Genomic DNA, 72089 nt, shown 5'->3' with positions numbered 1-72089 from the left:
CCAAAATAAGAATTGTTCTTTCAATTTTATCCCGAATCATCTGAAAACCAAACTCGACCACATACGCAAATCATAATACACATTACGAAGCTGCTCGAGACCTTGTGCAGCTGATCGGGATATAAATTCTCAAAACGACCGATCGGATAATTATAGTGTATTTGGATTTCTTTCATATTTTGCTAGAATTTTCTATCCTATTCATATGATATTACAACTAGGGATATTTCCAAACCGATGGGAGAAGGTGGGTTAGTCTCCCCATATAAATGATGTATTAGTACATAGGTCAGTATCTAAATGGAACTTCATCAACATAAGATTATGTTTAAGATTTAAGGGCAAAAATAAATTCCTAAAGACGTTGCTCGAGCACTCATACCTCTTTCTCTAGCTCATTCCAGTGGTGAGACCTACTCGCATTCTGTGCGACATTCATGTTACTTACTCTTAAGTTATTTTCGCAGCATCCAAAAATTTTGATGTACTTTGATATGCTCATCATATATATATATATATCTAGACGCCATTTTGTTCGAATTTTTTGCTATTTTAGTTTTGGACTACTCATTGTTCTGACAATGGTATTATGTAATTAATTTTATGAAAGCATATGGAGATTATAGTGACTATATTATTATGATGAGCATATCAATTATGATGGATATACAAGTTAGTGTTCAACATGAATAGCTCTTTCGAATGTCAGTCGCGGCCCTCCAGTTTGAATCATGACACATCTAATAATTTGTAGGCAGATTCAGAGCTAAATTCACCATTATTTGTAAGCACCCAATAAAATTTATCATCTATAAGGTTCAGAAATATAGAAAAATATATTTTTAGAAAGAAAAAAACAATGATTGTCTAGGATCCTACCAGACCAAAACGGAACATTCCTTTTAATGGCCATAGAAACGAGAGGATCTTCTTCTTTTACTTTTTGGTATTTTACACAAAGGAGTAGAAGGGCGAATTAAAGTGAGATTAAAAGATGAAAAATCAAACCCTGCCAACAAGGTAGAAATTAGGGTAGCAAACCAATGCTGCCATTATTCCTGAGAAAATTCGTCATTTCACAAGGCACCTTATGTACTTATTTCAAGTCAACTGGGTAGACCCAATTCTCGAACCACTTGAAATATTTCACCAACTTGACCATCCATAACATCAGAGTGACCAAAGACTTAAATTCTTTCCAGGGCCTACTTCCAAAAAAAAGGTCGTCATACCTTACATCCATATTAGCATTGCTTTCCACCACCATGAACCACTCGGGCTTGAATTCAAGTCTTTTATACATCAGAAACATATTTAATATATCACATATTAACAATTGTTACTGCATGAGAAGGAACAACCATGTTGTTGCTAAGTTGAATGTCAAATGTAGAAAGCCTCACGCACGAGAGAGGTGAACCTAGAGGATGAATTTTTAGAATCTCCTTTACCACTGCTTGTAAATATGGCATCCGAGCAGTGTCAGCATCAATCATAAGTTTTCCTAGTGTAACATTGTGAACTTCTTTTCACAACTTTTTTCGCACCTCTTTTACACCTCTTTTGCACGTATTTTCTTCGTGCAATAATAAAATCATAATTTGCTAAGACAACTCAAATGACTATAAAAAATTATTACACATGAATTTATACGCCTTTATATATTCTATGTGTAAAAAGTATTCTCATGGTCGGTATCCAACATGCATTTCAGTCAATATTACATATTATATCTATCACTTATGTTGTATATAAAGTCTAAAATAGATAATAAAAGGATGGACTTAATAAAGAATAGCCACCATTCATCTTCTTCTAACTTTTCTTTTCCATCGAGAGACAAAAGAACGTCAACAAAATTAGTGTTGTCATACACCATTTTGGGTTTAGAGTGGCGCTTGCAATCGTCAATAATGCCTTTACTTTAGAAAAAAATAATGATAGCAGTAGCACACATTAAATCCTAAAATTGAACATTTTTCTCAATGGCCATAGCAACGAGAGGATCTTCTTTTTTTACTTTTTGGTATTTTACATGAAGCAATGAAAGAAAAAATGAAAGTAGGGACTAAAAGGTGGGAAATCAAACTCTCACCAATAAAGTAGAAATTTAGGTAGCAAACCAATTAGCTGTCATAATTCCTGAGAAGATTCCTCGTTTCACAAGACAACATAAGCAGTTCTTCCAAGTCAAGTAAGCAGACCCCATCTTCAACCTACTTGAAATTCTGCACCAACTTGACCACCATAACATCATAATAACCAAACTTAAATTCTCTCCGGGGCATATCCTCCTTTATGTACTAAATTCCAAACAAAGGTCACCACCCCTTACATTCATATAAGCACCACTTTCCACCGTCATGAACGCTCGGACTTGAAATCAAGTCTTTCACACATCAGAATCATATTTACTAGATCGCATATTAACAATTGTTATTGCATGGGAAGGAATAACCATTTGGTTGCTAAGTTGAACTTCAGATATAGAAAGCCTCACGCACGAGAGAGGTGAACCTGGAGGATGAACTCTTAGAATCTCCTTCACCACTGCTTGTAAATATGGCATCCGAGTAGTGTTAACTTCAATTACAACTTTTCCCAGTGTAAAATTGTGAACTTCATCTTACAACTTTTTTTGCATCTCTTTTACACGTCTTTTACACGTATTTTGCACTTCATTTCCTTCGTGCAATAATAAAATCATCATTCGCTATGACAAATCAAATAATAATAAAACAATTGTTACACATGAATTTATATGCCTTTGTATATTCTATGTGTAAAAAGTATTCTGATGGTCAGTTCCCAATATACATTTCAGTCAATATTATAAATTATATCTACCACTTGTGTTGTATGTAAAATCTAAAATAAATAACAAAAATATGGACTTACTTAATAGCCATCATTCATCTTCTTCTAGCTTTTTTTTCCATCGAGAGACAAAAAACTTTAACAAAATAAGTATTATCATACAACATTTTGGGTTTAGAGTGGCGCTTGAAATCGCCAATGATGCCTTTATTATAGAAAATTAACAATGATAATAGAGCACATATTAAATCCAAAAATGGAACATTTCTCTGAATGGCCATAGCAATGAGAGGATCTTTTTTTTTTTTTTTACTTTTTGGTATTTTACATGGAGTGAAAGGAAAATGGAAGTAGGGATTAAAAGGTGAGAAATCAAACTCTCACCAACAAAGCAGAAATTAAGGTAGCAAACAAATTAGCTCCCATAATTCCTGAGAAGATTCTTCGTTTCACCAGACAACATAAGGAGTTCATCCGAGTCAAGTGGGCAGCGCACTTGAAATTCTGCACCAACTTGACCACCATAACATCATAATGAACCAAACTTAGATTCTTTCCGGGTCATCCTCTTTCCAGTCCTAAATTCCAAACAAAGGTCACAACCTCTTACATCCATATAACGATCACTTTCCACCATCATGAACCACTCGGGATTGAACTCAGGTCTTCCACATATTAGAATCATGTTTAATAGATCACATAGTAACAAATGTTATTGCATGAGAAGGAATAATTATATTGTTACTAAGTTGAATGTTAGATCTAGAAAGTATCACGACCCGGATTTTTCACCCTCGGGAGTTGTGATGGCGCCTACTAATGTGAGCTAGGCAAGCCAACTATTTGAACAAATTACCTTTTTACCAATTTATATTCTTTAACAATTATAAAGCAATAACGTGTAGACAGCGGAAGTTACAATAAGCGGAAGAAATGCAGTAAACTATCTGAAATATGTATTTAATACAACTGTTTGAGCCTCGACCATCCAGAACTGGTGTTATAGTTTCACAAACGATCTAAGAATACTACATACAAAGTCTGAAAAATAAAAGATACGCTGTTTCTGAACTAAGTAAATGAAACAGGAGTAAAGGGATAGAGGGAGACTCCAGAGCATGCAGACGCTTGCAGGAATACAATGGATCTTTGCGTGGACTGAAGGCAGCCACCCAATCTACGGTCCAAAAGCTTCTACTCCAAGGATCTACACACAGTGTAGAGTGTAGTATCAGCAAAACCGACTGTTGATAACCAATTTTTTCCTGCATATTTTTTAATATACAAAATACTCTCAAAATAGCATGTATGTACATATATAAGTATGTCCCAAGGTTTTATTATTTTTCTCTTAATTTTTAAAGATTTTTAAATCAATTTATTGCCCTATTTTATCAAAACAACCCAGTAATTATCCACAAAATTATTATTTTGGGTGATTAATTTATTATATTATCATATTTATATTAAAATATAGCTAGCATAATTTTTGCATATTTTTACAAATTTATTTAGTATTTTTAAAGCTAAATTGTATATAATTGCAATATTGGCCTCTTTCAAGATTTAATTGTAATTATATTTATAAAATCAACTCCAGTATTTTTAATTTGATAATATGTATTATTAATCATTTTCGTACCTTTAATTTATTTTCAGAAATTATTTTACTATTTTTATAAAATAAATGAGGAAAAAATGGCTATTTAAATGACAGCCCATTTGCATTTCAATTGTAGCCAAATTTGAACCTCTAATTAGATCCAACCTGAGGCCCAACTACCTTGACCCAGATCCTAATCTACCCGACCCACGACCCTTTTAAAATAACCCGCCCGGATTCCCCTTCAATCCAGGCCGTTGATCAAAATGATCAACGACCACCGTTAACTCTTTCCTTTTTAATTCCAAATTACCCCCTAACCCTAGTCATTTTGTCACCTGCAGCTGCCCTTGAATCCCCCTTTTTTTCAATTCTCTCTCAAGCTCCTCTCAAACCCTAGCCGCCTCTCTCCGTTTCCACCCTAAAATCGCCTGAATCTATGGCTTCCAAAGCTATTAAAGGTATGTACCGACCTCCTATGACTCCTACACGCCTGATTATTATGGTTTCAAGGTCAGACCTTGAAGAAGCTTGGCCCAGACTTTGTTTCATTCGAGTTATATGGCTGTCTCCGACCTTGCTCCGGCCAGCCATGACTATTCAAGCCTGATCTTCACTTCTCCTACTTAGATCAATGACTTTCCAAGCCTTTCTCACCATCTGGGTTCTTCCAAAACCCTAACCTTCGAGATTCCTCTGATTCTTTTAGATATGTTGTAGATCTGTGTTTTCTCTAAGCTTTCAAATGTTTTCTCAAAGTTTCTTTCAAAACTTTACCTTCAAAACCGTTACCTTTTCCGATTTAGGGTTTTGTTAAGTCATTTCAAAGCTTTTCTGATTTTTAACGTGTTCTACTGTGTTTCTTATGTTGTTCTTCTACTGTGTTTCTTATGTTGATTCTTCTACTGTGTTTCTTATGTTGTTCTTATACTGTGTTTCTTTATGTTAAAAGTCTTGGTTCTTTCTTAAGGTTTCTGATTTTATTTATTGATATTTTGGCCTGATTCTCTTATCTTTCATCTTTATACTCGATTGATGGTGAAACCCCAAAATTTGGGGGTTTCTTCGATTTTTGAGACTATTTGCTATGTGATTTGCTTGTTCCTCATCTCTAAACTTGTTTGGTTTCAAAACCCTAATCTCCTTGGACCTATTCGAGTTTCTAAAGTTGTTTCATCTACTGCTCAACTGAGTTTCGAAATCTTTGTTTCAACTTTTGTTGCTTCATGTGATTTTGATCTCTTGCTATCATTGAAACTCGACTGTATTTTTAGAAAGGTCCCTCTACTGGACCCTTTTGCATGTTTCTGATACTCTTCCTTTTATCTATTAACCTATGTGACTGTCAAGTGATTATTCTCTTTGTCATGAGTTTAGCCTCGCATGCCTAATGATATGCACTCTTTTATATGTCAAATTTTCCTCTCAAAATAACCCTTAATTGTGACCTCTTTGTGTAATTCTGATTGCACTCTTGAAATTGATTCTTTCCTTGTTGTACTGATTTCCCTGTTTCTTGGACTTATTTGAATACTTTCCTTTGAACTTTCGACCCCTACCTTTCCTACTCAATTTGATTAATCCCCTTACCTTGATTACATTGGTATTGGATTCTTACAGACCTTTCCTTGATTAGAGTCTGATGAACCTAGCCTCTATTACCTACTGTGTACTTATACTATGCTGGAAATACTTCCTTATTGGTCATATTCAGCCGTATGTGATTTCTTTCCTTATTTAGCATTTGCATGTTTGATTTTAACTCCTTAATTAAAGGAAGTCTTATACTTATTGATTTTAATTGTACACGGTTCCATAATTATTTTCTTGCCTTGTTTTCCACCTACTTTCAAACTATAAATACCTGGCTTCCTCAGACACACAGACACTCTTAGTTTTCTGAACTCAAACTCACCTTCAAAAAAGCATTCTCTCTTGTTACTTGTATTGTGGCCTGCTTTCACGTCCTGCTACTTGTTTTTATTGTACTTTGCCTCTTTAAAACTGGTATGTTCTGATTAAGATTTTCAGCAATCACAACAATGTGTTTACTTAATACTTTTACCTTCTTGTCTGTCTACTGCTTATGTATGGTTCAATACTTACTTTAGCATGTTGTAATTTCCTTCTACCTGTCCTGTTATGAACCCCAAACCCCTGCCCTAATGTGTTTGATACTATTGTTTGCTTGAGGCATGACAGTACTGAATATTACTATCCATGACTCAAGCTTGATCCCCCTGGGATCCTAACCCCTATGATTCTTTGCTGTTATATGTTCTGGTAGGCTTATAGGCATGTCAGCATCTCCATTATTGTGCATGCCCAAAGCTTACCCTTGCCAAGCATGGGCTCTCTACAATCAGTTCCCAATCTCCAACCCCCTTTTGTGCAAAGTTATCAATTCTGTAGCTATTTCCCAGTACCCTTTTCCCTTTTCTTTACTTCCCTAGTTCTTAAAGTTCTGTTTCTGCACTTGCACTCTCTCTTAGACTTTAAGTTCTGCCCCCCCCCCCCCTTCTTGTGAGCCTTGGCTTGGGACCCCTTGTGCTCCCTCTAACTTGGACACTTGAGGGCTGGCCCTTCCACACTGCACTTATCCCCATTATGATAATACAATTTGGGTGTGAGCACTGTCCGGAGTCCCATTGAGGCTCTTAGGGAACTCTGACACACTCAAGTTGAGAAAGGCTTTGGATCAATGGTCTTTGAGTTGGCTTATCTCATAACTCAGTGAGGAGGTCAGAATCAGGCTACCTCTAGTTGTACTCTTATTTGTATTTTCTTATGTAATTTATTATTTCGGTTTGTAATAAGTTGTAATAAACACTTGGGGGATGGCTAGTGAAAAGGGGTGGGTAACTATGCATGCAAAGGGTAGAAATTATGCCTATAGGGTTATTCTGAATTCTTCATATTCAATTACATATAGAAACCATGTCTGTAGGTTGTTCTAATTCTGCATATTCAATCACATATAGAAACCATGCCTATGGCATCGTTCTGAATTCTGCATATTCTACTGCATTAGATACCATGTCTATAGGTTTTAAACAGCTTCTGCATTTAGATACCATGTCTATAGGTTTTAAACTGCTTCTACATTTAGATACCATGTCTATAGGTATTAAACAGTTCTGCACTTAGGTACCCCATCTATAAAGGTTTAAAATCAGCAACGCCCAGAAAGCATGCCTATAGAAGTTTCTAATAAAAAAGTCTGATTCACCTCACTCAGTGTTAGATATAAAACTAGTAATAATGGATATCATCATTTGCAGAACTTGTAATCAATTCGTTTAAATTCTGTCTCTCTTTAATAATCTGAGTCCTTCACTTAACTAGTTTAACAAGTATGCATATAGGACTTTAAATAATTCATTCCAAGTTTTACTAGCTCATCGCCTTTAGAGTCCAGTAGATACCACGCTTATAGGATCCTTGTTCAACACTTAGGCAAGCCCTAGGGTAATAATATAAACTAAATCTGCTTCTGTTAATAATTACAACCAGTAGGCAGGCCTGATTCGGACTTCTTATCTGAGTTATGTGATAAGCTAAAACTGTCTCAACAATTTCCTCTCACTCATCTTTAATACCTTTTAAATCAGACCTAAACAGTATATGTAAGTCATGCTAATTACGTGCTTCTTTGTTTAAGGAGGTATATCTGAGCTTCTGCTTGTTATATGCTTTCCTTAATTTGCAATACGTGTTTTGTATGTTGCCTTAGAGTTTTTTTCCTTTGAAGCTACAAATAAGTCTAATATCACTCCCTTTTAGGATTAGTAGTCCTAAATGCCTCCGGGACTGATAGGATTGGGACGGGTAATAGCATACAATAAGTAAACGAGACCAATCTGCACTTTAAATACCTTAACGGGGTGGGAAGGGTAGATATGGATATGATGACCACGCGATAATGTCATGTGTAGCCCCTCATTGAGGAGTGATTACCGGGCATTGTGTGGGGTGATCCATATTGTTAATAAACCTAGGACCCCTTTCCCTTATTTATTTATTCCTTTTATCATTTCAACTCCTTCGTTAAAAATCAGCTTTCTTTGCTCTTCCAAACTTTGTTTATTTGCAAACTATTATATGAAACCCCCTCTTATTTGAGCCCTATTTGTCTATATATTAATTGCACCCAAATTCATAATAATTGTCTGGCCGGGAATCACACTAATGGATTCTGCGGGGTGCCTAATACCTTCCCTTGGAATAATTTGAAGCCCTTACCCTAATCTTTGGTTATTCAAAATCAAACTCTTCTGGTGTCCTAATACACCCTAATCATTAGGTGGCAACTCTTCAAACGCAAACCCAATTCCCAAAAGGAATGAGTTGTCCCTCCAAATGCCATAAACCCGATTTCGCTCTAGAAAAAGGGGGCACGACAGCATGGTGACTCTACTGGGAATTTTTAGGCTTTTACCATTTCAGACTATTATTGTGAATTTATGCTTCTTTATGCGCAATTATCTGTTTATTTCTTTCAAGCATTCAATTTTCTTTTCGATTGCAAAACTGACTGGTCTTTTTATTTCTTTATTACTTTCCTTTACTGCTTTCCTTTACTACCGCTTTAAATTATGAAAAAAAATTATTGTATTTACTGCTTTCCTAACGTGCAAATACGTGACAACCTGCTTTAATTGTTGCATAATCATGCTCAACATCATATTCCACTCGTGCTAAACAAAATGCCATAGCAACGCTTATAATGAGTGGTTGCGCTCTTCCGATATTATCACCCCCTAAATCCGGAAAAGGCGTATTTGCGGGAAAACCAGTTGATCAATGGTGTAATCGATGATTTCGTGCCTTTCCCCCTTGAGTTGTCCGCTCAAGGGTACCAGTCTAAAACCCCATAGAAACCTTACTCTGTTTAACTGTGCATGCATCATGGTCAAACCTAGTCGAGTCAGTTATGTTGTCCGCATAATGACTTTTTAAGATAGCCTTGTCCAAAGTCCAATGGGTTTCCCTAAAACCCAAGCGAACATCATCACGTTTTGTGCATTTATTTGGAGAACTAGATGTGTTTATGCTAATTGTTGATATTAAATAGTCAAGTCTGGAGGGGGTAAGGGCCTAACCCTTTTGTCTTGCAGAAATATGAGGCACAAAGTCCCCAGATTCGGCATGGTCACCAACATCCACCCAAAATTGCTAAGCTGGTGGGAGGATCTTCACTCTAGTGATCAAACCCTTGTCCGTAAATATCTTGGAAACCTAACTTCTCTCTTGGAAATCCAACCCGAGAACAAGATCATAGAAGCTGCCACTTTATACTGGGATTATGAGAGGTCCGTGTTTCTCTTCGGAGACATTGAAATGACACCCTTGCAAGAAGAAATAGGAGGATTGGTCGGTATACCATGGAAACATCGGGATTGTTAATGCTTGAGAATCGTAAGGGTAGGGGTTTTCTCAAAATGATTGGTCTAAAGAAGAATCCAAAATTGGCATGTCTGAAGGAATTTTATATCCCATTCGACTATTTGTATGAGAGGTACGGTCACAGCAAGTCCTACTGTACCTATCCTGACGAATTTGCCATCACATCATTAGGGCATATTCACCGAAGGGTCTTTGTATTTATGTTTTATTTCCCGGGGTTGATAGTGTTTCCAATGAAGAAAGCAAGGATCCATACCAGGCTGGCTATGGTAACTAAAACTCTGATAGAGGTCATTGGTGGGCAACCTTTCAGTCCATGATTATTGCGGAGATATACCGAGCCTTGGAGAAGTGTCAATGAGGAGCCAAACACTTCGAGGGATGCAATTTGCTACTTCAGCTCTGGCTCATGGAGCATCTCCAAAGGGGTGAATACCGACAGGAAATTCAGTGAAAAGACTGGGACGATCATATCGCTTTCCATCATCCGAAGCGAATGAACTATATGCCTAACATGTTCGCCCAGCCAGAAGATGCTAGAGGATGGGTAGAGTTATTTGATAACCTTACCGAGGACCAGGTACAATGGCTGTTCGAATGGTTCCCTATTGAGGAGTTCATCGCCCGATCTAGGGATGCGCTGTTTCTAATATTAATCGGTCTAAGAGGAACCTACCCTTATGTCCCTCTCCGAGTTATGAGACAGGCTGGTAGGAAGCAGGTTATACCAAGGGTCAACAAGATGAGTCACTTCCGGGCTGACTTTCAAGCTGATGACAGTCCTTATAAGTGCCAAACTCAGCATATGTGGCATTGCAAGATCATCATGGGAAGAGATACTATCGAGCCAGATAGATACCACGCTGGTTGCGCTCCCTACTATTCAGGCTGGTTAGAATCTAATCACGATGGTCTGGGCCAGCCAGGACTTGCTAGGGGCCACATAATCATAGATGAAAGGGCCGAAGCGCAGGTCAAATACAATAAACTACGCAAGAGGATCCGGGAATGTGAAAGCAAGCACTGTGAGATACAAGAAGCCAACCAAAAACTGATCGAGGAGTGGAAAGACATGGCTGTCAGTGCCAACAAGCGACTGGGGTACTTGGAGCGGGGCATAGTAGAGCTGGAAAGGAAATTTCTCAAAAGAATCGAGGATTGCCAGAATGCTGAGGGAAATGAGGGCGGACATCTAGCCAGAGCCTACCTATTGCTGGGACTTCGCGAGTTGGGAAAGCTATTCGACGGAGCCAAAGATGCCGAGTCTGGGGAAGGTCCTTCTGGGATCAAGTAGATAGGAATTTACTTTTTCGTTTTATGAATGTAATAAGGCCAACGGCCACTAGTGATATTTTATTTCCTGTTATTTAGTGTTGATTTGGGATTCGTCTACTTTTTTTCAATAAAATGAGGCATTTAGCATTCTAAGTTCTCCAAATCAACTTGTCGCTAGGCCTACCTCGGGCACAAAGAGGTTCCCAAATAGGACACGATTTACATTCATGCACTATGTGTTTAAGTATCGCAACATTTTCTTATAATCCTCACTAACTTATTACCTTTTTGTTTATTTATTCCCCTTCCCCAAAGGTTAGTTCGTGCACTATGGCAACATCATCTTATTCCATGAGATCCAGGGGCCCTCCACCCACTCCTCCTCTTAGTCCTGTCAAAAACAAGAACAAAGGAAATATGGAAGATGTGAACAACTCCAGAAAGGAAAATTCAACTGAACGGGTAGAGGTCATTCATGGTCATGCATCCCAACTCAAACAAAAGCTGTTGAAATTCCAAGAAGAACTTGATCAGGTTCGGAATCTGGCAAATCTGTCATTTTCCCTCACCACTCCATATGTCAATTTCCCAAGTGCTCAGAACCCCCCACCTACACAAAATATCCCAAAGCAACAAAATCATCTCATTCCTCACCATCACACTTTTCCACTAAAGAACCAATGTAACACCTGCCATACCCCCAAACAACACTCCACTACTCATCCTAGAACCTCAGAACTCCATAAATGACCATTTCCAAACACCAGGACACCAGGACACTCCTATCTACGTGGGATATGAGTACACCTGAGAAGAATTCAACAACTGGTCACCACCATAGCGCGGTCCTTACTATCTACTGGAGCAGCCAATACCACATCTGGAGCAGACTTTCCAACCGGCCGATATTATTTATGGTCAGATGTAGACGAAGCATTGGCAGTAGTGAAGAACTTATTCTTAGAGGATAATGATATGGATTGTTGTGTTGTTCTCGAGGAGGAGAGGGAGGAAGGCCCTTCCATACAGGCCGTAAGCAGAGGAGCACACCTCAATAACTGGACCATCAGGACAACTAGGGCCCGATGATCCTCGGGCATTACTATTACTTATCTTGATGAACCAATGACTATGACATGCAATGAGACTACGCAACAAACGGACATAGATTCAGAGGAAGATGACATACTAGAAGACATTGTTAAGGAAGTTGAGAATTTTGAGAACAGACCTAAGTCCAACCTGGACGAGACCGAGATTGTTAACCTGGGAGATGCAGAGAACGTCAAAGAAACGAGAATCAGTGTCCACTTATCGCCACCATAAAAGAAGGAATACACAGAATTTGTAAGGGAATATGAAGACATATTCGCTTGGTCGTATGATGACATGACTGGTCTAAGTACATCTATTGTGGCTCACAAACTGCCAACCGATCCAACATGTCCGCCGGTAAAGCAAAAGCTCAGAAAGTTTAAGCCTGACATGAGTCTGAAAATCAAGGAAGAAGTCACTAAGAAAGTCAAATCCAAGGTTCTCAGGGTAGTAGAATACCCAACATGGTTAGCCAACATTGTGTTAGTACCAAAAAAGGACGGAAAGGTCAGAGTCTGTGTCGACTATTGGGATCTCAACCAGGCTAGTCCGAAAGATGACTTCCCCTTGACAAACATACACATCCTGATCGACAGTTGTGCCAAGCATGAATTGTAGTCATTTGTGGATTGTTTAGCTGGGTATCATCATATCTAGATGGATGAAGAAGATGCTGAGAAAACGGCTTTCATTACCGTGGGGAATGTACTGTTACAAGATGATGTCGTTCGGCCTGAAGAATTTAGGGGCCACCTACATGAGGTCTATGACTACCATCTTCCACGATATGATACACAAGGAGATAGAGGTGTACGTAGATGATGTTATTATCAAGTCCAAGAAATCCACTGACCACATGGAAGATTTGAGGAAGTTCTTCAACAGATTACGGAGGTACAACCTGAAACTGAATCCCACGAAGTATGCATTTGGGGTTCCTGCAGGAAAACTACTTGGGTTTATTGTGAGTCGCCGAGGAATAGAACTGGATCCATCAAAGGTCAAAGCTATTCAAGAATTGCCACCGCCAAAGAACAAGAAGGACGTGATGAGTTTCTTGGGGAGACTTAACTACATCAGCCAGTTCATAGCACAATCTACAGTTATCTGTGAGCCGATCTTTAAGATGTTGAAGAAGGACGCCGTTACCAAATGGACTGATGATTGCCAAAAAGCTTTCGACAGAATCAAGGAATACCTATCAACACCACCAGTCTTAGTTCTGCTTGAGCCAGGTAGACCCTTATTACTCTACCTTGCAGTATTAGATGGAGCATTCGATTGTGTTCTGGGGCAACATGATGAAACGGAGAGGAATGAGCAGGCCATTTATTACCTTAGTAAGAAGTTCACCCCGTACGAGGCCCGGTATTCTCTGTTAGAGCGCACCTGTTGTGCTTTGACTTGGGTAGCTCAAAAGTTGAGTCACTACTTCTGTGCCTATACTACATATGTCATATCAAAGATGGATCCTTTAAAGTACATCTTCCAGAAGCCCATGCCCACTAGCAAGCTAGCCAAGTGGCAAATCCTGTTAAGTGAGTTCGACATTGTCTACGTAACTCAGAAAGCAATCAATCAAGGGTCAGGCAGAGGCAGATCACCTTGCTGAAAATCCCGTAGATGGAGAATATGAACCCTTGAAAACGTATTTTCCTGATGAAGAGGTGTCATTCATAGGAGAAGACATTGCGGAATCCTATGATGGTTGGAGATTATTTTTTGATGGAGAAGCAAATTTCAAAGGAGTTGGCATAGGAGCAGTCCTGGTATCAGAAACCGATTAGCATTATCCGGTGTCCGCCAAACTCAGGTTCCCGTGCACCAACAATATGGCCGAGTACGAAGCCTGCATCTTAGGGCTCAAAATGGCTATTGACATGAACATTCAAGAGTTGCTAGTGATCGGAGATTCGGACCTACTTATACATCAGGTCCGAGAAGAATGGGCAACCAAGAACTCCAAGATACTCCTGGAGCTGCATTATGTACAGGAATTGAGAAAGAGGTTCATAAAGACAGAATTCAACATGTTCCCAGGGTCCATAATGAATTCACCGATGCATTGGCTACCCTATCATCCATGATACAACATCCAGACAAGAACTTCATTGATCCCATTCCGGTAAAGATCCATGATCAACCAGCTTATTGTGCTCATGTTGAGGAAGAAGCAGATGGAAAACCTTGGTTTCACAATATCAAGGAATATTTGACGAAACGAGAATACCCAGAACTTGCAAATCCTACTCAGAAACGCACCCTTCGGAGGTTGTCCAACAATTTCTTTCACAGCGGAGGGATCCTGTATAGGAGGACTCTTGATTTGGGGTTACTAAGGTGTGTCGATGCAAAGGAAGCATCCAGGCTACTAGAGGAAATTCACGCTGGGACCTGCGGTCCACATATGAATGGCTTTGTCTTAGCAAAGAAGATACTCTGAGCTGGTTACTTTTGGATGACTATGGAAATGGACTGAATCCAGTATGTCTGGAAATGCTACCGCTGTCAGATACATACAGACATGATAAAGGTACCTCCGAATGAGCTTAATGCAACAAGCTCGCCATGGCCATTCGCCGCCTGGGGAATGTATTTTATTGGACCAATCGAGCCTGCCGCTTCCAACGGGCACAGGTTTATCCTAGTAGCAATCGACTATTTCACCAAATGGGTCGAAGCAACATCTTATAGAGCAGTAACTAAGAAAGTCGTGGCAGACTTTGTTCACGACCGCATCATTTGTCGATTCGGGATTCCAGAGTCAATCATCACTGATAATGGTTCCAACCTCAACAGTGACTTGATGAAATCCATGTGTGAAACCTTCAAGATCAGACACAAGAATTCTACAGCCTACAGACCTCAGATGAACGGAGCAGTAGAAGCCGCCAATAAGAATATAAAAAAGATATTAAGGAAAATGATAGAGAAGTATAAATAGTGGCACAAGAAGTTATTGTTTGCTTTACTGGGATATCGCACCACAGTCCGCACATCAACCGGGGCAACCCCCTATATGCTAGTTTACGGTACAGAGGCAGTCATTCCCACCGAAGTGGAAATTCCCTACCTAAGGATCATACAGGAAGCTGAGCTCGACGATGCAGAGTGGGTGAAGAGTCGTTACGAGCAGCTGGCTCTTATCGATGGAAAGAGAATGAATGCAATTTGCCATAGTCAACTTTATCATAACAGAATGTCTAGAGCCTTCAACAAAAGGGTCAAGCCGAGACAGTTCACACCGAGGCAGCTAGTGTTAAAGAAAATTTTTCTGCATCAAGATGAAGCCAAGGGGAAATTCTCTCCCAACTAGCAGGGTCCATACATGGTTCACCGGGTTCTGACATGAGGATCCCTCATACTCGCAGAAATAGACGGAGAAGTCTGGCCAAAGCCGATCAAATCAGATGTAGTTAAGCGTTACTATGTGTAATCTTTATGCTTTCCTCATATGATGTAATTTGAACTATGCCTGACCTGATTCCCGTTTAAGAGGGGATACGTAGGCAGCCTTATGGGTTCGGTCACAATTCAATAAAACTTTTATTTCCCCCCGCAATTGGAAACTGGGGCAGAATTTTAAGGAGGGCCCTCAAAATTCCGAAGTTAATTTCAGCCAATCATTGCTAGCAGCAGTCGAAAGCATCAATCCATTAAACTGGATAGAATTTTGAGGAGGACCCTCAAAATTCCGTAACTAGAAGGGTTGCAATGTCTTGAACTACGTCGCAGTCGTTGGTCATCTAAAGAAAACTATTCTTAATTATGTATTTATGTATGCCTTTACTAAATCATGCATGTTTATTGCCAAAATTGCCTTGTTTAGCAATGCTGCCCTAATGATACGTATATTATCACCAGATCAAAGTCGAGCAAGTCAAGTAGAGCTAGCGAGGATACGAACTAATCTCCCCCTTTACAAAACTCACGATTTTTCTTCGGATGCAGGCACTTGAGTTGCAAAATTGTCAAATATACTATACACTCACGAGACTCACATTGCTCAGAAATACAACTCTCAGAACCTTTGCACTTACTCATAGCCGCTATCCGCACGCAGTGTCCCCAGCACACACAGTATCCCCAACAGTCGCAATATCGCAATCCGCTATCAGCTAAGAAAATTCTATTATCATTTACCCTTTTACTTCTTGCATAAGGCTACCATTCTGCCTTCCGAGGTTAAGCTCTACCTCCATACGCATTTCTTGCATTGCATAAGGCTACCATTCTGTCTTCCAAGGTTAAGCTCTACCTCCATACGCATTTCTTGCATTGCATAAGGCTACCATTCTGCCTTCCAAGGCTAAGATCTGTCTCCATCTGCATTCTTGCATTGCATAAGGCTACCATTCTGCCTTCCGGGGTTAAGCTCTACCTCCATCTGCATTTCTGCATTGCATAAGGCTACCATTTTGCCTTCCGAGGTTAAGCTCTACCCCCATTTGCATTTCTGCATCGCCACCTTATTTATATTCGCATCGGCTGAAAGATCGCCACCTTATTTACATTCGCATCGGCTGAAAGATCGCCACCTTATTTACATTCGCATTGGCTGAAAGATTGCCACCTTATTTACATTTGTATTGGCTAAAAGATCGCCACCTTATTTACATTCACATCGGCTGAAAGATCGCCACCTTATTTACATCTGCATGGCTAAAAGATTGTCACCTTATTTACATTTGCATGGCTGAAAGACCGCCACCTTATTTACACTTGCATGGCTGAAAGATCGCCACCTTATTTATATTTGCATTAGTTGAAAGATCGTCACCTACTGCATGGCTGAAATATCGCTAGACACTGCATCTCATGGGCTGAAAGATCGCCAAATTATCCGAAGGTGTCATTGTTCGGAGGCACCATTCTCATAGCCCGAGAACACCATTTCATGGTCTGAGGACCCCTTTATCTTTTGCATATCATTATTCAAAGGCATCATAGTTCGGAGGCATCATTCTCATAGCCCGAGAGCATCATTTCATGGCCTGCAAATCCTTTATTATACGCTTCATGGCCCAGGACGTCATGGTCTAAGGACATCATCCTAACCATCCAAAGACAACTTTCATGGTCCAACGAGAATTTGCATCATGTTTAAATTTACGCATAATATATGATTGTATCGCTTACTTGCAGGTAAACCAGCGAGCAACGGCCGTTTTGTCAGGAGCGATCCTGCTCCAGTTCCCGCACCCCTGTTAGGTTTCAAACCATTCACCCCAACCTGAATATTGCGTCCGTTCTTGAAAAGTCTTCATCAGCATATTTCGCCGATGGATCCTGAACTACATACGGCCTGATTCCTGTAAAACCAGGGATATGTAGGTAGATCAAAAACCAGATTACGGCCTAAGTCACCTCGAACCATTTTGTTCGGTCAAAATTGGCCATCATATCTTTACCCAACAACTCTTTCATCCTTTCCGGGCAAAGAGGGGCAGCTGTTGATACCCAATTTTTCCCTATATATTTTTTAATATGCAAAATACTCTCAAAATAGCATGTATGTGCATATATAAGTATGTCCCAAGGTTTTATTATTTTTCTCTTAATTTTTAAATCAATTTATTGCCCTATTTTATCAAGAAAAATCCAGTATATTATCCCCAAAATTATTATTTTGGGTGATTAATTTATTGTATTCTCATATTTATATTAAAATATAGCTAGCATAACTTTTGCATATTTTAAAAATTTATTTAGTATTTTTAAAGCTAAATTGCATATAATTGCAATATTGGCCTCTTTCAATATTTAATTGTAATTATATTTATAAAATCGACTCCAGTATTTTTAATTTGATAATTATGTATTATTAATTATTTTAGTACCTTTAATTTATTTCTAGAAATTATTTTACTATTTTTATAAAATAAATGAGGGAAAATGTCTATTTAAATGACAGCCCATTTGCATTTCAATTGTAGCCAGATTTGAACCTCTAATTAGACCCAACCTGAGGCCCAACTACCCTGACCTAGATCCTAATCTACCCAACCCACGACCCTTCTAAAATAACCCACCCGGATTCCCCTTCAATCCAGGCCGTTGATCAAAATGATCAACGACCACCGTTAACTCTTTCCTTTTTAATTCCCAATTACCCCCTAACCCTAGTCATTTTGTCACCTGCAGTCGCCCTTGAATCCCCTCTTTTTCTAATTCTCTCTCAAGCTCCTCTCAAACCCTAGCCGCCTTCCTCCGTTTCCACCCTAAAATCGCCTGAATCCATGGCTTCCAAAGGCATTAGAGGCCTGTACCGGCCTCCTATGACTCCTACAGGCCTGATTACTATGGTTTCAAGGTCAGACCTTGAAGAAGCTTGGCCCAGACTTTGTTTCATTCGAGTTCTATGGCTGTCTCCGACCTTGCTCCGGCCAGTCATGGCTATTCAAGCCTGATCTTGACTTCTCCTACTTAGATCAATGACTTTCCAAGCCTTTCTCACCATCTAGGTTCTTCCGAAACCCTAACCTTTGAGGTTCCTCGGATTCTTTTAGATCCGTTGTAGATCTGTGTTTTCTCTGAGCTTTCAAACGTTTTCTCAAAGTTTCTTTCAAAACTTTACCTTCAAAACCGTTACCTTTTCCGATTTAGGGTTCTGTTAAGTCATTTCAAAGCTTTTTTGATTTTTAACGTGTTCTACTGTGTTTCTTATGTTGACCTTCTACTATGTTTCTTATGTTGATTCTTCTATAGTGTTTCTTATATTGTTCTCCTACTGTGTTTCTTATGTTGATTCTTCTACTGTGTCTTATATTGTTCTTATACTGTGTTTCTTTATGTTAAAAGTCTTGGTTCTTTCTTAAGGTTTCTGATTTTATTTGTTGATAATTTGGCCTGATTCTCTTGTCTTTCATCTCTATACTCGATTGATGGTGAAACCCCTAAAATTTGGGGGTTCATTCGAGTTTTGAGACTATTTGCTATGTGATTTTCTTGTTCCTCATCTCTGAGCTTGAGACCTATTTGAGTTTCTGAAGTTGTTTCATCTACTGCTCGACTGAGCTTCGAAATCTTTGTTTCAACTTCTATTGCTTCATGTGATTTTGATCTCCTGCTATCATTGAAACTCAACTGTATTTTTAGAAAGGTCTTTCTACTGGACCTTTTTGCATATTTCTGAAACTCTCCCTTTTCTGTATTAACCTATGTGACTATCATGTGATTATTCTCTTTGTCATAAGTTCAGCCTCGCATGCCTAATGTTATGCACTCTTTTATATGCTAAATTTCCCTTTCAAAATAACCCTTAATTGTGACCTCTTTGTGTAATTCTGATTGCACTCTTGTAATTCATTCTTTCCATGTTGTACTAATTTCCCTGTTTCCTGGACTTATTTGAATACTTTCCTTTGAACTTTCGACCCCTACCTTTTCTACTCAATTTGATTAATCCCCTTACCTTGATTACATTGGTATTGGATTCCTACAGACCTTTCCCTGATTAGAGTTTGATGAACCTAGCCTACCTACTGTGTACTTGTACTATGCTGGAAATACTTCCTTATTGGTCATAATCAGCCCTATGTGATTTCTTTCCTTATTTAGCACCTGCATGCCACCGTCTGATTTTAACTCCTTAATTAAAGGAAGTCTTATATTGATTGATTTTAATTGGTATACGGTTCCATAATTATTTTCTTGTCTTGTTTTCCGCCTATTTTCAAACTATAAATATCTGGCTTCCTCATTAACACAGACACTCTTAGTTTTCTGAACTCACACTCACCTTCAAAAAAGCATTCTCTCTTGTTATTTGTATTGTGTCCTGCTTTCAAGTCCTGCTACTTTCTTTTATTATACTTTGCCTCTTTGAAACCGGTATGTTCTAATTAAGATTTTCAACAATCACAACAATGTGTTTACTTAATATTTTTACCTTCTTGTCTGTCTACTGCTTATGTATGGTTCAATACTTACTTTAGCATGTTGTAATTTTCTTCTGCCTGTCCTGTTATGAACCCCAAACCCCTGCCCCAATGTGTTTGATACTTTGGTTTGCTTGAGGCATGACAGTACTAAGTAATAATCCATGACTCAAGCTTGATCCCCCTGGGATCCTAACCCCTATGATTCTTTGTTGTTGTATGTTCTGGTAGGCTTATAGGCATGCCAGCATCTCCATTGTTTTGCATGCCCAAAGCTTACCCTTGCCAAGCATGGGCTCTATGCAATCAGTTCCCAATCCCCGATCCCCTTTTGTGCAAAGTTATCAATTCTGTAGCTATTTCCCAGTTCCCTTTTCTTTACTTCCCTAGTTCTTAAAGTTCTGTTTCTACACTTCCACTCTCTCTTAGACTTTAAGTTCTGCCCCCCTCTTGTGAGCCTTGCCTTGGGACCCCTTGAGCTCCCTCTGAACTTGGACACTTGAGGCTGACCCTTCCACACTGCACTTATCCCCATTCTAATAATACAATTTGGGTGTGAGCACTGCCCGGAGTCCCATTGAGGCTCTTAGGAAACTCTGATACACTCAAGTTGAGAAAGGCTTTGGATCAATGGTCTTTGAGTTGGCTTATCTCATAACTCAGTGAGGAGGTCAGAATCAGGCTACCTCTAGTTGTACTCTTATGTGTATTTTCTGATGTAATTTACTATTCCGATTTGTAATAAGTTGTAATAAACACTTGGGGGCTGGCTAGTGAAAAGGGGTGGGTAACTATGCATGCAAAGGGTAGAAATCATGCCTACAAGGTTATTCTGAATTCTTCATATTCAATTACATATAGAAACCATGCATGTAGGTTGTTCTAATTCTGCATATTCAATCACATATAGAAACCATGCCTATATGATCGTTCTGAATTCTACATATTCAACTGCATTAGATACCATGTCTATAGGTTTTAAACAGCTTCTGCATTTAGATACTATGTCTATAGGTTTTAAACCACTTCTGCATTTAGGTACCATGTCTATAGGTTTCAAACAGTTCTGCACTTAGGTACCCCATCTATAAAGGTTTAAAATCAGCAACACCCAGAAAGCATGCCTATAGGAGTTTCTAATAAAAAAATCTGATTTGCCTCACTCAGTGTTAGATATAAAACCAGTAATAATGGATATCATCATTTGCAGAACTTGTAATCAATTCGTTTAAATTCTGTCTCTCTTTAATAATCTGAGTCCCTCACTTAACTAGTTTAACAAGTATTCATATAGGACTTTAAATAATTCATTCCAAGTTTTACTAGCTCATCACCTTCAGAGTCTAGTAGATACTATGCTTATAGGATCATTGTCCAACACTTAGGCAAGCCCTGGGGTAATAATATAAACTGAATCTCCTACTGTTAATAATTACAACCAGCAGGCAGGCTTGATTCGGACTTCTTATCTAAGTTATGTGATAAACTGAAACTGTCTCAATAATTTCCTTTCACTCGTCTTTAATACCTTTTAAATCAGACCTAAACAATGTGCAAGTCATGCTAATTACGTGCTTCTTTGTTTAAGGAGGTATATATGAGCCTCTGCTTGTTATATGTTTTCCCCAATTTGCAATACGTGTTTTGTATGTCACCTTAGAGTTTTTTTTCCTTTGAAGCTACAAATAAGCCTAATATCCCTCCCTTTTAGGATTAGTAGTCTTATATGCCTCCGGGACTGATAGGATTGAGATGGGTAATAGCATACAATAAGTAAACGAGACCAATTCGCGCTTTAAATACCTTAACGGGGTGGAAAGGGTATATATGGATATGATGACCACGCGATAATGTCACGTGTAGCCCCACACTGAGGAGTGATTACCAGGCATTATGCGGGGTGATCCATATTGTTAATAAACCTAGGACCCCTTTCCCTTATTTCTTTATTCCTTTTATCATTTCAACTCCTTCGTTAAAAATCAGCTTTCTTTGCTCTTCCAAACTTTCTTTATTTGCAAACCATTATATGAAACCCCCTCTTATTTAAGCCCTATTTGTCTATATGTTAATTGCACCCCAAATTCACTATAATTGTCTTGCCAGGAACCACACTAGTGGATTCTGAGGGGTGCCTAACACCTTCCCCTTGGAATAATTTCAAGCCCTTACCCTAATCTCTGGTTATTCAAAATCAAACACTTTGGGTGTCCTAATGCACCCTAATCATTAGGTGGCGACTCTTCAAATGCAAACCCAATTCCCAAAAGGAATGAGTTGTCTCTCCAAATGTCATAAACCCGATTTCGCTCTAGAAAAAGGGGGCGCGACACCGACCCCATGTGCTGGTAAGTGCCTATCCTAACCTCGGCGAAGTAGTGACGAGGCAAGGACCAGACTACCAAATAAACCTGTGCAATTTAACTATATACAGCGGAAAAGAAGAACAGTAATATACAGTCAAGTATGGGAGGGGTAACATGCTGCGAGGAACTATCAATTTAGAATAGAAAAACAACGGGTAATTAAAAGGAACAACATATCTCATATATCAACAAAGAATCAGGAATCAATAAGTACATGGCATCACCCTTTGTGCTTTTACTCTCGTCATCACAAAGCAATCAAGTAATGAAAATTTGCACGGCATCACCCTTCATGCTTTTACTCTCATCCTCACCATATAATCAATATAATCGGCATAGAATTGTAACATCGTGCGGCACGACATCACCCTTCGTGCTTTACACTCTTTCCTCACAAATTATACACGGCATCACCCTTCATGCTTTAACACTCTCTCACCAAACAATACACTACATCACCTTCGTGCTTTAACACTCTTCCTCACCCAAACAACAATCACAAACAATAGGGGAAGGGAGTAAATGAAATTACAATAAGAATCCCGGCAAGGGAACAATAGTTCAACAATCAAGTCGCGGCAAGGGAACAACATCAAAAGAAACATCAACATCCCGGCAAGGGAGATAATATCAAAAACAACAATATCCCGGCAAGGGAGGCCACGTAATAGTTCTCTTCTTTTTCTCACTGTTACTTCACAACTCACTTTACAACTTGAGCCAATGCTCTAAAAGGTTCAATTACCACTTATACTTTCATATTTCATTATACAACTTGAGCCAACGTTCCTCAATGTTCAAATGTCACAATTACTTCCACAAACTTTGCCCAACAATAGAAATCATCACCAAAGCATGAATAATACAACGAAGTCATAATAATCACAATATAAGACTCACGAGCATGCTTGACACCAACGTATAGATACTCGTCACCATGCCTATACATCGTACTCAACAAATACCACTTAGCAAATAGGACTCAACTCTTAATCCCTCAAGCTAGGTTAGACCAAACACATACCTCGATGCCACGAACACAATTCAAGTCTCTCCTATCACTTTACCTCTTGATTCCACCACCAATTCGCTCGTATCTAGCCACAAGTTACTTAATTACATCAATAAATGTTAAATGAATCAATTCTAATACATGAAAATGAGTTTTTCTAAATTTTTACCCAAAAAGTCAAAAATCGCCCCCGGTCCCACATGGTCAAAACCCGAGATTCGAACCAAGACCCGATTACCTATTCCCCCACAAACTCAAATATATAATTTGTTTTGAAATCGGACCTCAAATTGAGGTCTAAATTTCCAATATTCGAAAAATCTAGGTTCTACCCAAAACACCCAATTTCCCCCCATGAAAATCATTGATTTTGAGTTGAAATCATGTGAAAAGATGTTAATGATTGAAGAAAACGAGTTAAAATTGACTTACAATCGATTTGGAAGAAGGGTTGCCTTTGAAAAATCGTCCAAGGGTGTTTTGGTTTTGAAAGAGTGTGAAAAATGAAAGATTTTCGGCTAAGTTATAAAATTGCAGGTCGCAGATGTCGCAATTGCAACCAGGGTTCGTAATTGCGAACCCAGACTTCTGCTAAGCTCGCATTTGCAAAGTGACCCTCGCATTTGCAAGGTCAGAATTGCGAACATACAATCGCATTTGCGATAACAAGCCCAAACAGGGAGTATCGCATTTGCGAAGGAAAATCTCGCATTTGCGAGGAAGGGTTGGCCTGGGCTGTTTCGCATTTGCGGCTCAACCTTTGCATTTGCGAACTCGCATTTGCGAGCCAGGCTTCGCAAATGTGAAGTGTGCAGGCCTGCAATGAAACAGCTGAAGCCTGCAATTTCTCAAGTCCAAAATCCACCCTGTGGACTATCCAAAATTCACCCGAGCCCTTGGGGCTCCAAACCAAACCTGCACACCACCCCAAAAATATCATACGGACTCGCTCGTGCATTCAAATCACTAAAATAACATCAACAACTATGAATTTAGCATCAAAATCATGAAATTTCTTAAGAACTTCAAATTTTTCAATTTTCTCAAATACGATCCGATTCACGTCATTTCAAGTTCGTTTCTTACCAAATTTCACAGACTTATCTTAAATCCCATATAAGACTTGTACCCGGCTCCGGAACCAAAATACGGGCCCGATACCATCAAACTTTAAACATATTTCACTTTCAAAAACTCATAAATATTCCAGAAAATAATTTTCTTTAAAAATTCATTTCTCGGGCTTGGGACCTCGGAATTCGATTCCGGGCATACGCCCAAGTCCCGTATTTTCCTACGGACCCTCCGGGACCGTCCAATTACGGGTCTGGGTCCATTTACCCAAAATGTTGACCGAAATCAACTTAATTCATTTTAAAGTCAAAATTCATCATTTTTCACAGATTTTCATATATTGGCTTTCCGGCTACGCGCCCAGGCTGTGCATGCAAATCGAGGTGAGACAAAAAGAGGTTTTTAAGGCCTCGAAATGTAGAATTTATTTTTAAAACAAGTGATGACCTTTTGGGTCATCATAGAAAGCCTCGCGCATGAGAGAGGTAAACCTGGAGGATGAACTCTTAGAATCAATCTCCTTCACCACTGCTTGTAAATATGGCATCTGAGTAGTGTCAGCATCAATCACAAGTTTTCCTATGTAACGTGAACTTCTTCTTACAACTTTTTTTGCGCCTCTTTTACACCTCTTTTGCACATATTTTGCACTTCGTTTCCTTCATGCAATAATAAACTTATAACTCGCAAAGACAATCAAATAACTATAAAAGAATTATTTCACATGAATTTATATGCCTTTGTATATTCTATGTGCAAAAGAATTCTCATGGTCAGTTCCCAACATACATTTCAGTCAATATTACATATTATATCTACCACTTGTGTTGTATGTAAAATATAAAATAGATAACAAAAAGATGGACTTGATAAAGAATAGCCACCATTCATCTTCTTCTAACTTTTCATTTTCATCGAGAGACTAAAGAACGTCAACAAAATTAGTATTATCATACACCATTTTGGATTTAATTTGGCGCTTGTAATCGTCAATGATACCTTTATTTTAGAAAAAAAAAACAACGATAGCAGCATCATATATTTAATTCAAAAATAGAATATTTCTCTAAATGGCCATAACAACAAGAGGATCTTCTTCTTTTTTACATGAAGGAGTGAAAGAAATAATTAAAGTTGGGACTAAAAGGTTGAAATTCAATTCCCACCAACAAAGTAGAAATTAAGGTAGAAAACCAATTAGCTGCCATAATTTCTGAGAAGATTCTTCGTTTCACAAGACAGCATAAGGAGTTCTTCCAAGTCAAGTGGGAAAACTCTATCTTCGGCCCGTTTGAAATTTTGCACCAACTTGATCAACATAATATTATAATGACCAAACCTAAATTATTTTCAGGGCATATCCTCCTCCCTGCCCTAAATTCCAAACAAAGGTCACCACCCCTTACATCCATATTAGCACCACGTTCCACTATCATGAACCATACGGGATTGAACTCAAGTCGTCCACACATCAAAATCATGTTTAATAGATCACATATTAACAATTTTTATTGCATGGGAAGGAACAACCATATTGTTTCTAAGTTGAGCATAAGATGTAGAAAGCCTCATGCACAAGGGAGGTTAACCTGGAGGATCAACTCTTAGAATATTCTTCACTACTGCTTGTAAATATGGCATCTGAGCAGTTTCAGTATCAATCACAAGTTTTTCTAATGTATCATTGTGAACTTTTTCTTACAACTTTTTTGCCCCTCTTTTACACCTCTTGTGCACATATTTTGCACTTCATTCCCTTCGTAAAATAATAAAATTATAACTCGCTAAGACAAGTTAAACAACTATTAAAAAAGTTGTTACACATGAATTTATAGGCCTCTGTATATTCTATATGTAAAAAGTATTCTCATGGTCAGTTCCCAGCATGCATTTTAGTCGATATTACAGATTATATCAACCATTTGTGTTGTATGTAAAATCTAAAATAGCTAACAAAAAGATGGACATAACAAAGAATAGCCACCATTCATCGTCTTCTAGCTTTTATTTTCCATCGAGAGACAAAAAACGTCAGCAAAATTAGTATTGTCGTACACAACTTTTGGGTTTAATTTGGTGCTTGTAATCGTCAATAATGCCTTTTACTTTAGAAAAAAAATAATGATAGCACCAGCATACATTAAATCCTAAAATGGAACATTTCTCTGAATGGCCATAACAACGAGAGGATCTTCTTTTTTTACTTTTTGGTATTTTACATGAAAGAGTGAAAGAAAAAATTAAAGTAGGGACTAAAAGGTGGAAAAATCAAACTCCCACCAACAGAGTAGAAATTAAGGTAGCAAACCAATTAGCTGCCATAATTCCTGAGAAGATTCTTCGTTTCATAAGACAGCATATGGAGTTCTTCCAAGTCAAGTGGGCAGACCCCATCTTCGGCCCGCTTGAAATTCTGCACTAACTTGACCATCATAATATCATAATGACCAAACTTAAATTTTTTTCGGGGCATATCCTCCTCATTGCCCTAAAATCCAAACAAAGTTCACCACCTCTTACATTCATATTGCACCACTTTCCACCATTATGAACCGCTCGGGATTGAACTCAAGTCTTCCACACATCAAAATCATGTTTAATAGATCACATATTAACAATTATTATTGCATGGGAATGTCACGACCCAAAACCAACCCATCGTGATGGCTTCTATCATAGTATTAGGCAAGCCTCAGGCATTTCCAACACTTTAAATCTTTAAAAGATACGAAAACAGTTTAATTAAAGCAAAATCTTTTAAAAGCGAGATAAGAAGTCATAACTCAATACATAATCTCTCCCAAAACCGGGGTGTCACCGAGTACATAGGCATCTACATAAAGGTATAGTTTGGTACACTATCTAGATAACAAAACAGAACAATAAAACGAAAGATAAGGGAGGAGAGTCAAGGTTTACAATTGCCAAGCAGCTACCTTAATGATCTTCAAAAGTCCGGAATCCACAACTCAGCAACCGCCGTGACCGGAAGCACCTGGATCTACACACGAAGTGCAGGGTGTAGCGTGAGTACAACTAACTCAATAAGTAACAAATCTAACCTTTAGACTGAAAGTAGTGACGAACTCAACAGGTACAGTTCAATATAGAAGTGACAGTACAGAAATGTTGGCATGTTTTCAAGTTTATCAGATAAGAACTCAATACAAGTAAAATAGATCGACTCTGAATGATATGAGGGATATGACATTTCTATATCTACATGCCACTGTGCATGCTGTATGTGGTACACTACAATGGAAGTCTCGCATACTCACACTCTCAAAGTACCCAATCACTTAGAATCTAGTAAAATCTCTACTCCAACACGTCCTTGCCTCGCGGAAAGGCCTCCGAATTCCTCGAATCTAGCCACAATAAATTCGATATAATCAACACGAGATAAAGGAATCAATTCCACAAAAAAAATATTAAGCTCTTAATCAAAAGTCAAAAAGTGAACTCAATAATTGGCCCCAGGCCCACGTCTCGAAATAGAGTAATAGTCACAAAATCCGAACACCCATTCGACCACGAGTCCACCCATACTAAAATTACTCAAATTCGATACCAAAATCTCGATCAAAACCTCAAAATTCGGCCTAAGAATTTTCGTCCATTTTCCCAATTTTCACCCCAAATCACTAATTTAATGATGGAATCAAAGACATAAACATGGAAATTAACCAAAACAAGGTAAAAATCACTTACCCCAAATCACCCACTTGAAAATCTCTCCAAGAATCGCCTCCCACCGAGCTCCCAAAATCAATTTTATGTTATGAACACAAACCCTCGTTTTTGAAATATTTAACAGGTGACCCTTCTTCGCAATCGCGAAAATTGCCTCACGATCACGAAGCACAACTCAGCTGCCCCAAAAATTCAAGCCTCTGAGAAAGCGTCTCCACACTTGAGATCGCGGACCACTGCTTCCTTAGACCTACGTGATCCCGTCCTTCCTCACGCGACCCCAAAGGACAATGTGTGAACTCCACTATTGCTTCACTTCTCCTGTGCAAACGCGGCCCTTACCACGTGTTCGCGATGCCCAGACTCTCCAGCTATCGCGATCGTGTTCCACTACTGGCGATCACATAGAACAAACTCCCTAGCTGCCCCAATTGTCCTACGCGATCGCGTACAAGGAAACTAGATACAGACACCAGAAAACTTTAGCACATCCCCAAGTCCAAAAATTGATCCGTCAACCATCCGAAACTCACCCGAGGCCCCCGGAACTTCAACCAAACATACCATAAAGTCCCAAAATATCATACAAACTTAGTCGAGCCTCAAATCACCTCAAACAATGCTAAAACCACGAATCACGAATCGATTCAAGCCTATTGAAACTAAGGAAATTCCAACTTCTACAAACGACGCCGAAACCTATCAAATCACGTTCGATTGACCTCAAATTTTGCACACAAGTCATAACTGACACCATAGACCTACTCCAACTTTAGGAACCCCAATACGAGCCCGGTAACCACAAAGTCCACTCTCGATCAAACTTCCAAATTTCCAACTTTCGCCATTTCAAGCCTAATTCAACTACGGAACTCCAAATCACAATCTGGACACGCTCCCAAGTACAAAATCACCCGACGAAGCTAATGGAACCAACAAAATTCCAATCCTAAGCCGTTTACACACAAGTCAATATCCGGTCAGCCTTTCCAACTTAAGCTTCCGACTTTGAGACTAAGTGTCTCAATTCATTCCAAAACCTCTCCGGACCCGAACCAACCACCTTGAAAAGTCATTTAACAATTGTAAAGCATAAAATTAGTATTAAATTAGGAAACGAGGCTTCAACTCTCAAAACGACCGGCCGAGTCGTTACAGGGAAGGAACAACCATATTGTTGCTAAATTGACCGTCATCTGTAGAAAGCCTCACGCACGAGAGAGGTGAACCTGGAGGATGAACTCTTAGAATATTCTTTGCTACTACTTGTAAATATGGCATCCGAGCAGTGTCAGTATCAATCACAAGTTTTCCCAATGTATCATTTGTGAACTTCTTCTTACAACTTTTTTGCGCCTCTTTTACACCTCTTTTACACATATTTTGCACTTCATTTCCTTCGTGCAATAATAAAATTATAACTCGCTAAGACAACTCAAATAACTATAAAAAAATTATTACACATGAATTTATATGACTTTTTATATTCTATGTGTAAAATGTATTCTCTTGGTCGGTTCCCAACATGCATTTTAGTCAATATTACATATTATATCTACCATTGTGTTGTATGTAAAATCTAAAATAGATAAAAAAAATTGACTTAATAAAGAATAGCCACCATTCATCCTCTTCTAGCTTTTCTTTTCCATTGAGAGACTAAAGAACGTCAACAAAATTAGTATTATCATACACCATTTTGGGTTTAATTTACCGCTTGTAATCATCAATGATGCCTTTACTTTAGAAAACAAAAACAATGATAGCAGCAACATACATTACATCCGAAAATGGAACATTTCTCTGAATGGCCATAACAACGAGAGGATCTTCTTTTTTTACTTTTTGGTATTTTACATGAAGGAGTGAAGGAAAAAATTAAAGTAGGGACTAAAAAGTGTAAAATCAAACTCCCACCAACAAAGTAGAAATTAAGGTAGCAAAGCAATTAGCTGCCATAATTCCTGAGAAGAGTTTTCGTTTCACAAGACAACATAAGGAGTTCTTCCAAGTCAAGTGGGCAGACCCCATCTTCGGCCTGCTTGAAATTCTGCACCAACTTGACCACCTAATGACCAAACTTAAATTATTTTCAGGGCATATCCTCCTCCCTACCCTAAATTCCAAAAAAAGGTCACCACCCTTTATATCAATATTAGCATCCACCATTATGAACCGCTCGGGATTGAACTCAAGTCTTCCACACATCAGAATTATGTTTAATAGATCACATATTAACAATTATTATTGCATGGGAAGGAACAACCATATTGTTGCTAAGTTGAGCATCAGATGTAGAAAGACTCACGCACAAGAGAGGTGAACTTGGAGGATGAACTCTTAGAATATTCTTCACTATTGCTTGTAGATATGGCATCCGAGCAGTGTTAGTATCAATCACAAGTTTTTCGAATATATCATTGTGAACTTCTTCTAACAACTTTATTTACGCCTCTTTCACACCTCTTGTGGATATATTTTGCACTTCATGTCCTTTATGCAATAAAAAAAATTAATGTAATGACCCGACTGGTTATTTTGAAAAATTATACTTCGCTTGGTAGTTTATTGGCATGAGTAGCTTCGTATGATGTATTATCACTTCTGTGAATCGTCGGTCTTGGTTTTTAGGTTATTCGGAATTGATTGGGAGAATTATTCTTAACTAGGAAGCTTTAAATTGGAAGAGTTGACCAAGTTTGTATTTTTAGTATTTGACATCGGATTGGAGTTTTGATAGTTCAGTTAGCTCCGTTGGGTGATTTTGGACTTAGGAGTGCATCCGGGTTGTGATTTGGAGGTCCGTAGTTGAATTTGGCTTGAAATGGCAAAAGTCGGATTTTTGAAAAGTTTGACTGGGAGTGAAATTTTTGATATCGGATTCGGATTGTGGTTCCTGGAATTGGAATAGCTTTGTTATGTCATTTTGGACTTGTGTACAAAATTTGGATTCATTCTTGGTTGGTTTGCTATGTTTCGCATGAGTTATGGAAGTTGAAAAGTTCAAAGTTCATCAAGTTGGATTTGGGGTGCGATTTGTCATTTCGATGTTGTTAAGTGATATTTGAGGCCCCGAGTAGGTCTGCGTTGTGTTATGGGACTTGTTGGGATGTTCGGACGTGGTCCCGAAGGGCTCGGGCGTGTTTAGTATTGATTTCGGACTATTTTCCTTCATCTTGGCACTACTTGTTCTGCTAATGTCTGGTGCACCCAGTATTCTTCGCGATCGCGGATAGAGAGATGCGATCGCATAAGGGAAAAATGAGGCTGAGAGTTTCTTTATCGCATTTACGAATATTTGTCCGTGTTCCGTAGAGTTAGGGCAAGTCTTCTTCGCGTTCGTGTATGGGGATCGCGGACACGTAGGGTTGATCTGGGAGCTGGAGCTGAAGGCCTTTTTCATCGCGTTCGCATAGTTGGAGCCGCATTCGCAAAGGTTTGAGCCAGTTGTGAGTCGCGTTTGCGAGGAGTTTACCGCGAACGCGAAGTGTATTTTGGTGGCATATTATTTTGTTCATCGCGAATGCGTTGGATTTCCCGCATTCTTGTAAGAAGATGCCTGGGCAGAAGTATAAAGTGCTCTATTTTGAGGGTTTCGACTATTTTTACATTTTTGGAGCTATGGTGCTCGGATTGAGGCGAATCTTGAAGCAATTATCACCATGTGGACTGGGTTTTGAGCCGTTCGGAGGTCAGTATGCGTGAGATTGTATTGTTGGACCATTGTTTGGCTTGCTCGGTATTGGAATTGGCTTGTTTGAGTTAAGTAACACTTCCAAACTTGGTATTGAGGGTATGAAACCCCAAATTATGTGTTATGTATTTGGTTTTGAGGTGACGCACATGCTAGGTGACGGGCGTGTGAGCATGCATCGTGTGAATTGTGACTCCGTTATTCCTATGGTACTGTGTAGTTACCTGATCTTATCTGTAACCATGAAATTTCTACGTACTAGAGCTATTGAGCTATGATCCATGTTAGAAACCATGTTTAGGCTTCATGCTTATTAGAACCCACTGACGTTATATTGTTGTTGAATTACTTGGTTAAAATGCAATTTCATACTCAGTCATGTTCATTCATTTCATATTATATCTCAGTCTCTGTTGTTATTTATTGACACATCATATTATCATTTTGGGCTAGTTTCATGGCATTGAGAGCCCGAGAGACTGGAGAGATTGATGACTGAGTGAGGCCGAGGGCCTGATGGTGAGGATGTTTATGATTGGAGCGGGTTACACACCGCAGCATGTTCTACTGATTTATGCCATGATTTTCTTGTTATAGCGCTTGGGCTGAAGGAGCCCCTTCGGGCTGCACGCCGCAACAATATAGCGCTTGGGCTGAAGGAGCCCCTTCGGAGTCTGCACACCCCCAGTAAGTGCAGTCGACTATATATATGTGGATCGGGTTGCACGTCGCAATGGGCCTTATGGTCATATATGGATTGGGCTGCACGCCGCAACAGGTATTGTACATCGCTGAATGATTGAGTGTGTTGAGCATTGAGCATAGTGAGAGAGAATGCGAGACAGTGAGATTGAGTACTCTGAGTGACTGAGTGTGCTGAGTATTGAGCATAATGAGAGAGAATGCGAGACATTGAGATTGAGTACTCTGAGAGTGTGAGTACATGAGTTCATCACTTAGATACATTGCATTTGACATGCGTTCTTGAGATACATGCATAGAGATGCATTTCCTTTTGCTACCCGATTTTGGTGACATTCATGATTTTACTTGTATCATGACATGTAGGCATATAGATGTACTTTCCTCATGCTATTTGAAAGTGAAACATCTTATTTATTGTTGAAAGCTTTTGGGAAAAATTGTAGTTTTCAAACTTACTCATATTTTGGCGATTTCGGTAAAAAAATTGGGTTTTCACTGATAAACTTGAAAAGCAGACCTATTTTCTGGAATTGTGAACGAGCTGAGCATTTTATCTCTAAGTTACTTCTCTTATTACTTTCATTATGTTGTTATAAAATGTTGTTGGCTATTGGTGTTAGACTCCGACCTTGTTCCAGCTCGTCACTACTTTTAGCCTAAGGTTAGGTTTGTTATTTATTGAGTACATGGGGTCGGTTGTACTTATACTACACTTCTTCACCTTGCGTGCAGATGTTGGCTGCTGACATTGCTGTGATCGATGGGATCTAGATTTGAAGATGTACCTGCGTTCCGGTTATAGCTGCCTCTTGTTCATGGTAGCTCTAGACTTACGACAAATCTGTTTATGTATTAATTGGACAGATGATGTATTTTTATTTCATACTAGCGTTGTAAATTCTAATCTTAGAAGCTCATAATTTGTACTACCAATCCTTAGAAAATGTATAAGATTCATATATTTTCTTTTACTTAATTGTCTTATTGAATTTCATTGGAATTGGATAGAGGTTAATTGGCTTACCTAGCGGGTTTGGTTAGGTGCCATCACGACTAGCGGGATTTTGGGTCATGACAAGTTGGTATCAGAGCTCTAGGTTCATCAGTTCTACAAGTCATGAGCAAGTGTCTAGTAGAGTGTTGCGGATCGGTATGATGACGTCCATACCTATCTTTGAGATGCTACAGGACATTTAGGGTAAATTTCCCATCTTTCTTTCCTTATCGTGCGACATTGATTCAGCTTGAAGCGTAACTCTTTGAATTCCTTCCACGTATTCATATGCGTGCATGAGCGCTCGGTATCAGCTATGCATCAACAGCTTGTGATTCCTTGGATGAGGTGCAAGATGTGATTTAGGTGTGCTGAGGATGGGCCAGTCTGGAGGACTTGAGGCCAGGGTTTTGATTGTAGCTAGAGCACGGAGATTTTGGTTGTGTGAGCACGTACTTTTGGACTTATATGTCCGGTAGTGTCCCTATGAGTGACTTCGTGGCTCGATAAGTGGTTGGATGGCTATATGATAAGTATGATGTGATTGCGGGATGTGTTCAGATAGATTGAATATGACAAAAGGAGTTTGATTGAGATGTAAAATGGGTGCTTGATTTCTGTCTTGATTTGACGTATAATCTCGAGTTATGTGTGTATTGGAGGATCTTTTATGTTGTTTAACTGTGGAATGAATTAGGTTCTCATGTCTTATTGTTGAGTTCAAAATCGGGAAGATTAAGTGATTGCATAGTAGTTGTGACTGTGGAAGGGTATAGAGAGATGTCAGTTTGATGCTAAGCAGGTGGGTTATAACCTACGAGGTAATCTACAGATGTGTGATTTTTATGATGTTGTGTGGGGGCTTTCTTTTTTACCAGTGGGTTATATTTGTGCGATTTGAGTTTGGATCGGTTGTAATAGTTGACCTAACCATCATGAGGATGAATGCGAGCTTAGCAGACGATTTGAGGTATTATATGGTTTGTGTTACATGAGCTTATGAAGGATTTAGTTGAATTTCAGTGCGGGATTATGGCAGTAATAGAGTATGGGCATTGTGAGTTATTGTGTGTTTTGATCTATGGCTTTGAGCCAAGTGGGGGAGCCGGCTATCGACAATTTGATTGCATGCTTATGTGTTATATCGGTTTTAGTCTGATGCATATTTGTGGATCGGTTATGGCTTGCAAATGTTGATTTTGATGATGAATTAAGCAAAGAATTCCTGGATACAGGTTATGTATCTTTATGGGTATATGGGAATCATGGGATGATTGAGTTGTTATTCGTAAAAGATGATGTAGTGCGCATGAAGTATTACTCGGTTGCTTAGAAGTGTAGATTACTTCCTTGGGTGTTGTTGCGCTAATGAAGCACAACTCCTTTGGCCCTTTTGGGTAGTGTAATTGAGATTTGAGCAGAGTGGATGACTCTCGAGAATGTTCTAATGGATTTAAGAGTTATATATAGCAATTGGGAATTATCAGAATTTGTATATGGCTAGAAGCTGAGATTTACATTGGATGGTGTTGAGACTCGCAGTATTTCCATATCCTTATGGACTCTACATTTCAGTATCAGGAAGGTGAATGAAACGACTTTAGATTCATAGAAGATCTCTTCAGAGTAGGTATCTCGATTGTGGTACTCTTGGGGTGCATGAGAGGGGATATAACGGCTTATGGGTTTTGGGGGGGGTGATTTTATGTTAGGACTTCTTGTGGTGAGTTTTGCTTAAGGATCGTGGTATTCTAGCAAGGTGAAGTATCAATTTGAAATCAATTCGGAAGGAACTTAGAGAAATAGGATAGTTTAGTAGTAGATTGGGTCAACACCGTAATGGATATGATCGATTTTGGTACTTACGATGTAGTAAATTTCTACCGGTGTTTTGTTGTGATACTCTTGGGTTTGGCAACCTGCGTGGCTTGGTTGAGCTAGAGAGATTCAGTTCTAATGGCTTGGTTATGTGCAATTGGGTTTCGAAGAGTTCTCAATGGTTTCTACCACGGTTTGAGATGGATGTTTCCTACCAGCGTGAGGAGCATGTTGTGAATTGTGATTTTTCCCCTAGATGGGATCAAATGGAAGGTTTCTAACTGATTGAGTATGTACTCTGTTGGCGACTCAGAGTGGATTATGAGATCCTCGTACTCTTCATATGATGGCATGATTGATGTAGTGTGTTGTGTGGAAATAAGATTTGTATGTGCAATGTCACAGGTCAGTTTTGAAGGGAAGGTTATGAATTCTTAGGCTGCACAAACAGTTTGGATGACTAGGTGAACGATATTACTATTTGGTATTACTTGAGAAGAGTGTAAATTTTAGAAAACAGCACTGTGTTTTTGATTTATAGATATTTTGTTGGTATTGCAGTACTCGCCTGGTTGATCGACTGCTGATATTCGGATTTTGCTATGTGGCGCGGGAGAACTATAGAAATATTCCTCATGGGATGATTGAGTATGAGAGATATGTAAGATATTCGGGAGGTGGAGTTGGGATCAGATATGGTGGTTTATGTGTTCTATGGATTTAGAGATCCGGAATTCTCAGAAGCAGATTATTTCGTAGTTGTGGACTGTGAAGATGTGGCCAAAGCTAGCCAAATGATAGTATGTGTTATGATTCAGTCATTGTAGACTTTCAGAGGGTTATTTATCTATTGTGGGTGGCCAGAGTTGATTTGGGGTCCATTGATAGGCCCAATAAGGATGTGAGTTCTGCATCGGGCTGGTTGACTCTGTACTACCATTGTGAAGGATGTGCCATTCGGTTAGTGTTGATCTTATTCATGTTCTGATATGTTCTATGAGTTACCTTTCTATGTTACGAGGAATTGTGAATGCACACATGGTGCGGTTCTATTGGGGCCTAACAGCGGAATTTGAGCGAGATGAATATTTGGGTGATGCATGATTGATTGCGCATTGGTTATTTTCTTTCAGGTTTGTGTGGCATTGTGTCATTTGCTTCTCCGTGGTTATGGTCATGCACCTTGGGTACTTGGTGTCGAATTGCGCGTGGTTTTAATTTTGAGTAATGTGGCTTGGAGTATTTCATATGGACTAGTATTTGGATGGGGTCACGTATTGCAGCGGGGTTATGTTGAGATATGATCCTTTGTGTTAGATTCGTGAATTATGATTCTACGGTATGTGATGGATTTTTAGCATTTCGTTGTGGCGGTACTTGTTAAGCTTGCAGGACGGTTCTCTCGGTTGAGTCATTTTCCATGATTGAGCACATTTGAATTGTTGCATATTGGTGCACGGATTGCATGGTTTGTGGCTCTAGATAGTACTGGTATGGCAGGTCAGTAAAGTAGCCGGTATTTGATAGGATAAGGTCGTCGGACCTAGGATGGGTGCTATCGGATCTGATTGCGGTATATTTGGAAGGGTAATATTAGAAGTTGACTTAGAAATTGGCTATAGTTCTTATCAAATGACGGAGAGTTCCATGATTTGTTGATTTGGTGAGTGGTTATGAGTTTCTGTATATTTCTTTTATCATCAGCAGTGTACGAAGGTTTTAGAATGAGGTTTTGTTTGATATGAGGTTTATTACCGGTGTTGGGTTGTTTTGAGCAACTACTGTGATCGAAAATTTTGCTACGAGTATACGAGTTGTGTGGTATGTCATGTGAATGCATCTTGGGTTGTGGTTATGGCTTTATACAGCTTGTTCAGCCTTAGACAGTGTGTAGATGCGAAGTTCGGGTCTGGTAATAAATTCCAGATGTTGGAAATTGGATACTGTGGTTTACAGGCTAAGGTTAAAGTAATGATCTTCAGTATGTTGTGTTATCGGGCCTATATGGAATAGGGTGATGTGGGATCACCCCCGGGTATGTGCATGGTAAGGTCATACGGTGGTTTGGCGGCTTTGGAACGATTCTGGGCACATTCGAGGATGAATGTATGTTTAAGTGGGAGAGGATGTAACGACCTGAACGGTCGTTTTGAGCAATTGCACTTCGCTAGGAAGTTTATGGGCATGAGTAGCTCCGTTGATGTATTACGACTTATATGAATCGTCGGTCTTGGTTTTCATGTTATTCGGAATTAATTTGGGAGAATGATTCTTAACTAGGACGCTTTAAATTGGAAGAGTTGACCATGTTTGACTTTTTATTATTTGACCTTGGATTGGAGTTTTGATGGTTCTGTTAGCTCCGTTGGGTTGTCTTGGACTTAGGAGCGCATCCGGATTGTAGTTTGGAGGTCCTTAGTTGAATTTGGCTTGAAATAGTGAAAGTTGGATTTTTGAAAAGTTTGACGGGGAGTGAACTTTTTGATATTGAATTCGGATTGTGTTTCCGAGAATTGGAATAACTTCGTTATGTCATTTGGGAATTGTGTGCAAAATTTGGATTCATTCCGAGTTGGTTTGCTATGTTTTGGCACGAGCTATGGAAGTTGAAAAGTTCAAAGTTCATCAAGTTGGATTTAGGGTGTGATTTGTCGTTTCGATATTATTATGTGTGATTTGTGGCCTCGAGTAGGTCCGCGTTGAGTTATGGGACTTGTTGGGATGTTCGGATGTGGTCCCGAGGGGCTCGGGCGTGTTTCAGATTGATTTTGGACTATTTTCCTTCATTTTGGCACTGCTTGTTCTGCTGATGTCTGGTGCACCCCGTATTCTTCGCGATCGCGGATAGAGGGATGCGATCGCGTAAGGGAAAAATCTGAGGCTGAGAGTTTCTTCATCGCGTTCGCGAATATTGGTCCGCTTTCGCGTAGAGTTGGGGCAAGTCTTTCTTCGCGTATGAGGGATAGCGGACGCGTAGGGTTGAGCTAGGAGCTGGAGCTAGAGGCCTTCTTCATCGCGTTCGCGTAGTTGGAACCGCATTCTTAAAGGTCTGAGCCAGCTGTAAGTCACGCTCGCGAGGAGTTTACCACAAACGCGAAGTGTATTTTAGTGGAAGATTATTTTGTTCATCGAGAACGTGATGGTTTTCCTGCATTCGCATAAGAGGATGCCTGGGCAGAAGTATAAAGTACTCTATTTCGAGGGTTTCAGCCATTTTTACATTTTGGGAGCTATGAAGCTCGGATTGAGGCGATTCTTGAAGCAATTTTCACCATGTGGACTGGGTTTTGAACCGTTCGGAGGTCGGTACGTGCGAGATGGCATTGTTGGAGCATCGCTTGGCTTGCTCGGTATTGGAATTGGCTTGTTGAGGTAAGTAACACTTCTAAACTTGGTACTGAGGATATGAAACCTCGAATTACATGTTATGAGTTTGGTGTTGAGGTGACGCACATGCTAAGTGACGGGCGTATAGGTATGCACCGTGTGAATTGTGACTCCGTTATTCCTATGGTACTGTGTAGTTACCTGATCTTATCTGTAACCATGAAATTTCTACGTACTAGAGCTATTGAGCTATGATCCATGTTAGAAACCATGTTTAGGCTTCATGCTTATTAGAACCCACTGACGTTATATTGTTGTTGAATTACTTGGTTAAAATGCAATTTCATACTCAGTCATGTTCATTCATTTCATATTATATCTCAGTCTCTGTTGCTATTTATTGACACATCATATCATCATTTCGGGCTAGTTTCATGGCATTGAGAGCCCGAGAGACTGGAGAGATTGATGACTGAGTGAGGCCGAGGGCCTGATGGTGAGGATGTTTATGATTGAAGTGGGTTGTACGCCGCATCATGTTTTACTGATTTATGCCATGATTGTCTTGTTATAGCGCTTGGGCTGAAGGAACCCCTCTGGAGTCTGTACACACCCCCAGTGAGTGCATATATATATATATATGTGGATCGGGTTGCAAGCCGCAACGGGCCTTATGGCTATATATATGTGGATTGGGTTGCACACCGCAATAGGCCTTATGGCTATATATGGATCGGGTTGCACGCCGCAACAGGTATTGTATAGTGCTGAGTGACTGAGTGTGCTGAGTATAGAGCATAGTGAGAGAGAATCCGAGACAATGAGATTGAGTACTCTAAGAGTGTGAGTACATGAGTTCATCACTGAGATACATTGCATTTGACATGTGTTCTTCAGATACATGAATAAAGATGCATTTCCTTATGCTACCCTATTTTGGTGACATTCATGATTTTACCTGTATCGTGACATGTATTCATAGAGATGTACTTTTCTCACGTTATCTAAAAATGAAACATCTTATTTATTGTTGAAAGCTTTTGGAAAAATTGTAGTTTTCAAACTTACTCATATTTTGGCGATTTCGGTAAAAGATTTAGGTTTTCACTAATAAACTTGAAAAGCAGACCTATTTTCTAGAATTGTGAACGAGCTGAGCATTTTATTTCTGAGTTACTTCTCTTATTACTTTCATTATGTTGTTATAAACTATTGTTGGCTATTGGTGTTGGACTCCGACCTTGTTCCAGCTCGTCACTACTTTCAATCTAAGGTTAGGTTTATTACTTATTGAGTACATGGGGTCGGTTGTACTCATACTACACTTCTGCACCTTCGTGCAACTGTTGGCTGCTGATGTTGTTGTGATCGACGGGAGCTGGATTTGAAGATGTACCTGCATTCCGGTTATAGCTGCGTCTTGTTCATGGTAGCTCTAGACTTATGACAAATCTATTTATGTATTAGTCGGGCAGAAGATGTATTTTTATTTCACACTAACATTGTAAATTCTAATCTTAGAAGCTCATGATTTGTACTACCAGTCCTTGGGAAATGTATAAGATTCATATATTTTCTTTTACTTAATTGTCTTATTGAATTTCATTGGAATTGGATAGAGGTTAATTGGCCTACCTAGCGGGTTGGGTTAGGTGCCATCACGATTAGTGAGATTTTGTGTTGTGACAATTATAACTTGCTAAGACAACTTAAATAACTATAAAAAATTATTACACATGAATTTATATGCCTTTGTATATTCTATGTGTAAAAAGTATTCTCATGGTCAGTTCCCAACATGCATTTCAGTCAATATTACAGATTATATCTACCATTGTGTTGTATGTAAAATTTAAAATAGATAACAAAAAATGGACTTAATAAAGAATAGCCACCATTCATCATCTTCTAGCTTTTCTTTTCCATAGAGAGACTAAATAACGTCAACAAAATTAGTATTATCATACACCATTTTGGGCTTAATTTGGTGCTTGTAATCGTCAATGATGCTTTTACTTTAGAAAAAAATAATGATAGAAGCAACATACATTAAATCCTAAAATGGAACATTTCTCTGAATGCTCATAATAACGAGAGGATATTCTTTTTTTACTTTTTGGTATTTTACATGAAGGAGAGAAAGAAAAAATTAAATGTAACGACCCGACCGGTCGTTTCATGAGTTACCACTCCGTTTTCCCTATTTCTGCTTCTTTATATGTTGTTCAGTTGTATGTCATCGCATCGTGTTGGTTAGTTTGGGTTCAGAGTGGTTTTGTAGAGAAATGAGACACTTAGTCTCTTAAGTTGGCCTTTTAGTTGGAAAAGTCAACTGGACATTGACTTGTGAGTAAAACAATCTCGGAATTTGGTTTTTATGTTTCAGATAGCTTCGTGAGGTGATTTGGGACTTAGGAGCGTGATCAGAATGTATTTTGGAGGTCCGGGGTAGATTTAGGCTTGAATTGGCGAAATTGGAATTTTAGCATTTTCCGGTTGGTAGTGGAGATTTTGATATAGGGGTCGGAATGGAATTTCGGAAGTTGGAGCAGGTCCGTTGTGTCATTTGGGACGTGTGTGCAAAATTTCAGGTCATTCGGACGGGATTTGGTACTTTTTGATCGAAAGCGGAATTTGAAAGTTTTAGAATTCTTAGGCTAGAATTCGAGGTTGATTTGGTGTTTTAGTGTTGTTTTGAGTGATTCGAAGGCTCGGCTAAGTTTTAATGATGTTATGGGATGTGTTGGCATGCTTGGTTGAGGTCCCAAGGGCCTCGGGTGAGTTTCAGGTGGTTAAACGGATCAAATTCTTGTTTTGAAAGTTGCAGATTTCTTCAGTTCTGTGTTGCAGAGTTTTGCTCTTCGCGTTAGCGAAGAGATATTGAGTGAGGCAGGCCAGTTGCCCTTCGTGTTCGTGATGTTGGTCCCGCGTTCGCGAAGGCTGAGGCTGAGTGTGCATCACGAACGCGATGTAGGTCCCACGTTCGCGTAGAGTACTTGGAGCAGCTGGGGGCCTTGATAGTTTGTTCTTCGCATTCGCGTTGGTGTGTCGTGTCCGCGAAGGCCTGGAAACTTCGCGTTCGCGTTCGCGATATGGAAGTTGCATTCGTGTAAGAGGATTAATTGGTCAGTGGAATTTTATGCTTCACGAACACGAGGCTTTGATCGCGTTCACGAAGAAGGAATTTTCGCCTGGGCAGAATGTTTAAATAGCCATCTTTGCGATTTTGGGTCCATTTTCCACCATTGTTGAGCGATTTTGGAGCTTTTTGAGAGGGATTGAAGAGGGAATAGAAGGAAAACACTTGGAGGTAAGATTTTTGAACTCAATACTCGATTCTATGACAATTTCTAGCTAATTAAACATGAAATTTGTGGAATCTAAAGCCAAAAATAGGGGAATTAGGGCTTGAAATTGGAGACTTTGATTTGGGGATTTGAGGGGTCGTTTGTGGTCGAAATTTGATATATTTGATATGTATGAACTCGTGAAAGTATAAGGATTCTAGTTTTTTGATTTTTATCGCAATCCGAGACGTGGGCCCGGGGGTCGGGTTTGGCCAATTTCGGGTTTTTTTGGTGTAAATTGATTATTTTGAGTAGGCTTTGTTCCCTTAGCATATTTTGATGGTATGAATCTGGTTTTGGTTAGATTTGGAGCATTCGGAGGCCGAGTCGAGAGGCAAAGGAATCGCGGCTAGAGTTTGGACCGGATTGAGGTAAGTAATGATTGTAAATGTTGTCCTGAGGGTATGAAATTCCGGATTTCACATCGTTGTGCTACTTTGAGGTGACGTACATGCTAAATGACGAGTGTGGAGTTGTGCACCATTGAGGATTTTGACTTGGTCCGTCCCGTACGACTGTTAAGTCGCGTATTTGATTAAAACCTGTTAATATCATTGTGTTTTGGAAATTATTACCATGTTTGGGGCTGAATGTCATATTTGGGCCTCGTGCGAACTGTTTTGGATTCTTAGGGTTTTTTTAGTGCTATTCCACACTGTTTTGACTTAATATCTATATTTAGTCATGTTGTATTTTACTATTTTCATAACTCAGCCGTATTTACTTCGTTTTGATATTTTTAAATGATATTTTGGGCTGAGCATCATGTTTTACTGTTGCTCAAGTGGCTAGAGAGATTTCTGACTGAGTGAGGCCGAGGGCCTGTATTGTGAGGATATCATGGGATCGGGCTGCGCGTCGCAGCATGTGTACTAATTGTGATATATGAGAGGCCTCGGCCTGATTTGTTATGCCACGAGATGGCTTGTGATAGCGCTTGGGTTGTAGGAGCCCCTCCGGAGTCTGAACACCCCCAGTAAGCGCGAGTACCCAGTTGTGAGAGATGTGATATTGCCTGAGGGGCTGTTGTTGTTTCATGTTATTGCCTGAGGGGCTGATTACGAGTGATTGTGAGGTAGCCCAAAGGGCTGGTTGTGTTGATATTTTGCCCGAGGGGCGGTTGAGGTACATGTTTTGCCCGAGGAGCTGTTTACGTTTCTATCATTTTACTCACTGTTTTCATCACTCGTTTGAAACTATTGAAAGCTGTTTTAAAAGGTTTTACCGAACTGAGTTGCTTTTACAAATTTTATTACTTTATTGCATTGTTCTGGACTTATACTGTTTTGTTGTAGCGTTATGACGTGGTTTACGTATTTTTTATTGCTCAGCTGCCTTTACTTTTATTACTTACTGAGTTGGAGTACTCACATTACTCCCTGCACCATGTGTGCAGATCCAGGAGTCTCGAGTCGCGAGTGCTAATCAGCCTTCCAGCAGGCCTCCAGAGTTGACTAGGTAGCTGCTTGGCATTCGCAGCCCAGTACGTCTCCTTCCTATCTTATTCAGCTTTGTATTAGCATTTGTTTTCAGACTATGTTGTCCTTTTCTTATTCCTAGACGAGTTGTAGTTGCTCGTGACTGGTGACACCCCGATGTCGGGCGTGTGTTATATTTCCGCACTGTTATTTTAATTTATGCTATGGGATTTAGCTAATTACTAGCTTTAAATAACTTATTATAAATTTTTGGTTAGTGTTGGGGTTTGTGTCGGCTGGCCTAGTTTCACGTTAGGCGCCATCACGACCGGGTCAGTTTTAGTGTCGTGACATTAAAGTAGGGACTCAAAGGTGAAAAATCAAACTCCCACCAACATAATAGAAATTAAGATAGCAAACCAATTAGCTGCCATAATTCCTGAGAAGATTCTTCATTTCAAGACAACATAAGGAGTTCATCCAAGTCAAGTGGGCACACCCCATCTTCGACCCGTTTGAAATTCTGCACCAACTTGATCGCCATAATGTCATATTATGACAAAACTTAAATTATTTTCAGGGTATATCCTCCTCCCTGCCCTAAATTCCAAACAAAGGTCACCACTCGTTACATCCATATTAGCACCACTTTCCGCCATCATAAACTGCTTGGGATTGTCAAGTCTTCCACACATCAGAATCATGTTTAATAGACCACATATTAACAATTGTTACTGCATGGAAAAGAACAATCATATTGTTGCTAAGTTGAGTGTCAGATGTAAAAAGCCTCACGCATGAGAGAGGTGAACCTGGAAGATGAACTCTTAGAATATTCTTCACTACTGCTTGCAAATATGGCATCCGAGTAGTGTTAGTATCAATCACAAGTTTTTCTAATGTTTCATTATGACTTCTTCTTACAACTTTTTTTGCGCCTCTTTTACACCTCTTGTGCACATATTTTGCACTTCACTTCCTTCGTGCAATAATAAAATTATAACTCGCTAAGAAACCCAAATAACTATAAAAAAAATTGTTACACATGAATTTATATGCCTTTGTATATTCTATGTGTAAAAAGTATTCTCATGGTCGGTTCCCAACATGCATTTCAGTCAATATTATAGATTATATCTACCATTTGTGTTGTATGTAAAATCTAAAATAGATAACAAAAAGGTGGACTTAATAAAGAATAGCTACCATTCATCTTCTTCTAGTTTTTCTTTTCCATCGAGGGACAAAAGAACGTCAACAAAATTAGTATTATCATACAACATTTTAGGTTTAATTTGGCGCTTGCAATCGTCAATGATGCCTTTACTTTAGAAAAAAAACAATGATAGCAGCAACAACATACATTAAATCCTAAAATGGAACATTTCTCTGAAGGGCCATAACAACGAGAGGCCTTTTTTTTTTTTTTACTTTTTGGTATTTTACATGAATGAGTGAAAGAAAAAGTTAAAGTAGGGACTAAAAGGTGGAAATACAAACTCTCACCAACAAAGTAGAAATTAAGGTAGCAAACCAATTAGCTATCATAATTCCTGAGAAGATTTTTCGTTTCACAAGACATCATAAGGAGTTCTTCCAAGTCAAGTGGGTAGACCCCATCTTCGGCCCGCTTGAAATTCTGCACCAACTTGACCACCATAATATCATAATGACCAAACTTAAATTATTTTCAAGGCATATCCTCCTCCCTGCCCTAAATTCCAAACAAAGGTCACCGCCCCTTACATACATATTATCACCACTCACCATCATGAACCGCTCGGGATTGAACTCAAGTCTTCCGCACATTAGAATATGTATATAGATCACATATTGAAGTGTAGTATTGTGAACTTCCTCTTGCAACTTTTTTTCGCCTCTTTTGCATGTCTTTTGCACTTCATTTCTTTTGTGCAATATTAAAATCATAACTTGTTAAGATAGCTCAATAGCTATACAAAAGTTGTTACACATGATTTATATGCATCTATATATTGTATGTGCAAAAAGTATTCTTACGGTAGCATAATTGATCGGTATCCAACATGCATTTCAGTCAATATTACATATTATATCTATCACTTATGTTGTATATAAAGTCTAAAATAGATAATAAAAGGATGGACTTAATAAAGAACCACCTTTTCTTTTCCATCGAGAGATTAGAACACTTACAAAATTAGTATAATCATACACCATTTTGGATTTAGCGTGGCACTTGTATTCGTCAGTGATGCCTTTGAAGAATCTTCTAACATGGAGCACAAGAGCTTCGCAAAAAAAATCTCGAACTTACAATAATAACAAACAGAGTGAGAATTCCACAAGTGGGTGTGGGAAGGAAAAAAAGATAACGGGCCTATATATACATACGGGGTGCTCAATCTTACGTTAGTAAATTAAGCTTGTGGTTATTCGAGCTATAAAATGTACTTCAAAGTTTCAAGATATGACAATCATGGTATAAAAATCCTTATTATTTTATTGCATTTGGTATGGAGTACAAAGTTCTGAATTTTTAGCTAGCGTTTGGCCATATATTCCCAAATTTATTTTAAAAAATTTGATTTGGGTGAATTTTGGTTTGAAGATGAAAATTTTGTTAGACATCATTTTTCAAAATATATTTCATTTTTAAAAAAAAACATGAAAGATGACTTATATTCATAAGTTCTAAAAACTATCAAAAATACCCAACAATAACCAAACAAATAAACTTGTTAATCATGTATATGCAGAACCTTCATCGATGCCATTCATTATCATTATCACAAACCATAGTCCTCGCCATAGATAAGTTTGGCACAAAATCATTATTTTTGTAATGAACTACATAATACACTATCCTAAAACTATAACCTGATATTTTAATATCAACTTCTAATACACAATCACTAGCTACTACAATTTGTTAAATTGGAATAATATTAGTTGGATCATAATAGGTGGTGTGCTTTTTTATAAAATACAAAAGTTTAGGGTAATTTTTGTAATTGTTAAAAAATCCAAAGGTAATATTTGGGCCAAAAACAAGTGTAGAACTAGTTTTGGGATTTGGAAAATTTGTTTTCAAAATGTGCTAAAATTTGGATAAAATCTATAAACAAACAGATTTTGCTAAAACATTTTTGGAAAAAACTTGGCAAACTTAGTTAATCTCCGCATAACACCTGTACAACGTTTGGTTTCCGGTATTGTTGTTGATTTGTTGTATGCTTGTCTTCCATGCTTGTACATTTCTCCTTAAACCCCCCCCCCCCCCGGCCCCCCTCCCACACACACACTAACAAAATCCTCCCCTTTTTGAGATTGACCTCCATTCTCTTTTCCAATATTGACCTCCATCAAAGTAACCTAGATCCACCACCTCACCGACAACCCCCCCCCCCCCCTTCTCCTGCCATTCTCAGCTCTGTACATAATATTTCTTCTCTTTAGAGTCGTAGGGAAAAAAATGGCGGATCTTGGCACTGCAGACCCACAATCTCAGCTCATACCAAACCTCCCAGACGACGTAGCATTACAGTGCTTAGCCAGAGTCCCACGTTCCCATCACCGTATTCTCTCTCTCGTCTCCAAATCCTGGCGCTACACCCTTAGCTCAACTGCACTCTACGCCACCCGGTCAATTCTCCGTACTACCGAAACTTTCCTGTACCTCAACCTCCGCATAAACTCCACTTTCCACTGGTACACTCTCTTCCAAAACCCTAACCCACAAAAACCGAGAAAGCTTTTTCCCCTTTCTTCAATACCCTGTAAGCCCATTGGATCGGCTTATGCAGTTTTGGGCCCGAAGATTTATGTGATTGGTGGGTCCATTGGTGAAATCCCTTCGAATAATGTGTGGGTTTTCGATTGTAGGTTTAATTGTTGGGAAATGGGGCCAAGAATGAGGATTGGTAGGGAGTTTGCTGCGGCTGGGGTTGTGAATGGGAAGATTTATGTAATGGGTGGGTGTGTTGTAGATAATTGGGCTAGGTCGATGAATTGGGCTGAATTTTTTGATCCATTAACGGGGTTATGGGCTGCGTTGCCGAGTCCAATTGAGGTCAGAGATAAGTGGATGCATGCTAGTGCAGTGGTGGGTGATAGGGTTTATGCGATGGCGGATAGGGGAGGGGTGGTGTACAATGCTGGGGGTGGGGAGTGGGGGAGTGTAACAAAAAGGCTTGATTTGGGGTGGAGGGGACGGGCTGCGGTGGTGGGAGGAGTGTTGTATTGTTATGATTATTTGGGTAAGATTAGAGGGTATGATGTGAAGGAAGATGTGTGGAAGGAATTGAAAGGGGTGGAGAAGGGGTTGCCTAGGTTCTTGTGTGGCGCGACAATGGTGAATTTCGATGAGAGGTTGTGTGTTGCGTGGGAAGGCAAGAGGAACGGCAAGGAGGTTGACATTATGTGCGCAGAGATTGAAGTTTGGAAGGACAAGGACGGAGGGTTGAGTGGGAACATCTTGTGGTCGGATGTGGTTCTTGTTGTTCCTAATGGTGCTTCAATTGTGCATTGCTTTGCAGTTGACTTGTGATGTTTACTTCAGACAAGGTGCGGCTATTCTCTAGCTTTTGTTAACCATTTGATTGAATTGGTATTTTGTCCATGATAATCTGACTGTTTGCTGTTGTCATTTCATTTATTTTCTTTAGCCTTTTCAGTATTTTGGTGCTTTTAATAGTTAACTCAGAAGTTAATGCTTCTGATGTAAAAGCTTTATTGACTTGGGCCAGTTGGTGAGTAACACTAATTAACTCATACACTTGGTCCCGTTAATTCACAATGTTGTGAATAACTTGGGTTTATTGGCTATCACATAGCATTTTTTATATGTGTATTCTGTTTGAAAATAAGATATATTAGACTGAATGCACAATTCACTCACTAATATTTAGTTTGTGGATTGTTGCTACTTTGTGTGGTAGATGTGCTTATGGTGTTCGGAGCAGAAATTTGGGGGGGGGGGGATGCCTGGAATGGATAGTGAATTAGAATTAACTTAATATGAAAGAGTGGACAGGACCTTTAAAGTCAATGCTAGTTGAAGTTGGATTTGTAGACTTCTTATTTGTCTATGACATGATCCATGCATGTTCTTTTCATCATTGTTAACTCTTTAATATGCTATGTCCATTTGTTCTGTTAGTTTTCCTGGAAAATGCTGACAATTGGAAAAAATTTCTTTAGGGTCCAGGAGGTCGATTTGGGTCATAAAGTTGAATTTTGCTGAATATGAAGGAGTTGGAACTATCTCATAAAGCTTAATTCAAGTTAACTGTCAATGCATCACAAGTAGCACAAGTGCCTTTATGTGCTTTAGATGGAATTTGCTTTAAATCATCAAATCTTCTAACTTGCTTTTATAAAGTTGCTCTATTAACCTATACCAATCTAAAAAGGAAGAAAGATTGCTGCAGTTCTACAGCAAAATCCTGCATAATTATTTGCAGTGATGCTAGACAATCATCTCCACATAAAGAGCCAAAAACTTAACTGACAAGCAAGGTTAGAGAGCCAAAAACCCTAAAACATTAAACACTTAAAAGAAAGCCAAAAATTGAGGGGCAAGATTTTTGATTACTCGTCTAAATCAACCTATCATTAACGGAAGCTAAGGTACCGTCTTCTTACCCTGTCTAGATCCCCAAATTTCAATCTTCAATTTTCTGTTATTTTGTTTATTTTGCTACTTTTTGGAGTGTCATCTTTTTGTTCAATTCTGGTTAAAAAGTGAACTCCTAGTGATTGCTTTTGTGGGGGGTCTCAAAGCATTATAGTGGAGATATTTTTCTTTGTATTCATTACTAAATAACACTGCCACATCTTTTGATTTGGTGGTGAATTGATAGGAGCGGGACACAAACATGTTTGTTGCTTTTTCAAATTTATTACCAATAGCAATGTATCTTGTTGTACGTTAAGAATTTGTCTTCTAATAAATGAAATAAAATATAGGTACAAGAACTTTCTGCGAGGAAAAGGATAAATTGAATTTTTGTTCTCAAAGCATAACCAAGATAAAATTTACATCTTTTTCTTTGTTGTTTGCTTTCTCTCTTATGTTTAGAAAAGAGTTTCTTTTTGGCTTTTTTGCGATGCACAATAGCCACAGGATTTTGTTTGTTTATTTGCTTCTTGTTTTATTCATGATTTTGTTTGAAGAGTCTTTTGAATCAATTAACAAAAGCTATGTACAACAACAAAAAGTATATTTTTTAGTTGAACAATGTGATTGGTTTTCTTTTACTTTTAAAGATTTTGTCTCATGTCCATAAAAGAAAAACAGTCCACTTTCAAACTCATTGAAAGAGGTGGTTATGTAATGTGTGCAATGATTTCTAAGAGATCTTTTGATATTATAAACTTTGTACTATAAGCCATCTTTTGGAGTTGAATAGACTAGTTTTTATTGTTGTGGTTTATCTTTCTTTTAGAAAAACTTATGAATAATTCTACTGAGTTGCCTCGCTCAAGTTTTTTTAATAAACAATTTAAGTTTGATAAAATTGCATATTGAGGTTCTACTCAATTGTAGTAGTTGGCTACTTACAATATTTATCATTAACATTTGTATTTATGGAGAAATATTCTAATATCTTGCAAATGCTTGTTTGTAACAAGATATGTGCAGGAATGATGTTCGGTAAAGAACTAATCGTTTGACTGATAATCATGACATGAGACCTATTAAGATTTTCAAAAAAGCATTTGCTAAAGAAAATTTTTCCACACAAAATGTAGAAAAAGTTTTTTATCCGAGTAATTGCAATAAAACTTTGAGCTAATTAAATTCATTATTAATTTCTTTTTCAACTAGACAAACTTTGCGTGTTCGTTTTACCTATCTAGTTAACTCATGTTCAATGATATCTTAGAAAGCGTGGACATGTCAAGAGAATTGGCAATTAGCTACTATTATAGTGGTTATTTTACACTTTCTCCTTCTAGAAACTATGTAAGTGGCATTTGATGAAAACAAGCATTGGCGTTGATTGCATATGTTTCTTTGATATGGTGGATGATTTGAAAAGGCATTGTATTCTTGAGGGAGATGATTTTTTTTCCATTTGCGAGGTGATAGAGTTATCCGGTGATTATGATGGGCTAGTGGAACGCCGTGAAGATTCAAATGTAAAGATTATGTATATTAGTTACGAGGGCATAAGGTGAAGGGTATTGAGATTTATACACTCCCAAAAAATTATGATATTTTTGTGAGTATTTTTCTCGAAAAAAATAGTTTTAGGGATAGTTCGTCTGAAGTGGGCAGCGAAACATTTGTGGAAGAACATGAATAAGAAATTCAACTAGTATTCTTTTTTTTTATTGATCATAGTAAGTGGACATTTGATGAAAACAAACATTGACGTAGATTTCACATGTTTCTTCGCTGGATGATTTGAAAAAGCACTGTAACTTCAGTATTCTTAAGGGAGATAAGCTCTTTTATTCGAGAGGTGATATAGTTATCAATGATTATGATAGGCTAGTGGTGTTGTGGAGATTTAGATGTTAAGAACATTCTTGTTAGTTACGAGAGCCATAAGGAGAAACCCATTGAGATTTATACACTCCCGTAAAAATTGTGATCTTTATGGGTACTTTTTTGGAGAAAATAGTTCTAGGAATAATTCGTTTGAAAAGCTAAACGAAGCAGCCGAGGAAGAACATGAATCAACAAATTCAACATGTATTTTTTTTATTGATCGTAGTCACTTCTATCGACATTTCTACTTGATGTATATTTATCTAATCTTTAAATGTAAGTTCCAATGCTGTGAAAAGAAAAATCGGAGGTCCTATGTGGTGTGTGAAAATAATCAACTTTACAAGAGAGACCAAAATTGTTGGTGGAATTTGTTGAGGATATCTAGCTATCGGAGAGAATGCAACCCAATTTTATTTGGTTTTTGGGCCAAACATTTAGAAATAGAACTTGTTGCCCTTTAAAAGTAACTGTTTGGAAAGAGATTGAGCAAGAAAAATTGAAAGCATTCTCAGCAATAGCTTGATGTTCCTCATCCATTTTTTGTAAGTTTCCAATAAAAGTAATTATCTATTAGTTTTAAAAACATTGAAAAATATTCTTAAAAAAGCAATGAAAACATTTACTCTTAAAGGGAAACAAGTTCGACTTCGAACTGTTTGGCCCAAAAACCAAATGAATTGGGTTATATTCTCACCAATAGCTTGATGATCATCAACAAATTCCATCGGCGATCTTTGTATCTCTTGTAAGTTGATTATTTTCATGCACCTCGTGCGCCCTCTGATTTTTCTTTTCTTAATGTTGGAACCTACATTTAAAGATTAATTAAATATATTTCAAGTAGAAATGTCGATAAAAGTGACTAAGATCAATAAAAAAATACATGTTGAATTTGCTGATTCATGTTCTTCCTTAACTACTTCCGCTTAGCTCTTCAAACGAATGATTCCTAAAACTATTTTCTGTGGAAAACTACTCATAAAAATATCATAATTCTTACGGGAGTGTATAAATCTCAAAGGTTTTCTCCTTAGGCCTCCCTTAACTAACAAGCATGTTCTTAACATCTGAATCGTCACGACACCACTAGCCCATCCTAATCATTGATAACTCTATCACCTCTCAAATAAAAGAGCTTATCTCCCTTGAGAATATTGAAGTTACAATACTTTTTCAAATTATCCAGCGAAGAAACATATGAAATTTATGTCAATGCTTGTTGTCATCAAATGTCCACTTACATATTTTCTAGAAGGAGAAAATACAAATAGCCATCATGATGGTAGTTAATTGCCAATTCTCTTGGCATGTCTACGCTTCACGAGTTTAGCTAGATGTGATTAAACAAACATGCAAATTTTGTCTAATTGAAAAGGAATGGCAATATTGCACAAAAGTTTTATTGCAATTACTCAGATAAACAACTTCTTCTATATGTGGAAATTTTTTTCTAGATGCCTTCTTGGAACTTTTAACTGGTTCCATGTCATAATTATCGGTCAAGCGACTAATTCTTTTTCGAAGATTATTCATACCTATGTCTTGTTACAAATAACATTAAAGTACTTCTCCATAAATGGTATTTGCTGGAAGTAGCCAACTATTACAATTGAGTAGAATCTTAAGATGCAATTTTATTAAACTATAATGGTTTATAAAGAAAAATAAATCTAAGTGAATCAACTCAATTAGTAGAATGATTTATAAGTTTTTTTTTTTAAAAAAAAGATAAACCATATCAATAAAAATTAGTTCACTTAACTCCAAAAGATGGTTTGTAGCAACAAAATTTATAACGTCAAAGGAACTCGAAGATTATTGTACACATGACATAACCACATCTTTTTCAAGATATAGCTTTTTGTTCTTGAACTATAGAAGAAGTTGTTTATCTGAGTAATTGCAATAAAACTTTTGTGCAATATTGCAATTCCTTTTCAATTAGACAAAATTTGCATGTTTGTTTAATCACATCTAGCTAAACTTGTGAAGCGTGGACATGCCAAGAGAGTTGGCAATTAACTACCATCATGATGACTATTTGTATTTTCTCCTTCTAGAAAATATGTAAGTGGACATTTGATGACAACAAGCATTGACGTAGATTTCATATGTTTTTTCGCTGGATAATTTGAAAAAGTATTGTAACTTCAATATTCTCAAGGGAGATAAGCTCTTTTATTTGAGAGGTGATAGAGTTATCAATGATTAGGATGGGCTAGTGGTGTTGTGACGATTCAGATTCAGATTTCAAGTTTCTCAAGATATCTTTTAATAAAATAACTCTTCTAAAGGTCTATACAGATTGTAGTTCCTTTAGCATTTTCATAACAGAATGAATCAAGTGACAGTTTAAGCATGTTAGTGATTGTTCTATCTGTTTCAGTGCTTTCTGGTTTTATGGCCACTAAAGGAAGAAGTGGTATTAATCCAAGAGTAAGGAAAAGGTAGAGTGGTCTCGCAGCATCACCCTACATATAATGTAGGTTTAGGCTGGGGGGAATTCAAACTATGTGAAAGAGGATCTTAAAAAAATAAAATGTGAAAGACGAATTGCTGCCAAGAGCAAAGTCACTTGTTTTTCTATGCGATGGCCGTGGAACTTCTCAACTCTTAGAAGATGAAGATATGTTTGGATAATAGAACTTGCAAAAAGGTTTTGGATGGAGGTTTCTTTGGATATTATTCTTGTAAACATATAGAAAATAATTTCTTACCCCAATATTTTTTAAGAACTACTCCCTCCGCCATATTTTATGTGGCAAGCTTTCCTTTCTTTATGTTTGTATCTAGAAGAATGAATACACATGGTGATTCTAGCTTAGAGAAACCAACTAGGAAATAATCATAACTTTGGAGAAACCTAACTATTTTCCATTTTGGACTTTCAAGCATAGATCTCACTAGCTTAAGAGAACCCTATGAAAACCTTCATCACAAACGGAAGCCGATGCAGCAGCTCTTCGTTAAATTACTTAAAGCGACATAATAATGAATAGAAATAACACATAGTAACCTATTATAGGCACCCCATAAAAATAATTGATGCATACATCTACTATTTGAACAAGAGGAGTCGTGACTTAGAGTTCATGGTGGGTGATTAGGTATTTTTAAAGGTTCTTACGTTACGATGAAATATGTGATGAGGTTCGAGAAGAGAGGCAAATTGAGTCCGGGGTATATTAGTCAATGAGATATTACAACAGGTGGGTATTGTAGCCTATAGGCTTGCCCCGCCACCAAAGTTAGCAAAGGTCATGCACGTGCTTGGAAGAAAAGACACATAACACACTGCATGACCTGACACGTCATTAAGGTCAAGTTGTGCAAGTGGATGTGGGGTTGTCGTATGAGGAGATCCCGATAACTCTTATAGACAAACAAGTTTGCTACTTGAGATCGAAGAAGATTTCTTCCGTCAAAGTATGCAAGTATGTGCAACTATTCGATACTCAAAGTATGTTAGACTCGTATGAGGACGAACGTTATTTTAAGTATGGGAGAATATAATACCCCATAAGGAAAAAGAAGTTATATTTAAGAGATTAGAAAAGTAGAATAATATGAAAAGAGCTTCATAACAAAATGGACCCAAGCCCAAACTTTGCAAACAACATTTTTTTTTTTTTTGCAAATAGCATTTGGCAAGGGATTAACAAGATTAAGGACAGTCATTACTTGAATATTTCACAACTACAGGAATATAAATCAGGTCTTCTTTTGGTCATTATCTTCATGAAAGAAACGCACCAACTATTTACTACTTTAAGCTTTTTCACTTGTGTAAAATAGAGATTTAAAAGGGAAAGAGGAAACCAGATTGAAAAATAGGTAAATAAAGGGAGAGCGTAAGGCTTAAAGCAAGTTTATACAAATCAAGAAGTGCGCAACAATCTCAAAACCTCAAGAGACTATTAAGCTTTATTCAAGGTAATCTATGTTTTTTTCTTTCTTTTTGCAATTCTTTTACTGTTTAAGATATTGATATCAGTATTGGAGATTTTAGATGATACTATACCATTTGTTGGATTTGATTAGAAGGTTTTGAACTTAGAAATCTAAGGAATTGAGCCCTAACCATCAAATTAGTAATGAGGTTAAATGACTTTTTGAACTCCGATTGGGAAATTAAGTAAATATTTGGACTCATTGGATTATGGATAATTCGAAAACGTATTAGGTCGGTATCAAATTAGTGAGTTATAGATCAACTTCATCAATGAGAAGTTCAAGTTAAATTGTTTTCAAATTTAGAGAGGTATCATTCTATTTTTGGCGGACTAATAAGAAACTAGTGTCGTTCTTCCTGGAACGTAGGGAGTAACTATTATAGTCACCCCATAAAGATATTTTATGCATATACATCTACTATGCGGACAAGAGGAGTCACGACTTGGAGTTCACTATGAGTGATTCGTTGTTTCTAAAGGTTTTTCCATGAAAGGTGCGATGAGGTTTGAGAAGAAAGGCAAATTTATTCGGAATATATTGGTTGTATGAGATATTGCAAAGGGGTGGGTGTGGTGGTCTATAGGCTTGTCAGGCCACCAAAGTTCATCTGATGTTTCATGTTTTTATGCTTCATTTCACGTGCATGACCCGACACATGTAATTTATGAATATGCTAGTACAACACAGATAGTATAGAAGCACTCATTGCATATCACGGCACAGTATCAGTTGACACTTGACTGTGGATAGTTCAATATCCTCCTAGTCCAGTTAAATCAATATCTGATAGATAGGATGGCATGCATAGTTGTCCATCCAGTTCAATTAATTAGTACAGTTCAAATGTTGACCCAGATAATATTCAGTAGCAGTTACTGACAGTGGCGAAGCCAGAAATGTTTCCAAGGGTGTTCAATATAGGTTTTATATATCTAAAATCAATATTTTACTTATATACACTGTGTAATTTTCCGTAATTTTTCGCGAAGGGTGGTCAGTTGACCACCCTTTGCTAAAGGTGCCTTCGCCCATGGTTGCTGAGGTTGATCTATGAACTCACTTATCTTATACAGACCTGATACAATTTGGATTACCACTAATACAGTGAGTCCAAATATATACTTAATTTTTTGATCGAAATTTATAAAGTCATCCAATTCCTTAATTTATTTATTTGGGGGTTATAGTTCGATTTCATAGATTTCTAAGTTCAATTCAAATCCAATTCATGTTGTAATTTCATTTAAGCTGAAATACTTCATTTTAAATCTCAAATATTCATACCATATCTAAAAGAATGGTAAAATTTTCAAAAAGAGCACATGGGTTACCTTGAGTGGAGCTTACTTGTTGCTTGAGGTTTTGGGATTTTTGAACACTTCTTGATTTGTACGAACTTGCTTTAAGCCTTCTGGTCTCCCTTTTAAATCCTCATTTCACGCAAAAATGGAAGAGCTTGAAGCAACAAATAGCTGCTGCATTTCTTTCCTGAACATAATGACCAAGAGAAGGCTTGGTTTATATTTGTTGTACAGTTGTGAAGCATTCAAGTGGCGGTTGCTCTTGATCTTTAATCCCTTCCCAAATGTTGTTTGCGAAGTTTGGGTTTAGGCCTATTTATTAATTCCCTTCCATCTTATTTCTTTTTCTATGTTGTCTAATCTGTTAAATACAACAACTCCTTTTCTTTTCTTATGGCGTTATTACACAAACGCCTGCCAAAGCTCCTCCAAAATACATGTGTATCTGTATTTCGTATAAAAAAATAGATGGGTTGAGTTGAACCCATCATTTGTGTGGTGCATACTATGAGCTGGAGGGTTATCCAATAGTCTTATTGCATCTAGTTGGGCTCTAAATCAGTTTCAGAAACCATGTTATGTTAATCCAAAATAGTTCAATCAAAAAATTGCCATTTCCTACATGTTTTTGCAATTTACTTTTGGATTTGTACATTTTGATGTATTTTTCACAATCCTCATTTGTAGTTTCTGCTCAATTTATTAATTTATAAACTATTTTACAAAATTCACGGGCTTATGACCCATCGCGCTCTCACATTTTTACAACACTGGATAAGGAATGTGATTCTTGGATTTACTGTTTGTTGATGTGAGTTTGTTGTTCAGTAATGGACCCATATATTATGCTGAAACTCTCTTTGAATTAGAGGCTGATAATTTTCTATGCCGATTGAAGGTGCTGGCCATGCATGAGATGAGCTTTCTTTTCACATGTTGCTTGTTTGGGTCTCATCAGAATGGCGAGGTTTTGTCTCTGAGAGTTCGACATATAACTGCAGAATTTAGATACCGGTAGGGAATCTCAAAGTCCAAACTCTCAAGAATCAATATATCCAAATTGAATGTTCCACAGGCCAATTTCCAGATAAAGGAAAGGCTGCTTCTGGTTCAACTTTCAGTGCCAGACTGGGCCACTTGTAGAATGTGAGTTTGTGTTTCGAACAGATTTCTGGAAAGCTTCTGCTTGATTTCTTGGAAAAAATCTAGTGTTACTAAGTTATGAGCAAAAGTAATTGTCAGCGATGTAGAAAGTCTGCTTTGTAGTTTGTACACAGCTAATTACCTACTAGTTCATGAACCAATGAGTTGTAACTTCGAAGAAGCAAAATTTTTGTAATTTATCTTTCAGTAATTTTCAATTTTTATCGGCTAGCTCTAAGTTGGTCATAAAATAATTTATCAGAAAACAGAATTTTCCATCTATGATTCGAGCAATTTACTTATGAGACTACCCTTTTGTTTATTGAAATGAATTTGTTTTAATAAGTGCTCTGGAGAAAAACTGATATTGCGGTATTATTATGTTGTATTTTTGTTCTAGAAATTACCAAACTAAACTGATCCTAATTGAACCAAAGCTTAGAGTAATAGTGTAATACAAAGCAGTCCCGTGTTTCTTGGAAATATTCACCCCTTACCTTATCAAGTTAAACCGTTATCTTGAAGATAAATGCTAAGTTTAAAGCAATAAACGAACAAATACACAACTAGAAGGCTATTGTTTTCATGGAACCGTTATCTTGAAGATAAATGCTAAGTTTAAAGCAATAAACGAACAAATACACAACTAGAAGGCCATTCTTTTCATGGAACCGTTATCTTGAAGATAAATGCTAAAGTTTAAAGCAATAAACGAACAAATACACAACTAGAAGGCCATTGTTTTCATGGATAACTAGAGAACCATTAATTCTGTTAAAAGAGAAAAGGATAAACGTAATTTTCGAAAGGAAATGATCAAAACGGTCCCTAATGTATGTGCTTTGGATCCATTTGGTCCCTGATATATAACACCTAATGTAAAAGGTCCTTAATCTATACAAAAAGTGTATAATTTTGGTCCTAAAACTAACAGTAAAAGTAAAACTCTCTGCTGAACCCCTCTTTTATTATGCTTCCCTTCTGCTACAGTACTCTTTCACGTCCTACTCACCACCATAATAAATACCTGAACAGCCATAACTATACAACCACACAACTACAACTCTACTTTGCCCTTCAACCCCAACGAAATACGCACCGCACCACCACAAAAACACGAACTTTTCTACCCATCTTCCTTCCTTGGATTTCTCTCCAAAATACAACCTTCTTCTTCACCAAAATAGCTCCTTTTGAATGTACGTGCTTTGTCTGAGTTTTTAGGTGTGACGGCTTCGCCGAAGGAGGATCATGATTGCTAGCAAGAGGTTGCCTTTGATCATTAAATTTTAACAGAAGGAGCAAAACCTAAATTTAAGTCAATCTCTTTATTCTTTTTCCCTTAAGTCCACTTCAAGAAGATTAAATTTATATCCACTTGAAACTCTGACATATCATTCTTAACTATCAGAAAAGATTCTCTTTGAAATCAAAAATAACCAAAAAGCTATACTCAATTGGTGTTTCAGATCGTGCAAGATGGACCAACTGTAAAAGAAGTTTGTAACACTCACAACCTTAGCTCACAAGGGAAGAGGAAGTAACGGGAGGAAGAAGGAGAGAAGGACAGAAGAAGAGAGGAATTTAGAGGGGAAATAAGATAGATTCTCATTCATGCCAATCATTGCAATACAACGGAATATATATATATAATGACTAGACTCTGCCAATTCTGTTACCTAGGGATCCGGGAAAGTGACAATTGGCAGACTATGACATCACCTCTGCTCTAACAAACTTAAGAGCTAAAAAGATTGGAATTTAAATTACATTGGACTAATTTGTTACTAAGAAAACTATAGGACTAGAAAGATAAACTATTATCGACTAACATAACTACTACTCCATTCTTGTGAAAAAACCCTCCTTTTATAGAACCTTGTCCTCAAGGTTTAAAATGTGGAAGCTGAGATTTGATGAATCTAAAATCATTCCAAGTGGACTCTTCAGGAAGCAAGTTGGACCATTGGATCAAAACTTGTGCCACTACTTGGTTACCTCTCTTGATCATTCTTCTTCCTAAAACTGTAACTAGATCAGTCATCGGAACACCATCAGGAGTACATGTAGGAGGATCAACAAAGGCAACTATATTAGTGCCAATTTTCTTTTTGAGCTTGGAAACATAAAAAACTGGATGTATTTTTGCCGTGGGAGGGAGCTTTAACTCATAAGCAGCATTGCCAATCTTCTTGATCACCTGATATGGACCATAAAACTTAGATGAGAGTTTAAGACTTTTCCAGATTGCCACAGAAGACTACCTATAAGGGTACGATAAACCCAATCTCCAATTGAAAATTCTCTGTCAGTTCTATGTTTATTTGATTGCTGCTTCATCCTGTTTTGAGCCCTTCTAAGACTTTCCTGTAACACTTTAGTCATCACTTGCCTCTCGTTTAGCCATTGATCTACAGAGTCAACTTTACTTTGAGCTATCAATTCAAATGCCAACTATGGAGGCTCATAACCATAGACAACTTGAAATGGGGTCATTTGCAGGGCAGAGTGGTAAGATGTATTGTACCAAAACTCAGCTAAGGAGAGCCACTAGTTCCATGCTTTTGGTTTGTGACTTGTCATGCACCTGAGATATGTTTCAAGACATCTGTTTAGCCTTTCTGATTGACCATTTGTTTGAGGGTGATAAACTGAGTTCATGTGTAAATCAGTCTTCAACAATTTGAAAATTTCTCTCCAAAAGATGCTTGCGAACACTTTGTCTCTGTCAGACACTATGCTTTAGGGAAGACCATGTAACTTATACACTTGATCTAGGAAGACCTTAGCAACCTGGCTGCATTGAATGGGTGAAGGAGTGGAATGAAGTGTACATAGTTGCTGAACCTGTCAATCACCACCATAATAATGTCCTTGCCTTCTAATTTTGGAAGACCTTCAATAAAATCCATAGAGATATGTTTCCAAAGGTGATCTGGAACTAGCAGGGGTTGTAACAATCCTGGAGGTGCTATGTTCTCAATCTTGTTTCTTTGGCAGGTATCACATTCTTGTACCACTCTTTGGATATCTGTCTGCATAGATGGCCAATAGAATAAGGACCTCAACCTTTTATAGGTTGCTAGTACTCCAGACTGTCCACCTAAGGCTGATGAATGCATTGCCTTGATTAGTTGCTGTCTCATGTTACCTTTGCTTCCTATCCGTAGCTTACCCTTATGCCTCAACGGTCCATTTACCAACTGATTGGTTGCACTCCTGATGACGTCCACAACACACCTCGATATATGATATAGTTGTATGCAATATAATTAACCCAACTACAAGTTGGGATCGAATCCACATGAAGTTATAAGGGGTGTTAGGAGTATACACTTGAAGAAAGCGAATGGATTAAGTAAATTTGCACTTTCACAAAAAGTTTTGATTTCTACTTCTACTATTACTCTAACAATTGCAAGCTAAGAAAAAGAAACAAGAAATGAACGATTATTTTTGGTGTTTTTCCAAATAGTTAAAAAGTCTAGGGATGTGCTCATAACCTAGGTGTTCGCCTAATGGGGTAAAGATGGTAATACTTGTTTTGTTGATTGGGGTGTATTATAGCTCTTAACTCTACATTACCCACTCAATACCTCTCGGCCAAAGAGTGATTTTGCCCAATTTGACTTTCTCAAGTCCAAATGGATATCAAACAAAATAGTTGATATGAGCTCAAGTTGGGTTCTTACTATCTCTAGTTTGAACCCTTTAATTAGGCTAATCAAACTCTCAATTAACCCAATTCCTTGTTAGCCAAGTTATCCTAGACTAGGTCCCTCTTTCTCAATTAGAGACTAAGTCAAAAAGAGATGAATCAATGTTTGCAACCATTAATTCTAAAATTGAACCATAAACTAAGCTAAATAATCAACACCCAGTCATAAACAAACATTAAATTAAGTACCCGTAAGGTTTACACACTAAGGTTGGATCACAACCCTAGTAAAAGTCTAGCTACTTATAGTGGAAATTGAAAAAAAATAAAGAAGAGAAGCAAATTAAACTCATAATCAAAGATTGAAATGAAAATATAATATTTAAACACTAAAATAGTCACAAACTTCCTAAAATGAAAAAATGTAACAGCTACAGCAGCACAAACTTCGAAAACTTGACCTAAAATTGTGAAACTCGTCTATTTATAGTGGGCCAAAATTCGCTGACAAAAATGCCCCTCGGGAGGTTTTGCTGCTGCACAATTCCATGTGCGGTCCGCAGATTTCTTTAGTGGCAGGAGGTTGGGTTCTGCAGCCGCAAATTTCTGGATTGCGGCCGCGAATTGATTTCTGCAGCCGCACAATTCTTGTGCGGTCCGCACTTCAGCAAGGCTTGAGGACTTTGGTCTTTTGCACACTCTCTGAACTTGGAATCATTTGTCAGTGTAGACCCTGTTTTGCGGTCGCACAATTCATGTGCGGTATGCACATTGCTCAAAATCTTGTTGGGTTCTTTCGCTTGGTTTGCGGCCGCAGATGGAATTCTGCGGTCCGCACTTTCTTCTGGAGCCCAGAATTCCTTCTGCGGACCACACTTCTTTGCTTCTGCGCCCTTTATTGCCTTGTGATTTGGAACACTCCTTTTTGAGTTGAATTTTATCACGGGAGACCAAACTTCCAACATTCCTGCAATTTGCACAATTTTATTAGTTTCGGGAACATAAATCAATACGTTCAGACTAAAACAAAGCCAATAAGTAGTCAAAATCCTCACTTATCAACTCCCACGGGGATTTTGTGTAAGGTCAGAAATAAGCTGATTCACTTCATCATCTCCTTGATAGCTTTCTAATACCTCCTGATCCCAAGTTGGTTTAATGCTGGTGATAGCATTACAGTGTCCTGAGACTTTCCTGGACAAGGCATCAGCAGCTGAATTCTTACTCCCCTTCATATATTGAATGTCAAAGTTTAGCCCAAGTAGCTTAGTTAACCCTTTGTGCTGCAACATGGTAGAGATCCTCTGGTCTTTTAGGAACTTGAGACTGAAATGATCAGTCTTGACTGTGAAGAAGTTCTGCTGTAAGTAGTGTCTCCACTTGTCTACTACTAGAAGTAAGGCCAGTAATTCCTTCTCATAGGTGGACAGGCCTTGATCTTTAGGGTTGAGAGCTTGGCTCAAATAGGCCATTGGGTGGTGATCTTGTATGAGAATGGCTCCAATACCTAAACCACTGGCATCAACTTCCACTGTAAAGGGCTTGGAGAAGTCAGGTAAAACCAGAACTGGGGCCTTAACCATGGTATTTTTGAGTCTTTCAAATGCAGTTGTGGCTTCTGCAGTCCATGCAAAATTACCCTTCTTGAGTAGTGAAGTCAATGGTTTGCTAATGACTTCAGTCCATGCAAAATTGCCCTTCTTGAGTAGTGAAGTCAATGGTATGAATCTTCTGTAATAGCCAATGAGCCCTAAGAACCCTCTTAGTTCTTTGATGCTTATTTGTCTGGGCCACTTAAGCATTGTGTGTATCTTAGCTGGATCTGTTGATACTCCTTCTCCAGAAATGATATGGCCAAGGTAGTCCACTTGTGGCTGAGCAAAGAGCATTTGGATTTCTTGGCATATAGTTGGTGTTGTCTTAACAGTTGAAGCACCCTTTCCAAATTCCTCAAGTGGCTGCTCAGGTCTGGACAATAGACCAAGATGTCATCAAAAAATACCAAGATGAACTTCCTGAGGTACTTCCCAAAAACCTGGTGCATTAGTGCGTGGAATGTAGCAGGAGCATTAGTCAGCCCAAAGGGCATGACCTTGAATTGCCATAGTCCATGATGTGTTCTGTAGTCTTGAACTCATCAGATTCCTTCATCATTACTTGATGGTAACCAGCTCTAAGATCAATCTTAGAAAATAGAACTGCCACCTTTAGTTCATCTAACAAGTCCTCTACCACTGGGATGGGATATTTGTTCTTGACAGTCATTGCATTCAACTTTCTATAGTCAATGAATAACCTCCGTGTGGAGTCCTTCTTGACCAAAAGAGCTGGTGATGCAAAACAAGATTGGCTAGGGTATTACCTCTCATGACACCTGAAACATAGATTCTTTTCTCTCATTTGGTCATAAGTAAAATTTTTGGATTGGTTGGTGCCTGCAGTACCAGAAGGGCCTGCCTGATTGCTTTGGGTGTTGTGTGTTGGTGAAGTGTTTCTGGTGGGTTAAATGATTCTAAGTGGTTCATTATAAGTGAGGGGAAGAGGGCTTTAAGGATATGTGATTTTTGGATTGGTGGGTGGATAGTTTCTGATGGTAGGTTGAGCGGGTCGATATAGGTGTTTTTGCAGGGTTTCTAATGCATCCTCCTGAAGCTTGGATACTTTATAAGTATCCAAAGAGTTGTAGGTTTATAGATCCAGACCAAGTGCTTGATTTCAGTTCTTAATCCACTCACAAAACTAGCTATAAAATGCAGCTTATTCAGGTGAGGGTTGATCATCATCATGTGGATCCTTAACTCTTCAAATTTCTGTTGATATGCTTCTATATTCTCTATCAATGATATCTAGAGGTCTGATATGGCCAAACCTCCTACAAATATCCGTATAGAACAAAGGCTAAGCTAATACCCTACCTCTATTAATAACATAAGCATCAAACCAGTTGTCAACCTTATCTTTTAGGTGCATAGCAATGTAAGTCATTTTCTGATGGTCAGGTACAAAAAGATTTTGAAGTACCCGTCACATTTCCTTATCCAAGCCCTGGGGTTAGTCCCATCAAATTCTAGAAATGTGAGCTTGCCTTTTGGGGTTTCTACTACTGTTAGTAGCAGAGATTGACCTCCGGCTTCCACAAACCCAACTATGCGAAGGAGCAGGTACCTCGAGCATCAGTAGCAGAAATAGGTGTGAGTGGAGCTGTAGAGAGTATTGGTTGTCGAACACTACCTCCACTGGTTGTTCCTCCAATGGCTGAGGAAGCTCTTTGAGCAGATGAAGATTTATTCATAGGTGACTGTGTATCAAGTCCACGATCCTTCAGCAACTGTTGAAGAATGTAACACTCATAACCTTATCTCACAAGAGAAGAGGAAGTACCGGGAGGAAGAAGGAGAGAAGGACAGAAGAAGAGAGGAATTTAGAGAGGAAATTAGATAGATTCTCATTCATGCCAATCATTGCAACACAAGGGAATATATATAACGACTAGACTCTGCAATTCTGTCACCTACGGATCCGGGAAAGTGACAATTGGCAGACTATGACATCACCTCTGCTCTAACAAACTTAAGGACTAAAAAGACTGGAATTTAAATTACATTGGACTAATTTGTTACTAAGAAAACTATAGGACTAGAAAGGTAAACTATTATCAACTAACATAACTAATTCTTGTGACAAAGTTGTAGACGAAGACATATCCAATATAGAGGAAGATAAAAATAAATAGAAAAGGGAAGAAGAAGATGAAAGAAAACAAAGTCAGACAACAAGGGGCATTTTTGTACTCACGTGGGTTGTACATGTAGAAGCTTCCGTTCATTTTGACAGATTACTACTAGGTGCCGTCACTTTTTTGAGCTAAAAACCAAAATGATAAGCTTTTATGATATATTAAGGACCATTAGGTGTTATATCATGGACTAAATGAATCCGAAGCACATACATTAGGGGCCATTTTGATAATTTTCTCTAATTTTCGATTAGAACCAAACCCTATGACTGCTTGAGTTTCAAGTTTTAACAACTCTGTGCAATTGAAAATGGCGTTATAAAACAATCTAGGTACATGTTTTCCTGAAATTTTTTTTGGTAAACCCTATCAGCTTAACAGTTTGCTACTTTATGTTTGTAAAAGCAATATTGTTGAATATGGAAAAAAACTTATTTGCACCCAATAGATAAGGAAATTTTGGACTTACTTATTTTAACTGCCCTGTGCTGATGATGCAAAGAAAGTTCATGTTTCTTCCACTCGTACTTCCATAAAACTTCGTCTCCAAAAGCTAGCTACCAAAGTAGGTCAAATATTTTTGAGATCTGTTCCTAATTTCTGGTCCACATTCAACTATGCAAAACATAGAAGTTACAATTATAAGCATATTCCTCATTATAAAAAATAAGTATAATAATAATAAAGAAAAACAGGGGCACAATGCCGATTATCTACAATTTGGCCTTCATTTTTAGGTGCAAGACATGTACATACATGTTAAAGTCGCACTTGTAGCGTCTGTAGTTAGGAGTGTATATAGGTCGGGTTGGTTCGGATTTTTCAATTACCAAATCAAATCAATTGTCTCAGATTTTTAAATTTATAAACCAAACCATACCAACAAAAATCGGATTTTTCAATCACGGTTTTTCTCGAATTTTTCAATTTTCTCGGGGTTTCGGATTTTTCGGGGTTTTTTTCGACAAAATCTTCATAGAATAAAATTTATAATTTGTGCTCTAATATTTCTTAAGTCCTAGTAGGATAAAACTATATAAGATGTTACCCAATAAAACAATACAAAATAATGTGAGATGAGTCATAATTATACTAAAATACTCAACAAATCGCATAAGATAAATATTGATAATTAATAATCCATAATTGTCACGACCCTAAAACTGACCCGGTCGTGATGGCACCTATCGTGAAACTAGGCCAGCCGACACAAACCCCAAATCCAACCAGTATTTCATAAAAGTCATTTTTAAGCTATTAAATCAACAGAATCTCATAACATAAGTCTAAATAACCAGTGCGGAAGAAAACAACACAAGCCCGACATCGGGGTGTCACAAGTCACGAACAATTACAAGGTTGTCCAAATTCAATAAGGCTATCAAAGTTCGGAAATGAAGATACTAAGAACAGTCTGAGTAGGGTAAGAAAGAGAAGTGCAGGGTTGCGAACTCCAAGCAGCTACCTTGTCGACTCCGAAGACCTGCTGGAAGAACGACCAGCACTGACTATAGCGACCCGCAACTCCTGGATCTGCACACAAGGTGCATGGAGTAATGTGAGTACGTCAACTCAGTAAGTAATAAGAGTAAATAAAAACTAAGCAGTAAGAAAAATACATAATCCACGTCATAATACCACAATAAGTACAGTGTGTTTCCAAAATAGTATATAAATCAAATCGTTTCGTTAAAAATCCAGTTTACGGTAGAAATCATTTGAAGATGTGAAAAATCCGTTTAAAACATCTTTGAGCAGTTTTCAAACAAGTGATGAAACAGTGAGTAGAAATGATGAAAACATAGTCGGCCCCTCGGGCAAAAACTCACTCGTATACAGCCCCTCGGGCAAAATGAATCATAAACTGCCCATCGGGCAAATATCAACAGAACCAGCCCCTCGGGCTACCTCATAATCACTCGTAATCATCCCTTCGGCCAACAACATAAATAAAAAACAACCCCCGGGCAACATCACATCACTCACACTGGGTACCCGCGCTCACTAGGGGTGTTCAGACTCCGGAGGGGCTCCTACAGCCCAAGCGCTATAACAAACCATCTCGTGGCATAATCAATCAGGACCTCGACTTCACATAACAAGCCACCTCGTGGCATAATAAATCAGGCCCTCGGCCTCTCATATATCACAAATTAGTACAACATGCTGCGGCGTGCAGCCCGATCCCATGATATCCTCACAACATAGGCCCTCGGCCTCACTCAGTCAGAAACCTCTCAAGCCACTCGGGCTACAGTAAAATAAGATGCTCAGTCGAAATATCATTTTTGCATCAAATTAGGGTAAATAAGACTGAGTTACAAAATCAGTAAAACATAGCATGACTGAGTACAGTTATTAAATCAAAACAGTGAGGAATTTCAGTAAAGAAAGCCCCTAAGGGTCCAAACAGTTGGTACGAGACCCAAATATGACATCCAGCCCAAAACATAGTAATACTTTCCAAAACACAATAGTATCAAAAAGTTTTCAATCAAATACGTGACATAATAGTCGTATGGGACAGACCAAGTCACAATGCCCAACGGTGCACGACCCCACGCTCGTCATCTAGCATGTGCGTCACCTCAAAGTAGTAAAATGATATGAAATCCGGGGTTTCATACCCTCAGGACAACATTTACAACCATTACTTACCTCAAACCGGTCCAAACTCTAACCCGCAATGCCTTTGCCTCTCGACTCGGCCTCCAAATACTCTGAATCTAACCAAAATCAGTATATTATCATCAATATACGCTAAAGGAACAAAGCCCAAGCAAAATAATCAAATTAACTCAAAAATCCCGAAATTGGCTCAAACCCGGCCCTTCCGATAAAAATCACAAAACAGGAAAATTCATTCACTCACGAGTCTACCCATATTAAATTCACCAAAATCTGACATCAAATGACCATCCAAATCCCCAAAATAAACTTTCCAAATTTTCTTCCATTTTCCCCCAATTTTCACCTCAAATTCCCAAATTAAATGATAAGAATTAAGACATAATCATGGGATTTAACCAAATTTGAGTAAAGAACACTTACCCCAATCACTCCTATGAAATTCCCCTCCAAAATCTCTTTCTCCCGGCTCTCTAATGAGTTTTGAGATTATGGACCAAAACCCTTATTTTTGAACTTAAACATTCTGCCCAGACATTTCCTTAATCGCGATCACGGAAACACCCTCGCGATCGCGAAGAACGACTTTTGTTGCCTCAACATTTTACTCTACGCGACCGTGTTACTCCACACGCGAACGCGATGCAGTGGTTCCTCTGACATGCGCGATCACGATTGACCCCACGCGAACGCGAAGGGTAACACCAGCTTTCCTCTGCCGCCTTATTTCTTCTACGTGAACGCGGCCTGGCCCACGCGTTCACATTGCACAACCTGACTGACCTACGCGATCGCATCCCATTCTCTGCGATCGCGAAGAGTTAACCCAGCTGGCCTCCCATTTTCCCTACGCGATCGCGATCCTCCTCCCGCGATAGTGATGAAGAACACACTAGCTGCAAAACACCAGCAAACTCCTTAAGTTCAAAAATGACCCGTTGAGCATCCGAAACACACCCGAGGCCCTCGGGACCTCAACCAAGCATGCCAACATATCCCATAACATCATTCAAACTTAGTTGAACCTTCTAATCACTCAAAACAACATCAAACCACCAAATCAACCTCGGATTCAAGCTTAAGAACATCTAAATTTCCAAATTCCACAAACAACGCCGAAACCTATCAAACCTCGTCCGAATAACCTAAAATTTTGTACACACTTCACGATTGACACTATGAACTTACTCCAATTTCCGGAATTCTATTCCGACCCCGATATCAAGATTTCCATTGCCGACCAGAAACTCCAAATTTTCAATTTCGCCAATTCAAGCCTAAATCTACCACGGACCTCCAAATCACATTCCGGACGCGCTCCCAAGTCCAAAATCACCTAATGGAGCTGACCAAATCATAAAAATCCAAACCCGAGATCTAATACTAAAAAGTCAAAACTTGGTCAAACCTTTCAAATTTAAAGCTTCAAGGTGAGAATTGTTCTTCCAAATCTATTCCGATTATCCTGAAAACCAAAACCGACGATTTACATAAGTCATAATACATCATACGGGGCTAGTCATGCCCGAGAACTGGCGAGCGAAGTGCAAATGCTCAAAACGACCGGTCGGGTCGTTACATCCTCCCCCACTTAAACATACATTCGTCCTCAAACGTGCCCAAGGTTTGTTTCTAAAACTACCAAATCGTTGTGTAACTTTACCATGCACATACCCAGGGGTGATACCACGTCACCCTATCCCATATAGGTCCGATAATACAACATAACTGAAATTTCACAATTCACCCTAGCCCTTAACCTTAGAACCAATTTCCACTTACGAAATTATCTATAAGATCAGAATCTCACATTTACACACTGAATAAGTGTAAACACGCTGTATCAAGCCATAACCACAATTCAAGATGAAAATCACATGATATACCACACAACTCAAATACTCATAGCAATAACTTCTAATCACACCAGCTGCTCAAATAACCCAATTCCGGTAATAAACCTCTTATCAAAACCAAAGACTTATCCCAACACTTCCGTATACTGCCAATGATGAATGAAACATGTAGAAAGTCATAGCCATTCCTCAGATCAACCAGTCATAGAGCTCCCTCTCCTTTGGCAATGACCATAGTAAATTCTAAGTCGAATCCCGATATTATCCTTCCAACATGCTGGAATCGAATCCGATAGTATTCATTCTAGATCCCAATGACCTCATCTCATCCAACACGACTACTCTAGTGAAATGACATATCGATACAATCTAAATCCACAACCCATGCGACCCGCGCCCCAATAAGAAACAGTCCAATGTACTCAAATCATGGAAAAATGGCTCAAATGAGAGAGTTGTACCACAAGCTCACCAGTACCACCACAACACAATGCTGAGAACCCATCACACATCGTAGAACTAGAACACACGAATCTAACTCGAAGGATCATACTTCCAGATAACTTCGCTATAATGCGCGACCCTATCCAAACACTGGTCCACATGAAACACCTCAAGTAACTATGCTCAAAATCAACAACCACGTGCAATTTGATGTCTAGTACCAAAAGAAAATCATCAGAACCACGACGAAGCAAATGACATAACACCATACAAACCTGAAAGGACATAACCAATACGCCATCCACCGAGCAATACCCAATACTCTTCCCGCTCGAATTCCATTATGAGACCCCAATAGAACCGCACCATATGTGCCCATAACCAATAAGTCATAACGACTCGCAACACGGAAAGGTAACTCATAGATCACCCCAATGCACAAATAAGCTCAATAACAATCGAACAACACACCCTTCAACAATATCAATTCGGAGTCAACAAAGCCTACTCGATGCAGAACACACATCCGTATTGGCCTACTAATGAACCCCTTATCAAGGAGTTCCTGAAACTGCTCCTTCAACTCCTTTAACTCTGTCGGTGCCGTACAATACGGTGGAATAGAAATGGGCTAAGTGCCCGGCACCAAATCACTACCGAAATCAATAACCCTGTCTGACGGCATGCCCGGTAGGTCTGCAGGAAACATATCCGGAAAATCCCTTACCACCGGAACTGAATCAATGTAGGAGTCTCTACATTGACATCCCTCACGAATGCTAAATAAGAAAGACAACCCTTCCCAACCATCAGTTGGGTCTTCAAAAATAAAATCACTCTACTAGGAACATAACCCATCGAACCTCGCCACTCAATACGTGGCATCCCCAACATAGCCAACGTCCGTCTTAAAGCAACAGTCCAGAATAACATGACACAGAGACTGTCGCACCCCTTTTTTTTCCTCCGCGGAGAAAGTCTGGGTTTCGACATTCATGGAGGTGATGACTCGTTTCCTTTTTGAGAATTGGGTATTTGAAGAGTCGCCACCTAACGGATTATGGTGTGTTAGGAAACTTAGAGTGATTAACTCTTAGACTAGTTTGCATTACAAGAGATTAGGGTAAGGGCTCGAAATAACCTTGAGGGGAAGGTGTTAGGCACCCCTCTTAGTCCACAATGGTGGGTCCCGACCGAACTTATATTCACGAATTAGTCCATTAACAAATAAATAGTTGAATCAAATAATTTGCAAGTAGAGCACGTTGGACGTTGTATAACTCAAATAATAGGACAAAGGTTTATATATAAAACAAAGTTTTAAACAGAAGGGATTTGGGAAAGGAGGGGTCCTAGGTTGGTTACCTTACAGGATCACCCCACACAATATCCAGTAAACACTCCTCAATGAGGGGCTACACGTGACATTAGCGCGTAGTCATCATATCTCATATCTACCCTTCCCACCCCGTGGTCATAGCCTAAAGCGTGCTGGTAAACTTGACGATGTCTGTGCGTGCACTACCCGTCCCTTTCTTGTGGCCCTGGAGGTAATTTAGGACCTCTAAATCTGGGCAATTCTAGACGACCCCTAAGGTGCTTAAAAGGAGAAAATTCTAAGGCGACAGACAAGAACAAATAGGAACTTAGCACATAAGGCAGAAAAGAAGCAATTAGAGGCCCAAGTTCACCTCCACAGATAATGCATGCAAACAGCACGACTCAAACACGAATAAGGGCAGTATTGTTAAACAGTATCCTAAGACATGATGTCTAGGCGAATATCAGAACACATGAGATATGCAGTTTTTGTTTTATTAACTCAGAAGTGATGGGCCAATCCATTTGCTTACTGATTTTAAGCTTGTTAAAACCGGAACAACATTAAGTAGCAGAAACAGTTTCATAGTTGCAGAATTTAAACTTACCCTATAGGCTTGCCTAAAAACTGGATAGTGGCATCCTAAGAGCATGATACTACGTTTGATATAGTAAAACAATGAGTAGATTTTAAAACAAATTCTTGAGTTTCTATAGGCATGCTGTCTAGTGATAGATTAGGGCAGTTTTTGAAAGAATTCATTTCAGTACAACAAACCGTTAACTAGACCAACTTCGAAGCAAACTACTCAAGAACTGGATTGACCTATTTAAACTAAACTGATTTTAGATCTAGGTAGAGTTCCTGATTGTTTCCTATAGGCATGACATCTAATTGTTTAAGAGCTGTTGTTAGAAACTTGTAGGCATGATAATAAATGAAACACACAAGTAAACACACGTTATAACAACAGTTGAACTTGACCATATCCTATAGGCATGGTATCTACTCGTGAAGTTGATTTTAAGACCTATAAACATG

General features: G+C 38.5%; 1 protein-coding gene across 5 annotated transcripts; it reads left to right on the top strand.

Moving 5' to 3' along the window:
- The first annotated feature begins 46809 nt into the window (after window positions 1-46809).
- LOC107810324 (F-box/kelch-repeat protein SKIP6) lies at window positions 46810-57636 on the top strand. Of its 5 annotated transcripts, XR_012696525.1 has the most exons (4): window positions 46813-48069; window positions 48706-49134; window positions 53394-54940; window positions 57161-57636. XR_012696525.1 is itself a non-coding variant. In XM_016635087.2 (2 exons), the coding sequence occupies exon 1, from the start codon at window positions 46979-46981 to the stop codon at window positions 48050-48052; it is 1074 nt and encodes a 357-aa protein (XP_016490573.1). In that variant the 5' UTR covers window positions 46810-46978; the 3' UTR covers window positions 48053-48069; window positions 57161-57636. The 5 variants fall into 5 exon arrangements, 2 of the variants coding, with proteins under 2 accessions (XP_016490573.1, XP_075081126.1); XR_012696526.1 differs by lacking the exon at window positions 48706-49134; XR_012696524.1 differs by lacking the exon at window positions 53394-54940.
- The last annotated feature ends 14453 nt before the right edge of the window (window positions 57637-72089 follow it).

Source organism: Nicotiana tabacum, chromosome 11, assembly GCF_000715075.1.
Source record: "Nicotiana tabacum cultivar K326 chromosome 11, ASM71507v2, whole genome shotgun sequence".
Lineage (NCBI taxonomy): Eukaryota > Viridiplantae > Streptophyta > Magnoliopsida > Solanales > Solanaceae > Nicotiana > Nicotiana tabacum.
This window is presented reverse-complemented; position numbering and strand designations above follow the sequence as displayed.

What these genes read in the sequence shown, in the direction of transcription:
- LOC107810324 (XM_016635087.2), top strand. Translation starts at nt 46,979, where the DNA reads ATGGCGGATCTTGGCACTGCAGACCCACAATCTCAGCTCATACCAAAC.